The sequence below is a fragment of the Macrotis lagotis genome, chromosome 4, assembly GCF_037893015.1.
Source record: "Macrotis lagotis isolate mMagLag1 chromosome 4, bilby.v1.9.chrom.fasta, whole genome shotgun sequence".
Classification (NCBI taxonomy): Eukaryota; Metazoa; Chordata; class Mammalia; order Peramelemorphia; family Peramelidae; genus Macrotis; species Macrotis lagotis.
The window spans coordinates 244,877,991-244,950,079 of record NC_133661.1 but is presented as its reverse complement, the minus strand read 5'-3'; the positions used below and the strand labels follow the sequence as shown (position 1 = coordinate 244,950,079).

The following is a 72,089-nucleotide window of genomic DNA, read 5'->3' as shown; positions in this document are numbered from 1 at the left end:
TTGTATAAAATAGGAATAAATAAATAGATAAATTTTAAAAAATAGATCCAACGATGCTGGAGAGCAATATGGAACTATGCCCAAAGAGGGAAAAAACCTGATCATACCTTTTGCCTAGGCCTGTATCCAAAAGAAATCACAAAAAATGGGAAAAGTCCCCCATGTTCAAAACTATTTGTTGTGGCTCTTTTTCTAGTGGCAAAGAATTAGAAATTGAGGGAATGTCCATCAATTAGGGACTTATTGGACAAGTTATGATATATGAATGTTATGGAGTACTATAGTTCTATAAGAAGCAATGAATGGATGGACTTTAGAGAAGGATGGAAAGAATTACATGAACTGATGCTAAGAGAGGGGAGTAGAACTAAGAGAACTCATTAATAACAACACTGTAAATTGATCAACTGATGTTTGCAGCTCCTCCCAGCAGTTCAGAGATCTAGGACAGCCCTGGGACATTTGTTATGGACAAAGTCATCCATATCCAATGGGGAAAAAACCAACACCAACCAAAAAACCCCAGAGAATCTGATGGATACTATGTTTACTTTTTAAAAACTTTTCTTATGTTTTTCCTTCCTAACCTACGGTCTTTTTTCTTTTTGCTTGCTCCTAATTCCTCATATATAAAAAATTACTATTATGTAGGCATATTGAACATGGGTGAATATGTACAACTTTTGCCACTGGAGGTGGAAAGAGAAGGTGGTCAAAACCTATTTACTTTTGAATATGCAGGTGGATGAATGTTGAAATGCTTTTTATGACATGTAGTTGGAAAAATAAAAATAAAATATCAAGGAAAAAAAAAATCTATGACCAGCTCTTTTCTACTCAGTCTCCTCCTCTGTAAAATGAGGAAATTGAATAAAAATGATTTCTGAAGTCCCTTTTGTCTATGTTATTCTTTGTATGAATCCATAATTCTTTGTAAAATATTATAGAAGACTCCCTTTCTTTATTGATATAATTAACGAGGTCTTTTAATTCTTCAGATTATTGTCCCAGAAACTTTTCTCTCATCCATCCCTCTATTGCCTATTTTCTTCCTTTACAGTAAATCATCCCAGGAGCCTTATCTTCTCAGAACAGGCACCTTCAGTTAGATAGAAAAGACTTTACTGCAGACATGACACTTTTAGTCACTTGCTAAATGTGTGAATTTGGGCTAATAACTTTATTCCTTTTATCTTTACTTTCCTCAACTACTGAGAGGCAGCTATGTGGTATAGTGGATAGAGCACTGTACCTAGAATCAGCAAGCTTTGAGTTCAAATGTAACCTTAGATAATTTTAGCTATGTGATTCTGGGTAAGTTGATTAATCTCTGCCTCAATTTGCTCATTTACAAATTGTTAATCATAGTAACTCCTACCACCTAACATTGTTATGAGGATCAAAATAGATAGTTTTTATAAAAAATACCTGGCTGGTACTAGGCTCTATTTAAATGCTTATTCTCTCTTTTCCCTTCTTTTTCTTTCCCTTCCCTTCATCTCTAAAATGGGAATATAGTACTTATACTTTTGTTTTACTGGTTGTTTGTGAGGCAAGTACATTTTGACCTTGAAAGTGCAATAAATATGAATTATTGGGAGATTACAAAATATATTTCCCTGGGCCATCATGAGGACATAGAGCCATGTAGAACATGATAAATGTCAGTGTTGTTTAGTCTTGAAGACAATTCATATTGAATTCACTTGGTCTGTTCACTATGATGTTTGTCATCTTTTTTGTTTTCCTATTAACTTTAGAGTTTCATAACTGATGATGCTGTTTTTGTAAGAATTGGGAAGGACTTTTTTTAAAGATTTTATTTGAGTTTTACAATTTTTCTCCCAATCTTACCTCCCCTCGCAACCCCCCCCCCCCCCAAAAGCAATCTCTGTCTTTATTTTGTTTCCATGTTGCACCTTGATCCAAATTGAGTGTGTTGAAATAGAAATCATTGTAGGGCTCTGTTTTTTTTTTTTTTAGGTTTTTGCAAGGCAAATGGGGTTAAGTGGCTTGCCCAAGGCCACACAGCTAGATAATTATTAAGTGTCTGAGAACAGATTTGAAACCAGGTACTCCTGACTCCAGGGCTGGTGCTTTATCCACTGCACCACCTAGCTGCCCCAGGGTTCTGGTTTTTAATCCACTCTGCTATTCCCTTAAGGGAGAGTTCATCCTATTCACATTCAAATTTATGATTACTAATTCTTTATTGCCCTCCATGCTATCTTCCCTCTGTTTGCATTTCCCCCCTTTCCTCCCCTTTATCTGTATTCCCCAGTATCTTGTTTCCGAATATCACCCCCTTCAGCATGTTTGCCCTCCTATATCACTCCCTCCCCTTTCTTTCCCCTTTCCCTTTTCCCTTCCCTTCCTTTTGTTAGTTCCCCTCCCCCCTCTCCCTCCCTTTCTCCATCCCCACTTCCCTTTTCCCCTTTTAATACTTGAAAGGTTAGATTTTTTTAATTTAACTAAGTGTGTGTAAGTTGACTTTAAGCCAAGTCTGATGAGAAGATTCAGGTGTTACTCATCCCCTCCCTTCTTCCCCTCTATGACTATTGGTATTTTGTACCTCTTAATGTAATGAGATTTACCCTATTCAATCCCCTCCTTCTTGCCATCCCCTTCCTGTCCCCCTTTTTAGGGAGCTAATGTTTTTTAAAAACCATTCTGTATGAGTCATAGAAAAGTCTGAGTATCCGTTATTTCTAGCTAAGTACATTCTATTTAATAGAGTTAAAATTCTTGAGAGTTTAATTAGAGTCTTCCTCCCAAGTGGGGTTGAAGCCAGTTATATCCCATTGGATAGCAGTCTCATGGATAGGTCATGAATGTCCTTCACTTCTGGCTAGGTATATTCTCTCTGTTAGAGTTACAATTCTCAAGATTTACGAGAATCTTTTCCCCTTACTGGGATATAGCCAATTTCAACTTGTTGGATAGCAGTTTTTTCTTTTATCGCCCCCCGCCCCCCCCTTTAACCTTTTCATGTGTCTCTTGAAGCTTCTGTTTGATGTCCAAATTTTCCATTTAGCTCTGGCCTTTTCATCAGGAATTTTTGGAATTCTTCCATTTCGTTAAATGTCCATCTTCTTTCCTGGAAGAGAAGACTCAGCTTTGCAGGATAGTGGATTTTTGGCTGTATTCCAAGCTCCCTGGATCTTCTAAATATCTCCCTCCAGGCCCTTGGAGCCCTTAATATTGATGCAGCCAAGTCCTGTGTAATCCTTACTATGGTTCCTTGATATTTAAATTGTTTCTTTCTAGCTGCTTTCAGGATTTTCTCTTTTATCTGATAGTTCTGGAATTTAGGGGTTTTTTTGCAAGACAAATGGGGTTAAGTGGCTTGCCCAAGGCCACACAGCTAGGTAATTATTAATTGTCTGAGACCAGATTTGAACCCGGGTACTCCTGACTCCAAGGCCAGTGCTTTATCCACTGTGCCACCTAGCTGCCCCTAATTCTGGAATTTTACCACAACATTCCTTGGTGTTTGCATTTTAGGATCTTTTTCTGGAGGGGATTGATGTATTCTTTCAATAACTACTTTGCCCTCTGATTCCATGATATCAGGGCAATTTTCCATCACTAGATCCTTGTAATATTAAGTCCAGGCTTTTTTCCTCTTGAATGTTTTCAGTAAGTCCAATAATTTTCAAGTTTCCCCTTCTTGACATATTCTTGAGGTCAGTGGTTTGGTTGATGAGATATTTTACATTTTCTTCTATTTTTTCTATTTTTTGATTTTGTTTGACAGGCTCTTGCTGTCTCATGAAGTCATTAGTTTCTGCAGACTCCATTCTTTTTTTTATAGGAAGGAGTTTTCTTCATTAACCTTTTGCAACTTCTTTTCCAATTGGCCAATTCTGCTTTTGAAAGGGCTTTCCATTTGACCAATTGAGGTTTTGAGAGATTTATTCTCATTTTGTATTTGTCCAATTGTATTTTCTAAGGATTTGTTTTCTTGTTGCAAGGTATTAATCTTCTCTTGGGTTTCTTTTTTCAAATTTTACAATTGATTTTTAAACTCCTTCCTTATTTCTTCAAGGTACTGTAGACCAGTTCATAGTCTCCTCAAAGGTTCTAGGTCTCTTTGAGTTAGGGTCTTTTCCTTCCAAGAATTTTTGTGTGGATCCACCTTTCTGCTGACCCTTCTTCATTTTGCTAAGACCTTGAGTTGGAGAGGGGCTGGTTCACAGGGGTTTGGTGTTGGGATCACTAGAAGCTTTACTCACTGAATGCAATTTCTCTGGCTGGCCAGTAGGAGGTGCTGATTGCTTTCTCTGGAGTGTCTGTGACCTTGATTGAGGCCTTCTCCCTTAGCTTGAAGGGAGGGGTTGGATCTATTGAATCCTTTTGCCTTCAATCAATGGTAGGCTTTACTTTGGGGTGAGGTCATTCCTCTCCCTTTTGTCAGCTGGGCTGGTTCTTCTGCTCACACACCTGTACCTGAGGCAGAAGTAGTCTGAAATTGTTTGTTTTGTGAAGGGGCCTCAGCTGCATTGGAAGTGTGGACTCAGAGTTTCTTAGACCAGAAGAGCCCAGGGATGATGTCTGCAGCTCTTCTGCACCGGAACTGTCCCCCCAGCCCTGTTGGCAAACTCCAGAGGGTCAGCACCAACACCAGTGCCTCTGCTCCCTAGTTGACTCAAGCCCCTGAGGTCTAGCCCCACTGCTGATCCAGCAGTTCTGTCTCTTGGGCCCTCAGACTCCCAGGCTCCAATTCAGGTGCTAATCTGGCTGATCCCTCTGTGCCCGGACTCACCACCAGAACTCACCCAAAGCTGCAGAAGACAAATCCTGAGGTACCTGTTCTTTCTTCTGGCTTTTCTTTATGGGTTTTTTGGGTTGGAATTCTGTTAAGAAGTTTGTTCCATATGATAGATGGGGAAAGATCAGGAGACTTTAGAACTGTGCCTGACTTCTCTCCACCATCTTGGCCAGAAGTCTGGGAAGGACTCTTAAGAGAGCATCTAGTCCATACATGAGAGAACCTCATATTGGGAAGTGATTGAAAGCATCATTTGTTCTGACACATCCTTGAACAAGAATTCCTTCTTTTAAATATCAGACAAAGTTTCCCACCATTTATTTGAAGAGTTCTAATAAGATGGAAAACACTGGCTATTGAATTAGACCATTTAGCTTTGGGACAGTGGTATTTGTTGTTAGCTTTTTCTTTACATTAAACCCAAATCTGTCTCTTTTTAACTTATTGCTTCCAGAATTTCTCCCTGAGACAAAGCAATATAAGACTGATTTTTCTTCCATAGGCCTTTTCAACTAGCTTGCTCCCAGTCCTCTTTTCTCCAAGCAAAGCATTCCTTGAACTGAACAACTGATTGTTAAATATGATGATCTCAGATTCCTTTACTACCATCATTTCCTTCCATTGCTTCCCCCCCCCCCCCCCCAGTTTACTACAGTCTTTCCTATAATATATGGGTTCAGAATGGAACATTGTGTTCTTGATCTGAACTGATTCATTGAGAGCAGAATGGGTCTATGTTCTTCCTCATTCTGGATAGCATGCAGCTTTAGATCAAATTTATATTTTAAATTATCAGTAAATTTCCAAGACCTTTCCCAGGAAGCCATACATTACTGTTGGCTGGATTTGAACTCATCTTTCTGACTCCAGGAAGCCTTCACTGTGCTCTACCCACTGTATCCACTAGCTGCCTCACAGCAGTTGAGGAACATGGAGAAACTTGGGACGCAGTGATTTGCCCATATTCACATAGCTACTGATTGTCAAGTTATACTAAAAGCTTCATGTCTCCAGTGACAGAGTCAGATCTGAGAAGAGAAGGCTCCTAGTGGGGTGCACTATGAGGCAAGGAAGCAAGTTTTGGAGGCACGCATTAAGTCTCTCAGTGCGGAGCCAAGATGGCAACAGAAGAAGAGCCTCTTCTAGGTGTTCTCTCCACAATATTTCAAAAATCTTAAAATTATGACTCTAACTAATTTTTCAGGAGCTAGAACCCAAAGAAAGATCCAGTGAGGTAATTCTCCAGACCAAATGGTGGAAAGGCTCTGCTCTACAGGGTTAGAGGGGTTACCTACCAGAGTGAAGAAACTTCAGGCTCCCGGAGGGAACTTCAGGGTATCTGGGAGCCATGCATCATGGCAGTGGGGGCAGTTTCCTGACCCAGACCCCAGTGAGTACTGGGTACAAATTGGAAGATCAGCGGAGGGGACCTCTGCCAGAGGAAGTGCAGGAAGCCCCAGTCCTCAGGGAAGTTGCGGCAGTCAATGTGGTTAGGTTATCATTGGTGGCCACAAGGCTGCCCAGATCCAGGAAACTGAAGCTGGTGTGGAGCCAGTAATCAGGAGCTCCAGGCAACTGAGCCTGGAGTCCCCAGCCCACCAAAGGTCGAGGAGTGGAGAGAGACTTCAGAGGTCTGTTCTATGTACCTGGCATAGGACTCTGGGGCTCTATAACCTCATTTAGATCCTGATCGCAGTCCAGGCCCCCCATAGAACAGCCCCCCCCAACCCTTTGGCAAAGGGGTGCACTTGTAGTCATTAATAGACCAGGAGGGAAGTCAGAGCTTCACACACTGGGATCCTGGTGGGGCGGTGTCCCGATAATACTCTAAAGCTCAGGAAGCACCCCAAAACCAGGCACAGATTGAAGAAATGAGTAATCAGAGAAAAAAGAGGAACACCATTGAGAAATACATTGTCTATGATCCCAAGAAGGATCAAAATATTCAATCTGAAGATGAGGAAGTCCAAACTCTTGCATGTAAAGACTCTAAGAAAAACAGAAATTGGGCTCAGGCTAAGACAGCTCAAAAAAAGATTTTGAAAAAAGGGAGATAGATGAAAAATTGGAGAAAAAAATTAAGAGAGATGCAGGAAAAACATGAAAAAGAAGTCAGCAACTTAGTCAAAGAGATTCAAAAAAATGATGAAGAAAATAATGTGTTAAAAAAACCAGTATAGATCAAATGGATAAAACAGTTCAAAAGTTATTGAGGAGAAGAAGAATGCTTTAAGAAGCAGAATTGGCCAGATGGAAAAAGAGATAAGAAGCTCTCTGAGGAAAACAAATCCTTCACATGTAGAATGGAGCTAAAGGAAGCTAATGACTTTACAAGAGGTTAAGACTCAATATTTCAACACCAAAAGAATGAAAAATTAGAAGAATATGTGAAACATCTCATTGAAAAAACAACTGATCTGTAAAACAGATTCAGGAAAGATACTTTAAAAATTATTGGGATACCTCAAATCATGATCAGGAAAAGAGCCATGACTTCATTTTTAAAGAATTTGTACAGGAAAATTGCCCAGATATCCTAGAAGCAGAGGGGAAAATAGAAATTGAGAGAATCCACTGATCTCCCCTGGAGAGATATCCAAAAAAAAAAAACAACCCCCAAGAATATTATAGCCAAGTTCTAGAACTCCCAAGTCAAAGAGAAAATATTACAAGTTTTGGAGGTATGGTGAGGAGGTAGTTTCTTTATCTTGCAATTCATTAAACTCTCCATATCTTTGTCAATGGAATTAATATGTAACTATTCATATGAATTTTATTCTTGTGAAATTGATTTTTTTGGAACCATTGTTATTATTTATATTTAGTTTTATTAAATTTTACCTTATTAGATTTGACTCATTGTTCCAGACTATTGAAATGTTATTTGGATACTGACTCTATTATGCATTTTGTTAGTTTCTCCATATAATCCCAAAAGGTCTATATATATGACAAGTGTGACATGTAACCTTTTATCTATGTCACTGATAAAAATACTAATTACCATAGATCCTTCTTGAACTCCAAACTTCCCAGATTAATATCACATCCTTGATGATGCATTTGGTTTCATCCAACCAGTTCTGAATCTACTCAATTATTTTGCCCAAATTTTTCATTCTTGTTCTCAATCACTGTTAGAATGGGTCAAATGCTGTGTTGAAATGCAGGTCAATGATATTCAAAGCATTACATTTCTTGTATAAGCTCTTTAATTCATACAAATTAGATTACTATTTGTTCCTGAAATTTGACATTATATTTCCCACCTTTTTTGAATTCACTTTTTTTTTAGGTTTTTTTTTTTGCAAGGCAAATGGGGTTAAGTGGCTTGCCCAAGGTCACACAGCTCAGTAATTATTAAGTGTCTGAGACTGGATTTGAACCCAGGTACTCCTGACTCCAAGGCCTGTGCTTTATCCACTATGTCACCTAGCCACCCCTTGAATTCACTTTTAAAAACTTTTTTTTTACTAAGGCATTGAGGTTAAATGACTTTTACAAGATCACACAACTAGGTAATTATTATATATATCTAAGACTGCATTTAACTCAGGTCCTCTTGACTCCAGGGTTGGTTCTCTAGCCACTGTGCCACCTAGTTGCCTCCTTATTTCCTACGTTCAAACTCCACAGGCTAGCTGTCTTCCTCACCAAGTATTCACTCTCTACTCATGTTTACCTCTTTGTTTTCCTATAGGCATCATCTCTGTTGCTTATCTCCCTTTTATAAATTTTCCCCCAACTTTTACTCCTTTTTTCATTCAATTTTTCTCTAATTTTTCTTGTATCACATTTATTTAGTATTGTGTTATATTTTACTAGTTGCATGTAAATTTCTTGAGAGAGCTGATTTTCTTCCTTCCTTCCTTCCTTCCTTCCTTCCTTCCTTCCTTCCTTCCTTCCTTCCTTCCTTCCTTCCTTCCTTCCTTCCTTCCTTCCTTCCTCCCTTCCTTCCCTTTGTATTCTCTGCCTTTTATAAAGTAGGCACTCAATAAATGTTTAATGACTTAATTGATTTAAATATTTTAGGATCAGTGATACTTATAAATAGTGATCATTGCCATTTAAATATTAAAGTTTGTAAAATATTTACTGAGAGCTTTCCTATTTGATTCTTTCACTTCACAGTTACCCCATGAAGCAAGATATTGTGATGTAGAAACTGAGATTTGATGCTGAGTTATTGACCCAGTGCTATGAAGTAATTGCTATCTGGGAAGCTTGGTTTCATGAACTTACTCTGTTACAGTGTCTATTCAGCTATTTTATTTAAATGGCCAAGCACCTTTTACACAGACAATTTCGAATAAAAAAAAAAAAACCTCACCTTTTGGACATTTTATATCTATATAAAACTTCATGACATTATGCCTGTCCCATAGTATGCACTTAAAGTACTGTTGATGTTTTTCTAGTTGAGTCCAACCTACTGTCTCAGAAACTTGCTTTATAATTAAAATATATGACACTTGATGTCAAGAGATGACTTGACCACTGTTTGTCTGGCTCCTTGAGAACTCTTTAATCTTTTTTCTTTCTTTTCTTCTGATCCAATCTTTTATATTTTTCCTAGGCTACTTGCCAGTCTGATCTCTCTTTGTTATTTGATTCCATTGAATCTTTTTTGGCAACTGGGTGGCCTGCTGGATAGGACGCCAGGTCTAGGGTCAGGGATTCCTTATTTCAAATACAGTGTCAGATTAGTAAGTAGCTGGGTCACTTGGGTAAGTAACTTAACCGCCCTTTGCCTACCTACATTCACCTGTAAAATGGAAATAATAACAGTACCTCAGGGTTTTGTGATGATCAAGTGAGACAGTAATTGTAAATGTCTGGCTGCCTGCAATCACTATGTAAATATTAGTTTTTGCTGTTGTTCATTCATTTCTGACTCTTCATGACATCATTTTTTCTTGCAAAAATATTTAAATGGTTTGCTATTTCCTACTCATGCTAATTCTATAGATGAGAAAAATAATAGATGACTTGCCCAGGGTTACATAATTAGTAAGTACCTGAGGTTAGATTTGAACTCAGATCTGTTGACTTCTAGTGCTATATCCACTTGGCTACTTTGCTGCCCATATATTAGATACTATTATTATTGTCTTTTTCTAGCTATGTGCTTTCTTCCTGGTCAGATTCCTGAGTTTCTCATTTTTTCTTTGTTTTTTTTTCCCACATGAAGCCAGAGAGACAAACTTTTTTTCAAACTAACAAACAACCACATTACTATTTTCCCAGAGAAATTAAGATAATTATATCAAATATATTCATCATAATTTAGATATTTATATATTTGTTTAAGGAAGTATAGCGATAGTATAGTACAGGTAAGAGAACTAAATTTGGCATCATCAGATCTGATTCATAGGACTGATGTTAACTGGAAGTTTGTGTAAGTCATCTATCTGAGTTGGAAGTGGGATGGATGGGTAGGTAGGATTCATTACAGCAGACATGAAAGAAGGGACAGTATAGGATAGAACTGAAGACCCAAACTCAAACAGAAGTGAGTTGTATTTTCAGTTTCGGAACTGACTGACTTTCTGAAAGAAAGCAAGAGTTTTAGTACGTGAACGTTAGTTCAAGCAGTTGCTTAGGTTAAAACAGGGCCATGGTCGGTAGTGTAAAAGGATGCTAGGTAATGATTCTGAACAATTCAAACTGTCATTGTTAGGCACTCTAGGCTCCTTGTACTTGAATTGGCTTTCTGCATTTTTAGCTTTAGAGTGGCATTCCTGCTTCACATTTCTCCCTGACTTTTAGCTCTTCTCCCCATTTTTGTGACTAGATTTTCTCTTGACCCGATCATGCTTTCCCTGTGTTGTGACATTTTGATTTTCTTTTCCTCAATTTATCCCATCTGGGCATTTTTTCCCCTTATGATCTGATAATTATTTACTGTAGACTTTTCATAGGTCATGACATGATTTCTCTGCTTCAGTCTTTCATATATATATATATATATATATATATATATTCTTTATGATGATAGAAAAAGACTTCTAATCATAATTAGGTTTCTCAAACATAAAGCACACCAAGTTGTCTTTTATAAATACTAAAATTTTATGGGACGTAACTTCATCAATACTAGACTATTAGAGTTTCCTCAATGAAATCAATTGCTATTTAAGAGACTTGCCTAGATATATATGATAATCGAAGTGGATGACAAAAAAAAAACATAATTTGGATTATCCTTATAGTTTTATATGTGCATTATAACCATTGTTTTTAAGGTAGAACAAATTATTTAGTACATTTTCCAGTTTAAGTGAAAGTATTTTTTAAAATTATTTATTTGGGAAAAGTTGTGAACTAAACTATTACTAAGCAAACAGGTCCCATAGACATGTGTTTCTTTGATGTAGAGTATCACTGGTTAAGCTTTACATTTAGACTGGTTAAGCTTTATGTCTAGAGGAGACAGAATAAAACTGAAGATGGTACAGAATAGAGAGATAAAGGGTTTTATATCTATTGGTTTAATGCTAAGAGACAGAAGAACAAAATGTAGAATTTTTGTTAAGATCACAGGGATTTAATGACCAAATTGAATTTATCCAAGGACACATTCTGCCAATTGATCAGGTGCTTTTTAATCATCTGTCTTAAGAACAATTTAATTTTTCATTGGAACTTATTTTCCTTTTTTATTCATGTTAGTATTATCTAGTATTTCCACAGACCTTTTTGTTTATGTCAATATCTAGAAGCAAAGTGTGCCTACCTGAGGCTTCTGTTTCCACAATTATTATTATTATTATTATTATTATATTACAAACTGCAAGCATATTCTTGTCTTTGTATCAAGTTACTGAATTCATTTGAATAGATCACCCATTGAATTAGTGCATCAGTACATATGTTTGTACTGGTACTATAGATTGGTAATGTAGAATTACCAGGATTCAAAAATAAATAGCAAGAAGAGATTAGACTGGATTTCATTTTGGAAACTGTGTGGAAATTTCAGTGTTGCCCAAAACAGATTAAAAAAAAATCACTTCACCACTGTTATTCTCTTAGTGAAGTTAGCAATGTGGTGCCACTGCTATCTGAACAATTAGCATAAATTTTTTGGCCCTCCCTTTCTACTCAAGACATCTTCTGGCTTTTCAGATTTCCTTCTCTTTTTTCTTGATATTTTACAATACTACACACATATTTAAAACTTTGTAGAGTTTCTAAACTTCTTCTGTCTCATCTCCTGACCTTGTAGGTCATCTGTAACTCCTGCAAAATTCCCCCAAAATTTCCATTTAGTTTCTTATGCTGACTTTCAATATATCAAAACTGTGCTGGGTAATGTTGCAATGTGCAAGTAATAACTGCTTTGAAAAAGCCTGAAATCCCATATTCTTTAAAAAATGCAACTTATATGTGACTCAAGGGGCAATGAGAGATGCTTGTTTTTATAAACAGTATCATTTGACTAAGAATAACTGGCATACATGAAAATCTTGTCATACAATAATTCAACAGAGACTCATATGATTGAAAAGGTAGGTGTGCTAGCCATGTACTACAAGTAAGGGATAACACTTGATAACTTTGATACTATACCAGTCTTCGTGAAATATTAAAAGATCTATGGAAGATTTCCAACATGCTAGGGAGACTCTCATCGAAGAATTTATAGAATGATATGGACAAGAGTCCCAAAAGAGGAGCAATTAAAAATGGGTTTGACATTTGTACTAGTGGAGACAGTGCTTACAAAGTTGAGACTATCAATGCATTTTATAAATACAATATAAATACAATAAATACTAAAACTTCATGAGTTCAGTTATCATTTATTGGCCATTCAATCAGTCTTTCAGTCTGCATTTCAGGGGCAATGTTGAAAATGCTTAAGAGAACTAACTTTTACAGCATTCTCCACTAGTTCAGAACATGCATTTAAATGCAAACGATTGATATGCTAATTATACAATTTCTTATTTATTCATTAAACAAGTCCCCTCAGGACAGACTTAGATATTACTTTGGCCTATTTCTAAGTTGAAAGTAATGAAAATGTTTCTTCTCATAATATCTAATAATTATGACTTTTCAGTAGTTTAGACTGACCTCACATTTCCTTTGAATTATTGAGGTAAATTATAGTTTTATGTGACACAATCAGCCCAAATATTATTATCTTCACTATTATGACAATATGTCTTCCCTGTGCCTTGTAATACATTAAATAGTAGTACAATCTAACATTTGTGTTTTTCATTCATTAAAGTCATATCAAACTCTTTGTGATTACATTTGGAATTTTCTTGGCAAAAAATCTAGTCTTTTTTCATTCCCTTCTCCAAGTCATTTTCTAGTAAGAAAACTAAGGCAAAAATAGTTAAGTGATTTCCCAGGTCTACATAGATGCAGTATATGTCTGAGGTCAGATTTGAATTTGTATCTTTCTGACTTCAGGTCTATGGATCTTTCTGACTTCAGGTCTGTGGCTCTTTCCATTGTACCCTCTAATTGCCTCTAACATTTATACAGTCTTTTTTTTTTATTTTGGGTGGGATTAAGTTTTCAATTACAGGACAGTGTAAGACAGGAATTTCCACATTGAAATAAGAACCCTATTGAGGATAGAAGTTTCATTCAATATGTACAAAGTTCAAATTGTTTAAGTTTGCATTAGTGCTACATTAAAAATCACATTCAAATAAAGATCTAATTGGAGATAAGGAAAGACAAAATTATAGCAAGAACAAGGCATACGATACTTGGGAGTTTGCCTGCAAAATCTAAGAGTCAAAGATCCCAGGTGTACTGTCTTAAAGCTGGAAGACATAGCCATCAGAGGTAATTTTTGGCAAAATATTTTGATCTTATTCTGTAGAGAATTACTTTTCAATTAAGCTTGAAAGAAGCCTTATATACAATTTCATTTTCTTGGAACTGAAGTGCTTCTAGTCCTCCACATGCTTCAATTCAGATACACAGTTTTAAAGTTTCATTTAGTTTTTCAACAGCCAGAAAAATATTTGAAATGGCATTCAAAATAACAAGGACAATTTTGCTGTCTTTTGCAGATAAGAGGTTGATTAAGGGTTCCAGAATACCATTTTGGACAAGATATACAATCTGTTCAATTGTTCCACCACTTGTATAGTTTGTGACAGCCCACACAGCTTCTTTCTCGACTTAAAGACTCCCTTTGACAGAATTCCAAGTATGGAACTAGTACACAATTCACAACTTTCTGTATTTGGTCCTGATGGCCAGCTGTGATGTTTGACATGGTCCATGTAGCCTCCTTCTGCATATGGCTTTTGGGGTGAGTAAGCAGGATAGGAAAAACAGCAAGGGTTCCTGGATCTATTACAATCTACATTTGTTCATTTGTCCCAATGATAATGTTTCCTGCAGCCTAAAAGAAAGGAGTAACTTTTGGCAATTCACCAGATCCTAGACATTTCACTACCCTTGGAACAGCCTGCTTTCACAATTACTTCCATCTTATTATTTGCACCATCTGTGAGGTAGGAAATGGCCCAACAGGTGTCTGCCAGAAATTCTGGATCATCATGATGTAAAAGGCAAGCCTGAGGTAAGAAGAATTTGCTCAATGGCATCCATTGGGGGAGCAGAAAAGATTTGAAAATTGTCTAGATAAGATTTCTTAAATAATCACAAGCTAACGATGATATATCAGAAATTGCAGGTAGAGCTAAAAGAGAGTCTATTGATCTTACTTGATAACCAAGTCTATCTCGGTCTGTAATGTTTCCCAGAACCCAGATTACCTGTTCACTGATGTGAACCTTGGGTGAGGCCAACTGGGCAATGACAGTAGGTATAACCCTCCATCTATCATGACTTTGATTTGGTCTGGTATTTTAAATGCAGTGTTAGTAAGTGCCTAAAGAGGTTCTAACTAAATAGGATTATATTCTGTCCTACCCAATAAGCCTATGATTTTTGGAATCTTATCAACTTCAATTATTTGGTCTGTGGGATGTTGTTTTTCCTTGGAAACGAATTTCCTAGAAACTTCTGTAGCCTGAAGTTGAACTTACAGGTTATTACTGTTTATGCCTTTGACAGTTTCTTTAAATGATCAGTCCATAGCCTTGGTTATTTTGGTTTTCTTGCAGAGAAGTAGCATTATCAGGAAAAGTGTTGACATTTCTTCTTTAAGTATCTGATCATCTTTTCTCTGTTCTACTTTCATTTTAATATGCCTGTGCCCCATTTCTCTGCTTTCTTTACCTTTATTCTTAAACCTCTTAAGCTAGGCAACTGCTGAATTAGCATTTTCATTGGTGGACAGGGAAGAACATTGCTGCAGGGGAGTGGGCCTGTAGGGAAAGGGAGTGTGTCAGAATTATACAGTTCAAAAAATTCAAAAGTGCTTTACAGCAATGTTATAAGATCTTTTAACAATATTGTGAACTAGGTACTGATTATTATTGTCCCAGTTTAACAGATTAGAAAGGTTGAAAGAGGTTAAGCCTGTGTTTGCACAATGTCAGAGGTGAAATTCAAAGTCAAATCTTCTTGATTTCAAGTCTAGTACTTTATAATCCACCACACAATCTTTTCTATTTAATATTAAAAACGCAATGAATTAAAAACATAATTTTTTTGGTTATTGTTATTCATCTATACCATTTCTTTCAGTGGTTATATTTTTCTCTTAGACCATAATTTGTTCAGAATTAGGCACAATATAAATATAAATATAAAATATACGCACAATCCAAATGCTTCTACTTTAAGGCTAGGATAATCAAGAAACCTGAGAGTTAAGATGTCAGACCAAAACCATAGTCATTTATTTTCAAATTGCTTAAAATTATATTAAAGTTAAAAAAAAATTAGACTTTTGCTGAACTCTGAGAAAGAGATGAGGAGCACAGTGTTCTATCTATTATGTTTCTAACACCAGGTGGCTCAGTTGTCTTGAGAAAACATGGCATGCTATCCACAAAGAGGTTCTGAGGAAACTCTTCATTTTGAATCAGCTTGTCTCCCCTGTATCTTCAACCCTGGATATTGGGAGAAGTTGTTTCCTTATGATAAAAAAATCACTCATTCCATGAAAGAAGAGATTCTTTCTTTTTTTTGTTTTTTTGTTTTTATGTTTTTGCAAGGCAAATGGGGTTAAGTGGCTTGCCCAAGGCCACACAGCTAGGTAATTATTAAGTGTCTGAGGCCGGATTTGAACTCAGGTACTCCTGACTCCAGGGCCGGTGCTCTATCCACTGTGTCACCTAGCTGCCCCGAGAAGAGATTATTTCTATTTCATTCATGATGAATCTATTAGGACAGAAGGAGTTGAGTCTACATATTTTAGAATACTTAATAATTTGATAATATTGTTGATTTCTTATTGGTTTCACACTTGTGTTTTCATTTTCTTACTTGACAGCTGACTAAAGTGATAGCTCTCTGAATGTGATTACAGTTTACTATTTATATAGCACTTTTATATATTAAAACATTCTTTCAAAATAATTTACATCAGGGTGGCCACGTGAAGCACTATATAGAGCTCCTATCCTGAAGTCAGGAGGACCTGAGTTCACAATAATTTATATTAACCTTAAATGACATAGTATAACTTGTAATGTCTATAGTTTCATTTGATGTAGAATGGACAGCCTGAAAGTTGAGAAACACTTCTAAATTATAATGTAGAATGGGTGAAAATGTTGATGACAGTAGGAGAAGCATTATATTTCTTTTGTCAGTCAAATCAGTTAGATTAAAAGAACGTAGTTTTGGGAAAAGCAGTGACTGAGGAGTCAGGAGATATCAATTCTTTGTCAATAAGTAGTTCATCAAAATACAAATCTTCATGTTGTCTAGGTCCTTTTCTAGCTTTATATGTATGTTGTCCTACTTTTTCCTTCTCCATTATTCTAATGTGATTATAGCCACCATCATCTTCCTTTTCTTCGCCTTCATTATCCTTAATCGATTCTTCAAAGCAAACTCACAACTCAACAGTAATGACTAGAATATGGATACAAAGGTCTTTAATATGTAGACCTCTTTATCTTCTATCAATGCTGTATATATTACAAATTCTTTAAAACTTCATAACTTTTTGATCCACTTGAAAATACATGTGTACAAATAGAATGGTGTAGTGGCTAAACACTTTACCTTATAGTTAAGATGACTTGATTGCAAGTCCTGCTTCTGACCTAGACTGACTGTATTTCCAAGCATGTCATTTAACCACTTGGTACCTCAGGTCAATATAAGATAAAAAGTTCTAAAATAGTTGCTCTTCTTCCTTGGTAGAGACAGTTTCTTCTCTGAAATTTTTTATAACTAACATTCCCTGAGTTTGGATATACTGAAAATAAATGTATAAATTATGTATTTTAGAAGATAGTATAATCTATGATGTCTGTAGTTTCATTTCATGTAGAATGGATTCTCTGAAAGTTGAGGAACATTTCCAAATTGTAATGTAGAATGGATGAAAATGTTGATGAGAGTAGGAGAAGTGTTACATTTAAGGCAGTCAAATCTGTAAGATTAAAAGAGCACTAAAATACATCAGGAGAAGCTAATGGGCTAGACTGATCCTAGCTATGAACTTTTGGAATTTTGTCCCAGGAATGGGACATAACATCTCCTAGAAGCCTTTATGAGCAGATATTTTCTTTATAAACTTTCCAGTTTTATGCTTCACAGACATTTAACTAGGGATCCACAAAAATGTTTGTGCTGGAATATTGAAAGTTTAATTCAGTTGTGAATTATTAATTTTTGTCTCACTACTAAATCTCCATTTCTCACTTGTAAGAATTCAAGAGTCACTTGGCTGGCTACAAGACCCCATTTTGATGAACAAGTTTCATTTGAATAAGATGAATGTTCAATGCCTAGTTTTCTATATAGAAATGCAGAAGTCATTCTGCAGTAGCATTTTCAACCCCTCTCTGATGCAATCTAAGTAGCATATAATATGGAATAAATGTTATTTAGTTACCAAAAGAACACTGATAAATGCCTGGTTTTTAAGGTCAGACCCTGGAGAATGGAAACACACACAACTCTGGAAGAAATGAGCCTAGATTCAGTACTATGGAGAGAGATCCTTATGTTCCAGTAGAGTGCACTTTGGACAAAGCTTTAATTTACTGAGTAGCAAACTGAAATGAAATATTACAGTTTATTTTAAGCTTTCCATTTTTATTCTTTTTCAAATGATTGCTACCCACCTGTTTGAAAGGAGCCAGAAAAGAGTCTCTCTCTCTCTCTCTCTCTCTCTCTCTATTAACCAAAGTACCCAGGAATATTCCACATTTTGTTGATGATAGTATTTTATGTTTCCATGGAAGTTTCTCTCTTTGTGAACATTAATTAAATCACATAATTCCCAAAAGATCTTGGAATTATCATATCCCTCTACCAGCTGGAGGAAGAAAGGGAAAGATTAAAATTATTGAAAAGGCCAGATGTAGTCAGAGAACCTAGTTATCAGGTTCTCTCATTTTCTGTTTCCTGAAATATATCAGCATACTGATGTGAAGTTTAAATTTCACTTTCTTTATTCAGGTCCCTTCTCTTCAACCCCCTTTCAGTATCATCTACCCCTTCTGAGGAAGGGTATCTGATCAAAGGTGAGCCCCTACTTTGGCCAAGAATTTTGGAGCTGGAAGCATCCTAACCTTTGTATGGAATCATTTTAAAATTTTCATATATTGGATATATAGTGAGGGAACCATACAATCATCAGTCAAAGAAAGTAAATTTTTTCTTTAACAGCATGACAGAGAATTTTGTATTTTCTTTTTTCAGTGATTCCCTTTCATCTAATGTTATATTAGTGCATATGAATTGGGTAAATATGCATGGATGTGCTTTGACTCAAACCATTCTTCCTGCTTCATCATTCCCAAAGATGCTTTTTCTTCATTTGAATTATATAAACTCAACGCTGCATGTGAACTTGGTGAGCATCCATTTCAAGTCATTTGTGAAGCAGGAAAACCCATTATGACACATTCAGTATATACCTATAGATAGCCTCTGCTTAAATTAAATTTCCTTTTTCATTCTAAACTTGGTAATCATAAACAAATGCAAATATTTCAACATATAAAAGATAAAGCATGTTTGTATATGAATTTAAGAATTGTTTGATATTATTTTTTTAATTTTGGAAAGGTTTTATTTATTTTGTGTTTTACAATTTTTTCCCCAATCTCGCTTCCCTCCCCCCACCCCCCACAGGAGTCAGTTTGCTAGTCTTTACATCATTCCCATAGTATGCATTGATCTAAGTTGAATGTGATGATAGAGAAATCATAAACTTAAGGAAGAAACATATGGTATGAGATATAGCAGAATTACATAATAAGAGAACATTTTCTTTTTAAATTATAGGTAATTAGTCCTTGATCTCTGTTCAAACTCCACAGTCCTTTCTCAGGATACAGATGTCATTCTCTGTCACAGATACCCCCAGATTGTGCCTGATTGTTGCCCTATTGTTATGAGCAGGTCCATTGAAGTCGATCATCATCCTCATGTTGCTGTTAGGGTATACAGTGTTCTTCTGGTTTTGCTCATCTCGATCAATATCAGTTCATGCAAATCCTTCTAGGCTTCCCTGAATTCCCATCCTTCCTGATTTCTAATAGAACAATTGTGTTCCATCATATATATATATATATATATGTATATATATATATATATATATATATATATATATATATATATATATATATACACATACACACACACATACCACAATTTGTTTAGACATTCCTCTACTGATGGACATTCCCCCAGTTTTCATTTCTTTGCCACCACAAACAGAGCTGCTATGAACATTTTTGTACAGGTGATATTTTTACTCTTTTTCATAATCTCTTCAGGGTATAGACCCAATAGTGTTATTGCTGGATTAAAGGGTATGCGCATTTTTATTACCCTTTGGACATAGTTCCAGACTGCTCTCCAGAAAGGTTGGATGAGTTCTCAGCTCCACCAACAATATATTATTGTTCCAGATTTCCCATATCCCTTCCAACATTGATCATTTTTCTTTCTGGTCATATTGGCTAGTCTGAGAGGTGTGAGGTGGTACCTCAGAGATGTTTTAATTTGCATTTCTCTAATAATTACTGATTTAGAGCCATTTTTCATATGATTATAGATTGCTTTGATTTCCTCATATGTACATTGCCTTTACATATCCTTTGCCCACTTGTCTATTGGGGAATGGCTTGACTTCTTTTTTTAAAATTTGACCCAGTTCTCTGTATATTTTAGAAATGAGTTCTTTGTCAGAAACACTTGTCATAAAAATTGTTTTCCAATTTACTACATTTCTTTTGATCTTGGTTACAGTGGTTTTGTCTTTGCAAAAGCTTTTTACTTTTATGTAATCAAAATTATCTAGTTTATTTTTAATGGTGTTCTCCATCTCTTCCTTGGTCAAAAATTGCTTCCCTTTCCATAGATCTGACAGGTAAACTGTTCCTTGTTCTCCTAGTTTGCTTACAATATTGTTTTTTATGTCAAAATCCTGTATCCACTTTGATCTTATCTTGGTAAAGGGTTTGAGGTGTTGGTCTAATCCAAGTTTCTTTCATACTAACTTCTAATTTTCTCAACAATTTCTATCAAAGTGAGAGTTTTTATTCCAATAGCTGGACTCTTTGGGTTTATCAAACAGCAGATAACTATTATCATGTCCTGCTATTGCACCTAGTCTAGTGCACTGATCCACCACTCTATTTCTTACCCAATACCAGACAGTTTTGATGACTGATGCATTACAATATAGTATTAGATCTGGTAGGGCTAAGCCACCTTGGAGATTATAGACTTTTTATTTCTCCATATGAATTTACTTACAATTTTTCTAACTTGTTAATGTAATTTTATGGAATTTTGATTGGTAGGGCACTTAAACAAGTAGTTTAATTTTGGTAGAATTGTCATTTTTATTATATTTGCTAGGCCTGTCCATGAGCAGTTGATATTTGCCCCATTATTTAAGTCTGATTTTATTTGTGTGAGAAGTGTTTTGTAATTGTCTTCAAAAAGTTTCTGTGTCTGCCTTGACAGGTTGACTCCCAGGTATTTTATATATTGTCTGAGGTTACTTTGAATGGGATTTCTCTTTCTAGCTCTTTCTGCTGCATTTTGTTAGTCATATATAGAAATGTAGGGGATTTATGAGAGTTTCTTTTATATCCTGTGACTTTGCTAAAGTTATAAATTATTTCTAGTAGTTTTCTAGATGATCTCTAGATATACCATCATGCCATCTGCAAAGAGTGAGTTTTGTCTCTTCCTTCCCTATTCTAATTCCTTCAATTTCTTTTTCTTCTCTTATTACTGAAGCTAACATTTCTAATACGATATTGAATAGTAGTGATGATAGTGAGCATCCTTGTCTCACCCCTGATCTTATTGGAATGCCTCTAGTCTATCCCCATTGCAATATAATGCTTGTTGATGATTTCAGATAGATACTGTTTATTATTTTAAGGAACAGTCCATTCATTCCTATGCTCTCTAGTGTTTTTATTTTAGTAGAAATAGGTGCTGTATTTTGTCAAAAGCTTTTTCAGCATCTATTGATATAATCATATGATTTTGGATAGGTTTGTTATTGATATAATTAATTATAGTGACAATTTTCCTAATATTGAACCAACCCTGCATTCCTGGGATAAATCCTACTTGGTCATAATATATTATCCTAATGATAACTTGTTGTAGTCATTTTGCTAAGATTCCATTTAAATTTTTTGCATCTATATTTATCAAGGAAATAGGTCTATAATTTTCTTTTTCTGTTTTAAATCTTCTGGTTTAGGTATCAGCACCATATTGGTGTCATAGAAAGAGTTATGCAGGGTTCTATCTTCACCTATTTTTCCAAAGAGTTTATATGGAATTGGAACCAGTTGTTCTTTGAATGTTTGATAGAATTCACTTGTGAATCCATCTGGCCCCGGAGATTTTTTCTTAGGCAGTTCAATAATGGCATGTTGAATTTCTTTTTCTGAGATAGGGTTATTTTAGGTATTTAATTTCCTCTTCATTTAACCTGGGCAACTTATATTTTTGTAAATATTCATCCATTCCATTTAGATGATCAAATTTATTGGCATAGAGATGGGCAAAATAATTCTGAATTATTACTTTAATTTCCTCCTCATTGGTGGTGAGTTCACCTTTTTCATTTATGATACTAACAATTTTGTTTTTTTCTTTTTTTAATCATCTTGACCAGAGGTTTATGAATTTTATTGGCTTTTTCATAAGACCAGCTCTTGGTTTTATTTATTAGTTCAATAGTTTTCTTGCTTTTGATTTTATTAATTTCTCCTTAATTTTTAGAATTTCTAATTTGGGGGGGTTTAATTTGTTCTTTCTCTAATTTTTTTAGTTGCATATTTAGTTCATTGATTTCATTTTTTTCTCTAATTTATTCATATAAGTATTTAAAATTATAATATATCCCCTGAGAGCCGCTTTGAGTGTATCCTATAGGTTTTGGTATTTTGTTTCATTATTGTCATTATCTAGAATAAAATAATCAATTCTTTATATAATTTGTTGCTTGATCCACTCATTCTTTAAATGAGGTTATTCAATTTCCAATTAGTTTTGGTTCTGTATCTCCCTTGCCCAATATTGCATGTGATTTTTATTACATTATGATTTTAGAAATATGTATTCACTATTTCTGCCTTTCTGCAATTGATTATTAGGTTTTTATGCCCTAGTACATAGTCAATTTTTTGTAAGTGCCATGTACTGCAGAAAAGAAAGTATATTCCTTTCTATCCCCATTCAGTTTCCTCCATACGTCTATCATGTCTAGGTTTTCTAAACAATCTATTTACTTCCTTAACTTCCTTCTTATTTATTTTATAGTTGGATTTATCTAAATCTTAAGAGTGGGAGGTTGAGGCCTCCTACTATTAGAGTTCTGCTTTCTATGTCTTCCTGCAACTCCTTCAGCTTCTCCTCTTAGAATTCAGATGTTATATCATTCAGTGCATACATATTGTTTGTTTTTTAAAGGAAGCATTCATCTGTATTTACAATTCAACAAAGTAGCAACAATACCGTTCTGTTTTTTTGTTTCCTTCTATACTTTTTTTGCTTCTGTCCATTTAAAAATGTTTTATTAATACTATCTTTTTGAATTTAACATTATTGCCTAATCTCTCACCCCCATTATGCCACTTCAAAATAGAAGCCCTCTTTTGTAAGAAATATTTACAGTTGGCTAGTCTATGAATGTATATAGTTTTATCTGTCATGAGTGCATTATGTTTCTGTCAAGAGATGGGAAATGTGTTTCATCATCAGATGTTCAAAGTCACTATCTTTACTGCTTTCATCAATTCTGAGATCTTACAAAAGTGTTTTTATTCATATTATCATTGTTTTCATTACTCAGTTTGTTCTTTTTCTTGCTCATTTCAATTTGTATCATTTCATATATATATATGTCTCCCCAAGTTATTTATTCATCACAATTTTATTACTTTATTATTTCTATGCCCTAATTTATCCAGTCATTCTTCAAATGATGGACATTTATTTTGCTCCCATTTATTTGCTTTCATAAAACTATTGTAAATATTTTTGTTCATATGGATAATATTTCTCTGTTTTGAACTCCCTGGGATATAAATCTAATAATAGTATCACTAGGTAGTTTAGTGATTTTTTTTTTTTTGGATGTAATTGCAAGTTGTTTTCCAGAGTTGTTGAACAAATTCACAGCTCTACCAATGGTGCATTAGTGTTTCCTACAATCCATTCAGCAGTTGTTTTTTCTCTTTTATTCTTTGCCAGTCTAACAAATAAGAAGTTGAATTTCAGAGTTGTCTTAATTAGCATTTCCTCTAATTATTTGTGAATCCTAGAATTTTTTTCTATATGGTTTTTAAGAATTTGCATTTGTGCTTTGAGTACTGCCCATTCATATCTTTTTGACTATCTTTTGGGAAATGAATTATTAATTTTCATATATTTGTATCCATTTTTTCATATATATCTATATCTATTTAGATATATTTCTTTAATTAATTGTTTCCCTTCTAATTTAGGTAAGAATTCTTTCTCTATGAATAATTATTACAGATTTTTTCTTTTCTTTTTTATCAGGAATTCTTCTGTGAAATACTTTCTCATATTGAATTGAAATCTGTCTCTCTCTATCTCTTTTTTTTTACCCCTAGCCATTGTTAGCTATTTCTGATATATGGGGTCAAGAAAATAAATTCTTACTTTTCTTAAAAGTGACAGTCTTTCAAATGCTTATAGAAAACTATCATGTCTCCTCATTACTGTTTCTAAAATCTTCTCTTTTCCCAGATAGACTGATAGGTAGAAAGATAATTAAGTAGGTATATAGAGAAAACAATTATGAAACAGATCACTGGGGATCCCAACACAAGTAAGCATGTCTGTTTTTATATGCATGAAACTTATTTTTGAGTAGGAGTTCATAAAGTGAAGCTAGAATAGGGAGTTGGGTAGTAGTGGAGAAGAATGATGTGAAGATGGAGAAATCTGATTCTTGGAAATATGGAGAGAAATCACATAGGAGGTCTAGGAGAAACATTCCAGTTTCTTTCAAAGTATTTTTGAGTAACTTGCCATTTTGATCTTTTGTCTAGCTTATCAGCGCCCTCCCTGAAATGTAGTGCCCTAATTTATACATTAAGTGCTGATTATAATCTGACTTGACTAGAGTACACTAGTATGATAGGTCATTTTTATTTCAGACAATCTACTTTTAACTCCATAGATCAAATCTTTTTTTTTTTTTTTTTTTTTTTTTTTTAGATTTTTGCAAGGCAAACGGGGTTAAGTGGCTTGCCCAAGGCCACACAGCTAAGGTAATTATTAAGTGTCTTAGACTGGATTTGAACCCAGGTACTCCTGACTCCAGGGCCGGTGCTTTATCCACTACGCCACCTAACTGCCCCCATAGATCAAATTTTTACTCTTCCATGAAATCTTTCAAGATGACTTCAACCTATAGAGATCTTTTTCCTTTTAATTCAGAGTACCTCTCATTTGAGAAATTTTCTTGTACTATTGACGATATTATTATTATTTAGTTCTTATATTGCTATTTAACTTTTCTTGTGATATCTGGTTTCATCAACTAGATGGTAAGATCTTTGAGGATTGGGGTGTATTGAATTACACCTTTTTTTGTCCTTGACTTGACAGAGGATGGTACTCTATACATGGTACATCTTTAAGAAATATTCATTGACTGATTGAAGATAGCACTTTATGTCATCTTTCAACCTATTGCAAGATGTGTCCCAAGATGCTTTGCTGTTTCTTGAAGAGGATAAGAAAGACTAGTGAAGTGTGGATGAAGCCTGTCTGAAAGGTTGGGTGTTGATTGACTGATTAGCTTCTCAGCATAGAAAATGTTCCTTTCTTAAATCATTACAGATGTTCAGTTTGCCTTTTCAGAGCATGTTTTTGAGAGAAGCCGAGACTTTTTTTAGTTTTTCACAGTAGGAAGGCCCTTATTAATACAAAAGGTATTTTAGACAAGTAACATCCCATCACCTCATTCTTATACATGACAGGCAACATGGCAGTGTGATTAGGTTTCTGCAGGTGGAATCAGGAAGACCCATGTTCAAATCCTGCTTTAGATACTTTATTGACATATAACCCTAGGCAAATCATTTGCTTTTTTTTGGCCTATTTTTCTTATCTATAAAATGAGGAAAATGTTTTTGTAACCTTAAAGAGAGTTGCTGTGGATATTTTAGAACCTATAAGGTTTTTTCCTTTTTCCTTAATCATCTTTGGAAATAGAATTAGTAGTGATATGATTAGGCTAAAAAGAATAGACAGTTTAGGTTTGATGGATTCTGAGGTCACTTCTAGCTCTAAATCTATGACCTGAGCTCTTTAGAAACCTAATGTACAGCTCAGTGATATCATTTGCTTAGATTCAGAAGATTTAAATATTGTATCCAATATTTACTATATATGTGTGACCATAGGTACATCAAAAACCTTCTCAGCTTGAGATTCCACTTCTATAAAATGAGAATGATAATACTTCAGTTAATGACTTCAAGGGTTTCTTTTAAGAACATTGCTTGGTAAACTGCATAATTACCTCCTAAATCCGAGTGATTATTATCACTAATGTAATGATTATTATCTGTAGATAACCTTGAAAAAACCAGGGTCATATTCTTTCTCTTACTTATGGATTGAAAAGTTAATCATTCAACAACAAGTCTTTATTAAGTGATTACTTTGATAAGCACTGTAGATGCAAAGAAAGACAAAAAAAAGCCCCTATATTTAAGGAGTTCAGTCTGTCAATAATTATATTAAATACATGCTATGTGCTGAATATTGGGAATACAAAGAAAGAAAATGGCTGTTGAGGAAATCACAGTCCAATAGAAATAGCTAGGTAAGTACAAAATCTATCAAGAATTGTTCAAACACAATCACAGAGGGTGGGGAATAAACATTTATCAAGTACCAGCTTTAGGGGCAGCTTGGTGGCAATGTGGATATCAGTACTCAGACAGAGTCAGGAAGACTCATTTTCCTGAGTTCATATATAGAATCAGAAACATTTGCTAGGTGTGTGACTCTGAGCACACTTAACCTTGTTTGCCTCAGTTTCCTCTTCTATAAAATGAACTGGAGAAGGAAATGTCAAACTACTCTAGTATCTTTGCTTGAATGTCTTGGAGGGTCAGACCTAATCGAAAGATCTTGAAGAGTCAGATCTGAATGAAAAACAACTGAATAGCAAAATTCTTCTATGTTATTAGGCAAGTGCTTAATGCTGCACAACTTTTATCTTATTTGATCCTAACAATCCTGTGGTGGGGTAGGTGATACTATTACCCCCATTTTATAAATGAGAAATTGAGACAGTTAAAGAGCCTGTCCAGTGTCACACAAACTGTGAATATCTGAGGGATGGTTTGAACTCAGATCTTCCTGACTCCCACCCTCTATTCACAGCATAATCTGACTTCCTAGCAGCTGGGAAGACTGAGAAAGGACTCCTGCAGAAAGTGGGAGCTCAGCTCATATATTCCAGGAGGGTTTCACCATATTGTTGGTTTGATAGCATCCCATCATTTCTCCCTAAATCCAGTTTTTGAAATTTGCATTTGTGTTGTTCTTTCTCTGATCATGAAAAGGAAAAGCCCTTGCCAGTGTGTTTGAATTCTTGCCCTAGGAATGCGAAAGTTCACATTATATAAAGATGGGAAAATTTGGGCTGTGAGGGGAATAGGTCTTTCATGTGTTCCAAAATTATAGTTTCCATGGTATTCCTTCCTTGTGCAGATAATTTCTCTTTATAATTTTTTTTTTTAGGTTTCTGCAAGGCAAATGGCGTTAAGTGGCTTGCCCAAGGCCACACAGCTAGGTAATTATTAAGTGTCTGAGACTGGATTTGAACCCAGGTACTCCTGCCTCCAGGGCGGGTGCTTTGTCCACTGCGCCACCTAGCCTCCCCCTTTATAATTTTCTCTGGAAAACAAAATTCACATCTTCACAACACTTTCAAATTTGTATATCATTTAACATGTGAGCCATGGTTCCCTTTTATCCTGAATATGGAGGTGATTATTATACTGTAATATTGTGATCTGTGTCAATTTACCTGGCAAATCATACTACATTCTGAAATACATTTTAGGGACATTATAATTACATTTAGTCTAACCAATAATGGTTAGTATTTATGTAGTGGTTTAAGGGTTGCAAAGCACATTTCAAATTTTATCTTATTTTATTCTCATAATAACCCTGGGAGGTGAGGACCATTATTTTTAATTGTCCCCCTTTTTATATATGAGGAAACTGAGGCAGACAACTTTTATGTGAGTTGCCTGAAACTAGATTTGAAGTCAGTTCTTTCCAATTCTAGGTCACATTGTATTTCTAAATTTGTTATTCAGTCATTTTTCAGTCTTGTCTTTGTGAACCCATTTAGGGTTTTTTTGACAAAGATACCAGAATGATTTGCCATTTCTTTCTCCAGCTCATTTTATAAATGAAACATTGAGACTAACTGGATTAAATGATATGTTAATAGTCACATAGCTGGTATGTGTCTGAGGTCACATTTAAACTTATGATTATAAGTATTCCTGCTTCCAGGCCTGGTCCCTCTATCCACTGGACCTCCTGGTTGCTCTTCTATCCATTTTACCATCTAGTTGCCTAAACCAAAATAGATTGTTTTGAAAGAGAAGTAGCCAGAATGTAGAAAGAGTCTGTCATCTGTTGAAGCAACTGGGCATGTTTAACCTGAAGACAAAAAGCTTTAGGCAGAGGTAGGAATGTTGTCTTTAAGTATTTGACTAGTTGTCATGTCAAGAAGGATCAGGCTTGGTCCCAATGTGTAGGACTAAGAACAATAGCTTGAAGTTTCGACAGGCAGCTATAGGCTTGATGTAAGGATTAATTTCATCTCAATTAGACCTTTACAGACATGAAATGAGCTTCCTCAAGAAGTAATAGGCTGGGGGCAGCTAGGTGGCGCAGTGGATAAAGCACCGGCCCTGGAGTCAGGAGGATCTGGGTTCAAATCCGGTCTCAGACACTTAATAATTACCTAGCTGTGTGGCCTTGGGCAAGCCACTTAACCCCATTTGCCTTGCAAAAACCAAAAAAAGAAAAAGAAAAAAAAGAAGTAATAGGCTTTCTCTCCTGGAATTTTTCAATGGAAAGGTGAATGACTACTTGTCAGGAGTTTGGAATGATAATTCAGCTGAATTCAAGTACCATGTGGAATTATTTAGCAGAATACACTGTCAACCATGACAGATTACAAGACCAAAACCCAAAAGAAAAAGCCTTCAATGAATCCTATCTTAATGGGTGAAGTATGATTGAAGGAAGTGCTATGATTGAAGGAAGGAATAGTGCTTGGTTGAATTGGGTAAATATATTGGAGGAGGAAATGGAATGTCAATTTTAAAGTATAATTTTTTTTGTAAGAATAGTGAAAAATTGATAAGGACCTGGACTGTGTGCAGAGCAATTAGACTTGTGGGGTTTTTTGTGCCTTCTCTCCAACTTCTAGCCTTAGACATTAGAGTCCCAAGTAGATTTCATTCAACTGATATTTCCAATTGTTATTTGTTGTTCATATGTGACATTATTAAGTGTATTGGATTGGAGGCAATGACTTATTAAGAAAGGAGCATGTCTTTATTAGAACACTTGGAACATTTAGGAATCCTTTGATGGCACAGTCATTGTTGCTGGCTTTTTTGTCGTACACCAAAATTCTTGGATATTTTATTACTGAGAATTTGAGAAATTTCAGTTTGATTGGGATCATACTTTTAATTTTTTTCTCTTAAAATTGTTTTCCATGTGATGATGTTGATTTCAAGAAGAAACTGGGGCCTTGCTATATGACCTTTTTATAAACTGGATCTTGGCATAATACAATTCCATCTTGAATTCTTTACAACGGAGATTGGTTACTGGTTAAGAGTGTTATATAGTAGTGCTTTCCCTGGCCTGAATCTCAAGGGAATCATGAAGTTTGTGAATAATGTAACAAAAGTGATGCTTGAATAAACATATTGGAATGTATATATTCAATTGAATATTTTCCTTTCTAAAAGTAGTCACCTTGGCAGACTATACACTTATTCTAGTTATATGGAAGTACAGGAAACATTTTTGAGAGCTTCATTTTCCCCAAGAGTTGGGTATTTCCTTAAAAGTGTTCAGTGTCTAACGCCAGGTGGACTCTGCTGTTGCCATGGAGAACAATGAGGGTGAGGGCGATAGTTATCAGGCGTATTCTCTCTCTTTCCAGCTAAAGGACCTTCAGAAGAAACTGGAGGGTGGAAGCTGGCTAAAAATGTCTGGGAGTAACCAGGCAAAGGCACCCACAGACCAAATGGCTGCTGCAAAATTGAGTTAACTCTTTGTGTAGTTGGATCCTCTGTTTTTTTCTCCCCAGTAGCAGGTTATTATCATCTGTTCTCTGGTCTCCACCTCTTCACAGCTCCTTCTGAGACTTCGTTCTTATACCTAGCTTTGACTTGGCTTCTCTTATAGCCTTTTAGTTTATTCAATTTATCCAGCTCTTGATTCTGGTTTGTTCACAAAGAGATGTTGATCATGATCTCTGCAATCTGACTCTGTTTTGGTACTCCCTTCCTTCCAATTACCTAGCACTTATTTTCTCTCCTTCCTGCTTTTCCCTTCTATTGATAATAGAAAGAAAAGACAGGAAAAATCCTTAAGAAACATGCCCAGAAAAACCAATTTCCACATTATCTCTGTTTAAAAATGCATATCTTATTCTTCATCTTGTTTACTTCACCTCTCTGCTTTGAAGGAGATACATAACTAGACTTATCATTTGACCTCTGCTTTCAAAGGTCTTAGGTAGAACCAATTTTCTTTGCTGCTGCTCCTTTTTTCCAAGGGTAGTTGTCTCAGTATACAGTAAATCTCCACCTTCACTTAATGACCTTAAGAATGGAACTCTGCCCCTGCTCAGGGGGTAGGTGAGGAAGAGTACATAGTATATATTGTTTTGAATATCTTTAGTAGTAATGGACCTGTTTCCTATGAGAGTGAATTTACAAAATGCATTGGTAGGATCCCTTTTATCTCTAAAATCTATGATCCTGTAGTTATTGATGACATTTTTGCATAGGGATATTTTTTTTGAATGGGTCTCATGTGGCTAGAGTATTGGCAAATGTTAATTGATTCTCCTTAGAGGTATTATGGAGAGTTGTATAGAGGTGTTGAAGCACTGGAACATACATGCATTTGACACTTTATTATTGCTTTGTAGTCATTTATTTATCTCATCATTAATTTGTTTAGTTGTTTTTTATTCATGTCTCATTTTGTGACCCATTTTGGGATTTTCTTGGCAATGATGCTGGAGTAGTTTGCCATTTCCTTCTGCAGCTCACTTTCTTAGTTCTTTTTTTTTTTTTTGCAAGGCAAATGGGGTTAAGTGGCTTGCCCAAGGCCACACAGCTAGGTAATTATTAAGTGTCTGAGACCAGATTTGAACCCAAGTACTCTTTACTCCAGGGCCGGTGCTTTATCCACTGAGCCACCCTGCAGCTCACTTTCTAATGCGAAAACTGAGCCAAATAGGACCACACCCAGATTTACACAGCTAGTAAGTGAGATCAAATCTGAACTCATGTCATCCTTATTCCAGGGCTAGCACTTTTTCCACCAAATTATTTAGCTACCCTCACCATTATTTAAGCATTCATTAACCAAATGATCATATATTGGGCATCACCTTTGCATCTGAGCTTACCTGACTTCTTTCAATACTCTGCTGAAACCAAGACTCTTCTTTCTGAGATTACATTTCATCCATATATATCAAAATGCACATATTTATTCTATGTTGCCTCCCCTATACGAATGAAATGATAGATCTGAACTGAGTGCCTGAGATATTAGAAAATGAATTCTTTGATTGTAAAGACAATTTTTTCACTTTCTTTGTATACCCTAGAAATTTGTTTAATATCCGGTCCATGGTACTTTAGAAATGCTTGTTGACTAAGTATAAAAGAAGGCAATTTGATTAGCCAAACTCCAAGGCCCTTCCTAGCTCTCAGACTAAACTTTATTAAAGGAAATGACTCGAGGTCTACCTGGGCCTCAAGGTATGAGAGAGAGAGAGAGAGAGAGACAGAGAGAGACAGAGAGACAGAGAGACAGAGAGAGACAGAAATAGAGTGTGTCTGTGTGTATTTGTCTATATGTCTTTGTGTGTGGTAGTCTGTAAAGACTTAGCTACTTCTTTGAGACACCATAATTTTTGGGAGGGTTTTGCAAATACAGTAGATAATGAATCCTTGGCTTTAGGTCTATCAACATTATTTTCCCTTTTACTATTTCTTTTGTTTTTGGAAGGCAAATGGGGTTAAGTGGCTTGCCCAAGGCCACACAGCTAGGTAATTATTAAATGTCTGAGACCGGATTTGAACCCAGGTACTCCTGACTCCAGGGCCGGTGCTTTATCCACTGTACCACCTAGCCACCCCCCTTTTACTATTTCGATAGCTGTGTTGCAATATAATTGCTTTCCTTGGTGCCCTATGTAGCTTACTAAGATTTCAGGTTAGAAAATATCTGCTCGGGGCAGCTAGGTGGCACAGTGGATGGAGCACTAGCCTTGGAGTCAGGACCTGAGTTCAAATCCGACCTCAGACACTTAATAATTACCTAGCTGTGTGGCCTTGGGCAAGCCACTTAACCCCATTGCCTTGAAAAATCCCCATCCCCCAAAAAGAAAGAAAATATCTGCTCATGTGCATTGATGGAGGGGATTTTCTCACTGGGAGTTCTCTCTTCAAGGGGTGCCAGAAACATTGGATACATGCAGCCCACATTTCCTAGTGCTACCTGAAGCAGATTAAAATGTAATTGGAAAATATTTAACAAAACAAATGGAAATAGAAAAAAGCCTAGATAATATTACATTTTCTACGTATGTCAATATATTGCCCACAGGGATCCTTCTGTATGGATTAGTGGCTCCATTTCTATTTGAGTTCAACACCACTTCTCTATACCAATGAAATGACAGGTCTGAACTGAGTGCCTGAGAGGACTCCCCAGTGTTAACAGTTCATATGTGGGAAAGATTGCTTTCAGTTGGAGCAATTAGGGAATGTTTCATGTACAAAATGGGATTTTGAGCTGCATTTTCAAGGATAAGGGGATTCCATGTTTCGGGTCAATGTGTGTAAAAGCATGGAGAACAGAAAGGTCTGGATATTTTGGGGGAGCAGTATAGTTGGAGTGTAGAATGTACAAAAGGAACAGTCTAAGTTCAGACAGGAAGTTACAAAGTCTTCCTGACTCCAAACTATTCACTGAGTCCCTTAGCTGTTGATATTTTTAAAAGAATCTCTGCTTATCTCTGCTACTTCTTAGATTTGTTATGTTGGCAATGTCATTTTATCTTTCTGAATTTCAGTTTCATCATTTATGAAATAAAGGGCTTGAAATAGGTGATTCTTGAGATCCCTTGCTATTCTAAATCTATTATTTGATTTTTTTGGAAATGGCTGAAAGTCATTTGGTACCGGAGTTGCTCAATAGTTTGGGGAACTACTTCTTTCATTCAAAGGAAAGCCATGGCATAATGAAGTAATAAGACTCTCTGTACTCATTGGAGGAGGACATGCCACTTCATGTGAATGATTCCTCAGACTCAACCATTTGGAGCTTTTTGTATATTTCTATGACTTGTCAGACTACTGTATCCCCAGGCTGGGTCCTTGTATAAAGAAATAATTGAATGATAATCACTCAAATTAGGATTCTTGCTTTCTATTGGTCTGTTTCTATAGCACTGTTTGTGTTGGATCAGGTTTCTGTGGTACAGAAAATCCTCACACACTCATATTTAATCTCATGTTGACTGCTCTGTGCAGTATATATTTGTTTCCTGGTTGATGAGCAGTCTAGTCAGTGCTGTTTCACCATATGGCTCAGTGGTCCAGTGTTTGAGACTTTTCTAAAACTTTTGGGGTTGAACTGGCCTATTTTTTCATGCATCCTAATCAACGGCCAGTATAATTTGTGCATATGTAATATTCCTTTGTTCAACTTTGATATCTAGTGACTTGATTCATACAGTTGAGCTGCTAGACTCTTCCATTGGTTTTTCCCAGGTCATTCATCAACTTATTCTAAAGGCAATTTCCAAAGCAGAATGCTTTGGATAAAAACATATTTGGAATAAGTACAAAGCCACTTTATGGGATATTTTCAAATAAGTAATATTTATTTGCATGTATAGAATATGAGAAATATATATTTTTTTTACTTTTGCCAGGTAATAAGGTTAAGAGACTTGTTCAAGGCCACACAGCTAGGTAATTGTTTTTTGTTTTGTTTTGTTTTTTTTTGAAAGGCAAATGAGGTTAAGTGGCTTGCCCAAGGCCACACAACTAGGTAATTATTAAGTGTCTGAGATCTGATTTGAACCCAGGTACTCCTGACTCCAGGGCCGGTGCTTTAACCACTGTACCACCTAGCCACCCCATATGTTATTTTTTTGTTTTTTGCTTTGTTTACACAGCTAGGTAATTGTTAAATGACTGAGGCTAGATTTGAACTGGGGCCTTTCTGACTGGGCAGATGCTCTATCCACTTCATTTAGCTGCCTCTGATGTGTTTTTGTTTGTTTTTTGTTTTGTGATATGTTTTTTAAACTTAACTTTAGGCAAAACTAACCAGCACATCAGTTGAAACCAAAATAATATGCAGTGTTACAAGCCCAGCATCCCCTACCTCTATAATAAAGGTGTGAGATAAACTTCTTTTTCTTTCTTCCTTGGGTCCAAGGTTTGTTGTTTGGTCATTTTTCTAATTTACATTGTAGTTATAGTTTATTTATTGTTTTCCTCATTCTATTTATTTCACTTCTGTATCATTTTATTTAAATCTTACTATGCTTCTCTTGAGTTCATACTTGTTTCTTATCACACAACAATATTCTATTATATTTAGGTACCACAATTGGTCTTGGCATTTCCTGATGGATGTTTCTAGGTCTTTGCCACCACAAAAATTATTTCTATGAAAATTTCATGTAATTATGAGGTTAGTTTCATTTTACAAAATCTTCTACATCTTCAAAAGGAAGATGATTTCATTCTGAAAAGACTGAGAAATATATTCTTCCTTTATTAAGGAAGACTTAGATTGTATTAGAAAGAGTTGCATATAGCACAGGCCCTCATTTCTTAGGAAACATTTTGGCTTCTATTGCATGGGGCTGGCACTCTTGTTGTCAGTGTATTTACTTTGGGAGTGTTAACTATTTGTCTGGAGTTGCTTGATGTTCTTGTATCCTGGGGTTGTCAAAGGAATAGGGCAAGGGGGGTGAGATTTGAAATAGTACCAATTAAACACATTAGCATTTATCCATTTGAAAATGACCAATTACCACACATTAATTAATATGCATTAATAATTAAATGCAATCAGAATAGTTTTTTTTTTGTTTTTTACAGAGGACAGAATCTATCAATTAGGGACCCCATCATTCAGTTTGGCGGTCCCTGCTTGCCATCTAGATCTACTTTACTGCTGATTGTTCTTTTAGTGGCTTCCTAGGGTCATTTGTTGAGACCCTGACAAGTCAGACAGGGACTTATTAATTAAAGAAGCATTGGCAGTTCTCTCCTTAGCTCCACATCATGATTTAACTCTAGGAAATAATAGCCCTGTTTCTGCTCTTTTCTATAAAACCTCTTTTTATTTCTAGTCAATGCAGATGATGATTTGAGGAGACTAAAAAATGGAAGCAAAATTAGTCTAAAATTCTGTGTTTTTGGATTAAGAACATGTACTATTCTATGGTGACTTGGTCTCTGGACTCAGAAGGTTCTGGATATCTTGGGATCAGAACTCTGAAGGGGAGAACTCTGGTTGTTGAGCAACTAACTGTGGGAAAAGATGGAAGGGGAAGGGAAGTGGGGAGAATGGAGTCTGATAAGAACAAGGTTTTCCATGCCTTCTCCTTCTCCCCTTAAACAGGGGTTAGGCCCACATCTCCTTGCTTCCACCTATGTTAGTTAGGACCATGCCTTCCCCTTCAGTGTGGATTACTTTTCCTTACTATGCAATAATACTTTTCTTGGGAATTGGGTGCTCCATGAGTCGAGAGAACTTATAAGTTATCTAACTGTATAAAAATATCCCTCTCACCTAGATTCCAAGTCCCTCATACTTGTTGGCTGCCTGAAGATGACTGGAATCATTTCACCTTGCCATCCTGGACAAATATTTTGCCATGTAGAAATGAGTGAGGGGTCATGGTACTTTATTCTTGTTGTATATCCTTGATAGGGATTTATGTGGCTTAGTAAACTTCTTTTTAAAAACTATTAATTGATTTATGAGTTTAGAACTAATGGGATACTGGGAACACTCCTCTTCCTCCCCCAGCAATGGGGAACCTTACTTTAGGGGATGAGAAAGGGATATAATTGCAGCTCTCTCCTTTCTGAGGTACCATGCCCATTTAGCATGTTTTGGCTTGTTAGATTCTATGTGAGGTTGTGCCTGTTTTATCTCTGAAAGATGTGGATGGGATTGCTACAGAAATGTCCATGTCAGTATAACATAGGACAAGGACCTAGACACTGCATCTTTCTGTCACCTTTCCTTGGGTGACACTAATGCTTTGAATTTGTCTGTTTTATAAGCCCCAGAGTGCACTCAGGATCATTAGAATTGTCCTGATATAGCATATAAAGTAAGGGGTATAGTGACACATTTACTGTATTTTCTATAACAGTAACCTCCCTCCCCCACACCTACACCATCATCTAGGGGAAGAAGAGGGGAGTGGAAGAATAAGGGAATGTTAACCTGGATGATGTACAGCAGTGACTCTATCTTCAGATTCTATGATAGCCATGAAGGACTAACTGGAGTCAACCATTTGGCCTTTGGTCTAACTCTGGCCAATGCAATATAATTGCTTCTATGAATGTAAGAAAAACATGAGATGACATAGGCTTACATGTGATTCCCTAACTGGCACTTCTGATGATTAGAAATACATGGAGTATAGTGTGGTGATCTTTCCTGTTCTTACATCTCAGCAGGATATGTCAAAATTGATCAGAAATAGTAATATCATATTTCCTGGAAATATTTTCCTGCATGTGACATTTAATGAGGACAAATCATAATTAGTGTACAAACTATTTTATTGTATGCTAATACTGTACCATAACAAAACTGAAAATAGATCATACCAAGGACACAAGATTTAGGCAAGACTTTCATACTGCTTCTTGTCAAAGGTATCTTCAGCTCCTAGTTCAGCCATAATGAATTATAAATAATTGTAGGGCAGTTATTAGAAATAACATCCTGAATCTGTTCTGGATTGCAAAATAGTTGAAATGAAGTGCTGATTTCAATGTGGAAGGGAAAAGATGAAGAACTTGATGGGTCTGCAAACCTATATTGAACAGAAACTTAAGAATTGGATTGCAACAATTATGGATTAGTATTAGTGCATTGCAAATCAATATAGAGCAATGACTAAAAATCCATCACTTCCAATTCTACACAGGAAAGTATCAGTAGAAGATGAAGAATTATTTACATCTGAAAGGAAAAATTGAAGAATGTGAAAGTCTGCACTCAACAGAAACTCCAGAAATTATCTCTAATAGTTATAGTCTTATATGAAGAAAAGCATTTATTAAAAGAAATACTGATATTTCAAACAATTTTAAAAAAGAGATAGATATACATAGAATACAAATTAGAAAAGCAATTTTTTTAGTTCATTGATAGGAAGACAATTGAACAATTCTTAACAAAACAGTAAAGTATAGTATATTCACCAATGCTGGAATTTTTTGTAATCACTTCCTATGTATAACAGTAGTACTTAAAAATACTTTGATTTTCTCTCAGAAAACTATAGCCAGATCTAGCTAGCAAGGAGAGGGTGGAACTGATGCATGTTAAGAGATCAAATGGCATCTGGATATCAAATCTTTTCAATAAAGTCCATCTCAATAGATTAACCCTTCTATAATGACTTCTCCACAATATTTATTTGTAAGTGTAAAAGTATTTTAAGACCATCACCCAATAATACATATTGTAGTCATTGCTAAAGTAAAGTATATAATAAGTAATGTAGAACTAATTAAGATTATACATCAAATAATGCCATGGCAAAGCAACTTAAATCTATTTAAGATCTTAGAAAAAAACAAGAGAGGATATTATAAATATTTAGCTGGCATATTCAGTAGAAAACTTAAATGAGAAGCAAAGGTTTTACAAAAAGGCTGAATTTGAACTCCCATCCTTCTAACTCTATTCTATCTGTTCTACCTACTGTACCACCTAGCTGTCCCTTTGTCAAGAAAATAATAAGAACAATTGGTATAAACCTTAGCAACTTCTTGGAAGAGAGTGTAAATCTATTATGGTTCTGTTAGATTTCTTTTCTTTTTTTTTTATGAGGCAGTGGGGTTAAGTGACTTGTTCAAGGTCACACAGCTAGGTAATTATTATTTGTCTGAGACCAAATTTGAACTCAGGTCCTCCTGCCTCATGGTATGGTGCTCTATCCACTGGGCCACCTAGCTGCCCTTCTGCCTAGATTTCAATCCATTTTCTTTCTTCCTGAATAAAACTACATATTACCAACAAATTAAGAAGATAATTGTCCTAAAACATTATATTAATCAATTGATTTACATGAAAGATATCAAGATTTATGACTTCATTTACAAACACATTAAACAAAATCAAAACTTTCTCTGACAATATAAAAGTGTTATTTGGATTTGATAGGTATACATTTCTTAATTTGTGATATGCAAGAATGAAGTCTGAATTGAATTTGAACCTAGATAACAGTAGTACTTAAAATCACTTTAGTTTATTCTAGGTAAACTACAACAAGATCTAGCTACCAAGGAGATGGTGGATTGATGCATGTTAAGAGATCAAATGGCAGCCTGAAATCAAAGCTTTACAGCAAAAGGTCTATCTCAGTCAATTAACCCTTCTATAATGCCATCCTTATTGTATACTTTTTAATATAGTAAAATGGAATACAGTAGTCTAGAAATTGACAAAAATCTATACAATAATAAAAAATAAATTCATTATTCTAAGGTGAATATGGAAGGCTGAACAATTCCTCTTCAAAAGAAGACAGAAGATTAGTAGAGGTTGTTAAGAGTACATGATAATGGTTTAAAATTTAGGAATATTTCTGGTTTCATAATAACTCACTTTATGAATAGGAAAACCTAATTATACACACACACACACACACACACACAGACACACATATGTATCACTGAACTTTTTGACTTTTAAATGAAAATGATTTATTTCTAGTCAGATATCATGAAATGAATTAAGATTGAAGAATTAAATCAAACAGAAGTCCCTGTGCAACTTCCATATCAACTTAATCTCAAAACTATATCCAGAAAAAATATTGAAGAAGTGACCAAGTCATATAGGTTTATTTATTTAAATTGACAAAATTGAAACTAGTATTTCTACATCAAGTAATTGCCACAGAAAGGCTATTTTTTTTTTTTAGGTTTTTGTAAGGCAAACAGGGTTAAGTGGCTTGCCCAAGGCCACACAGCTAGGTAATTATTAAGTGTCTTGAGACTGGATTTGAAACCAGGTACTCCTGACTCTAGGGCCGGTGCTTTATCCACTATGCCACCTAGCCACCCTAGAAAGGCTATTCTTAAGATTAACTCCAACCAACTGATTCAGTAAGATTTTGTTGAGAAGTAGTAGAAAACTTACTATATCACCATAGTGTGTAGAAATTTAGCTATGGATATCTAGAAAGACATGATCAAATGACTTGAACTACATACCAGATAGTCAATATCTTTTGTAAATACTAATAATTCATAAATCCTTATTACACAAATAAAACTTAGCAAATATTGAGAATGCAGCCAATAAACTATGCTTGTATTGAACTACAATCACCAACAGAACTCTTGTCCACAGGTACCGAGGCTTCCATAAGAAGCTGAAAGAACATTTCATATTTTATTACTAAATGCTCACATTCTTTGCTTTTGAAACAAAGTATATAAATTATATATATATATGCATATATATATAAATTTTGTAGAGGGAACCATAATTGTGTGACAGTAAGGAGGTACTTATTATTTTTATTATCTTGTCCACTACTTGAATCTTCTCAAACATGCTTCAAGTGTCCCTTAATAAGATGAACTTGCTTTTCCATACTTTTTATTCAATTACAATATCATTTGCTTTATCTCCCTGTGTCATATTCTGAATAATATGAATGGTAATTTAATAATATTATGATAGCAACTTGTACTGGGACTGTTTTCTGTTTGAGTTCCATTATAGAAGATAAAACAAGTAAATGAATTACAATAGTGATTCTGTATCCCCAAATTTTAATTTAGTTTTAAAATTCATAGTTCTTTAAACCACCTAAATAACAGTCTGAGGGGTTGCTAGATGGCACAGTGGATAGACCATCATATGTGGCATTAGGAAAATCTGGGTTTAAATCTGAACTCAGACACTTGTTAATTTTACAATCTTGAGCGAGTCACTAAAACCCTATTGCCTTAGTTTCCTCAGGAATTCGCAAACTACTTCATTATCTCTGCCAAGAAAACCCCATATGGGGTCATGAAGAGTCAGACACTGCTGAAATGCCTGAATAATAACAATAGCCTGAAGAGCACTGAAAGAATAAAAGTGGTACTGTGTCCTTACCATTTCTTTCTGAATGCTTATTAAAAAACCATAGCTTACATTTATGTAATAGTTTTAAGATTTAAAAAGTCCTTTCCTCTCAAGCAGGTAGCATAAGAATTAACATTCCCATTTTTCAAATGAAATAGTTATAGAGTAGAAGTGACTTGCCTATTGTCACACAGCTAGTTAGTTGCAAATTCATGACTTGAATAAGAGTGTTTTTTTAGTTCCTCTAATTACCTTCTGGTTTTGAGCTCTCTGCTTTGCCACCACTACCATTGAAGTCTTTCTGGAAGCAGTGGTATTTGAATTTGACTTTTACAGATGACTTTGTATTCAAGAGGGGAAAGGGGGAAGGAGGACATTTCAGACTTTAGGAACTTGGTGAGCAAAGCTGTGAAGGAAAGTGTGGGGTTTATTATCTATGCTATGATGGAACCAATATCCTTGGTGTCATACTTGCACAATTTGAGGTAACCCACCTGGTTACTCCTTTTACTCTGGGTGTTCTCATGGAACCACTAAGGGCATGCAATATTGACCTTTTTGGCATTGAAATGAAGCCAAATGAATTAAGACAAAACCCTCTACATGCAGACTGGCTCCTTGCCTTGTTTACGGCATATTTTTATCTCACTTTCCATTTTGCTTCTCTCTTTTCCCCCTATTTCTTAAATTTAAATATTTGATGTCAGTTCAGTTATTTTTATGACAATCCTTTTTTTTTCTTCCAGAAAAAGAAAGTAAAATGGAATGTGAATCCCACTGGGGCATCTGTCTCCTACTTTTAATTAGTCCCTTTCCCCACTTGCAAGGCACTGGCACCAGGAATTTCTTGGCATTTCATTTTACCCACATAAAGCCAGCCTATTTTGGTAGTTCTGGGTTCTTTCTTGCCCCATTACACTGTGATCTCCAGTGTCCTTAGTTATCCACTGTGATAACTCTCTCTCTTTTTTTAATTATTATTATTTTTTGTAGGTTTTTTTTTTTTTTTGCAAGGCAAACGGGGTTAAGTGGCTTGCCCAAGGCCACACAGCTAGGTAATTATTAAGTGTCTGAGACTGGATTTGAACCCAGGTACTCCTGACTCCAGGGCCGGTGCTTTATCCACTATGCCACCTAGCTGCCCCGCTGTGATAACTCTCAACATGGCTTTCAGTGAGGTTTGAGTATGATGTGTTGTTTTTGAGAGTTTTTGTTTGCCAAAATTTGAAGGGTAGAAGAAAGATTCCATGTAGCATAATGTTATTATCATCTCAATTTGACCAGTATAGTCATTCAGTGAGGTTCCCTCCAATGCACAGAGAGGATCTCTTGATTCGAGGTAGGCTGGTTTGAGTGCCTGAGCTTCTGAGATTTTTAGTCTATTTTCATCCACTGACTTAAGCAAGTGATTTAAACTTTTTGTTCCTTCTCTTTAATCTTTCCTTCTCCTATTGTTATCTAAAGGGCTGTATTAATCTATGAAATGTTCTCAGTATTTGAAAGAAATTTTATGAATGTGTGGTTGTTCTTCAGTGGTGTCTAACTTTTTATGACCCCATTTGGAATTTCTTGCCGAAAATACTAGAGTGACTTGCCATTTCCTCTGGCTCACTTTACAGATGAGGAACTGAGGTGACCAGGGTTTAATGGCTTTCCCAGAGTCACAGAATCTGAGCCAGATTCGAACTCAGATTAGTCTTCCTGACTCCAACCCTGTCCTCTATCCACTATACCACCTAGCTGCCTTGTACATTCATGAATGTCTATGGGATTATTTTCTTTTATTTTTGCCTACCCTCAGTATTGTATATATTCTTATCCTCTTTGTATAGCTTGATAGAGGGTTACTTGGTCTCCTGTTTCTAGCTAGTTCTATTTTATAGCTCTTATTTCCTGGGTCCATGAGAAAGAAGGCTAGAAAATTTCAGTTTTGAAAAAAGGTCCTTGCTTGGTGCTTCCTTTTCTTCCTTGCTGCTCAGCATCCCCTTGATAACATAGAATATTCCAATAGATGAAAGGACCTGTCAGGATATGAGACTGGGTGATATTCTAGGGTTCCTGGGAGCTTATAAGCTATCCATCACGAAAACTATCACTACTTGAATCTGATACCCATTTTCCAACATAGAGTATTGTTAAGTGGTAAGACTGGGACTTCAGGACCAAATAGATTCAAGGAACAGAGTCAGAAAAGGATGATCCTTCTTTTTTCTTTCTGACCTTTTCTTTTTCTTCAGACTGCTCCTTCTTTTTTAGGTTTTTGCAAGTCATTGGGGTTAAGTGGCTTACCCAAGGCCACACAGCTAGCTAATTATTAAGTGTCTAAGGCACCCCTGACTCCAGGACCGGTGCTCTAGCCAGTCCCAGGGAGGAGCATTCTATTTAGCCAGTCCAGCTATTTTTCATGCAGATGAGAGTATACTTAGAGCAGAAATAGTTCTTGGAGATTTTTGAATCTATCCTTTCATTTTATAAATGAAGAAACTGAGTTTCAAAGAAATTACTTTCCAAGTTTCACATAGGTAGCAGTATTTGTATTTGAGCCCAGACCCCTTGAAAAAAATTCCATTGCTAAACAGAAAACTTTTCCAACTAGGTCATGCCTGCCAAGGGGAAAATCCTACTTCTACCTCTTAGAAAAATTGTAATGAAATTCCAACAGCAATCTCTCTCTGAATCTTTTCCTTATTTATAGATTTCCCTAAATTGGTTGGACATTCTCTTTTCTTTTCTTGTACTTTGACCTGTTCCTTAAGCTCTTTGCTGTGCTTTCCTTCAAAAATGATATTAGGTCCTTTAGCCAACAGATCATTGGGAGGGCCAAAGGAGTCTTGTCAGAGCCTGAGTCCTAGCCCTCACAGTTTGGCTGGCTCTTTAATTTGCTGCCTTGTTCCATTTGATCGTGGGGTTTCTGGATGCCAAGGGGAGAGGGGAGAAGGGTATGGGCTATGATGGAAGAGGTGGTGTGCAGGACTCAAGTACACATGTTCCATATTAATCTTCATTTCAGTGAAGTTGTTTGAGTTCATGCTTTATTGCAGTGCTTTAGAATAATGTGTTTGCAACGGTGCCCCCGGGGGTAGTGCTTGCACTTTTGCAATCCTATTGCCCAAACAGCTCACGAGACCAACTACAATAATAGGAAATGAGGCACCCCCTGGTGCACCATCTGAATTTATAATAGCAATTTCTATGATGCCCTGAGGCCAGCTCTGTTTGTATTGGAGAACATGCGGGAGCTTGGTTGTGAAGAGGGTGCCTCCTCCCTTCTTGCCCTCTTTCCATCTCCTTTGAACCAAACCCCATTTTAACTTAGGGGAAAAGTAGTGCATTTAGTTTTCTCCTATTTCTCTCGTTTGGTCTCTAGGAGGAATATTCCCAGTGACGCTGCTTCTTCTTGGGGGCTCAAGTTCTGGAGGAAGAGGTTTGTTTTTTTTTTTTGTTAACATAGATGGGAGTAGTCTGTTCCTTTCTCTCCCTTGCAGCACCCTACCTATAAAGCAGAAATTTCCTTTAGGGTCTCCTGTGCCTTCACTGTCAACGTGGTGAAATATGAAATGACAACATGATGAAAGGAACTTGTTCTCATTAAGATTCCAAGTGGTTGCCTGGCTTCCATTTAGCCTGGAACCCACACAGTGCAAGTGGCAGAAATGGGTCAGTGCTGTTGGGGGCTGGGGTGAGGGATTCAATGGGAGACTCCCAGGACAAACTTAGGCACAAAGATGGTTTGGATGGGACCTGAAGATTCTTTGCCGATTCAGGAGACTCAAGTGGAGCAGCTCGGACTAAATGTTCATCAAGAGCTGTCCCTTGGAGCATAGTATGAAGAGAAGGAACCCTCCCTCCCTTCTAATTAGTGACCCCTGTTCAGAACAGTTACCTCAAATCTATGAATCAAAACTAAGGAGCAAACATATAAAGTCTGCCTTGCAAAGAAACCGATGTTTTTGTAGTATGTATTGCTACTGTGAGTTTGGGCAAAACACTTTATTTTTCTGACTTCAGTTTCCTCAACTCTTAAGTGGATAGATAAATTGACTGTGTATACTTTAGAAGAAGGGTAGAAAAGTGAAAAGTATTCTACTTGGAATCTGAAGACCTGAGTTTTAGTCTTGTCCCAGCCATATTTGTCTTTGGCCAAGATACTCAATAGTCTTCATTTTCTCTTAAAATGGCAACAACAACAACAACAACAACAACAATAATAGTAATAATAATAACAAAAGCTAGCATTTATATTGTGACTTTAGTCTTATAAAGTGCTTTCTAGGTATTATTTCAGTCAATCTTCACAGCACTGTGGAATTGATGCTGTTACTGTTCTCATTTGTGGATGAGGAAATTGAGGTTAAGTGATTTTTTTTCCCCCCGGATCACACAACTTAAAAAGTAGAATTTGAATTCAAGTGGGTCTGGTTATGATCTTGGAAAGTAAAAATTACCTTTATGTTCACAATGATTGACTGAAGCTAGACTATCCCACTTAACAGAACTAGAAAAGTTTTCCATCTATGAGATGTACATGTGATCCTTTTTTTTTTTTTTAGATTTTTCAAGGCAGTGGGGTTAAGTGGCTTGCCCAAGGCCACACAGCTAGGTAATTATTAAGTGTCTGAGGCCGGATTTGAACTTAGGTACTCCTGACTCCAGGGCCGATGCTCTATCCATTGTGCCACCTAGCTGCCCCCTACATGTGATCCTTTCAAATTAGACTCTTCTGAAAGAGTAGTCATCATGCTGATTTTCAGGTGGAAGTTGGTCATGTAACTAAATAAAAAGCTTGGGACAAGGGAAGGAGAACATTCCTTAATTCTGAGGGTCAGGACCATGAATACATAGGATTAATGATGAAACATGCCAGCCTTTATGAGGTATAGCAATTTTGGATATGGCCAGTGTGGGGATTTACTTTATTTGATTAAATTTATAACACAGGTTTTGTTTTTGTTTTGCTTTTATTTTTACAATTGTGCATGATAGTAGAGGGGCTATCAATAGGATTGCTAAAAAGGAAAAGAAAGGGAGTGGCTAGGTGGCGCAGTAGATAGAGCACTGGCCCTGGAGTCAGGAGTACCTGGGTTCAAATCCGACCTCACCACTTAATAATTACCTAGCTGTGTGGCCTTGGGCAAGCCACTTAACCTCATTGCCTTGAAAATTCTAAAAAAAAAAAAAAAAAAAAAAAGAAAAAAGAAAAGAAAGAGAAAAGAAATAAAAATTACTGAAACATTTTAAAAAATTTGTCTCAGAGAATAGAAGGAAATTGAGAAGGTAAAAAAAAAGCAGGATAGCTTTGAAAGTTACTTGTCAAAAAAGGCAGAGCAAACTGTACATACAAGAGATTCTCAGCTACATACCAAGTTCCTTTTTCTTATTCTACTTTGAGTATGGAAAAAGTCATTTGATATTTGTTAAGTTCAGAATAAGAAAACAGCAAGGGTCAGTGATGCAGTGAGTCAGCAGTCAGCTAAGGAGACAGAAATGAGCGGAATATAGATTCCAGAGAGATCAAGCAAGGGCATCCAAAGCCTGTGTAAGATAACAGCAGCTACCTGATAGAATGGAGGAGATGAACAAGAGAAGTCATATAAGTTCTAAACTGTGCTCAGCAGTCAGAAAATCCATAGACACTGAAAAAGAAGGGGATGAGCATGATTGAACCACAGGAAAATAGTGCTAGCAGGAAGGACCAGTCTCAGCATAGAAGCTGCTTTCTGTCATTGTTTTAGCTACCCTTATTTTTTTCTCAGTCTGGTGAGAGTCCATCCTAAGTTAGCCTGGTCTGATAGTCAGCAAGTCATGACTGAAAAAAAAAAAGACTGGTAATTGCTAGGAAAGTCATTCAGACAATTTTTAATTGAGACTGATAAAGGAAATTATTGTGATCTCTAAGAGTCAAAAAATCATAATGTTCTTTCCATGCAATTAGGTAGCACAGTGGAATGAACTTGACCTGTAGTCAAGAAGAACTGATTTCAATTTTAGCCTTAGAAACATTCTAGCTAGCAAGTCACTTTAGCTGTTTCCCTCAGTTTCCTCCTCTGCAAAAGGGGATGTAATGATGCCACTGATCTCCTAGGGTAATTGTGAAAATCAAATGAGACAATAATTGTAAACATTCTGCACATTGTCTGGTACATAGTAAGTGCATGTATTTAGCTGTCAGTCAATTACTTTTTTAATCATGTATGATCCCTTTAGCTCTATGAATTTTAGTTTTTTTCATATATAAAAGGAGATAAACATATTTGTGCTATTGATCTAGCATAAAGTTGGGGTTCTCAAATGAGGTAATGTAAATAAATCACTTCATAAATTTAAAAGTGCAATCTGAATGTCAAGAGGAAGATTTGCGTAGTGGATGGATAGATGTATAGAAGGAAGGAATGAAGAAATGAAATGTGTCCCAGGCAGTGGTGCTGGATACATACATACATACATATATATATATATATATATATATATATATATATATATATATGTATATATATATTAAATTGGAAAGATATATGTATAGTTTTTTTGTAGATAAACATATATGTTTATGCATATGTATATACATGCAAAAATCTCAAGAAAGATGATCTGTGTGTTTAAGTGTGACTGGAGTAGAGGATGGGCATATGTACAATGGTGGTATCCAGTATAGATGCATGATTTTGATGTCCAGAAAGTCAGAAATAACTGTAGGAAGGAATGAAATATGACCAACTTGGACTCTAAATAAGATGGAAGTTTTTGGAGGAACTTATCAATGGGAGAAGGTGACGGCATGCCTTGTGGAGGGATATTCCAGAATAAGGAGACTGCAGGGATATTAGAATATTCTAGGAAGAGGAGGCCCAGCTATTGAAGGAAGTTCTAGCATCACATCGCTGGAAAGACAAGATTTTGAAATCTATCACATCTGAAACAGGGCTTAGTGGGAAAAGAGCTTTCCTTCAAATTAGGAAGAATTGTGTTGAAGTACTATTTCTTATCCATACTTGATGTGTCTCCCTAGACAAATTAATTTTAGCCCAGACAACTTTGTAAGAATTTTACAGAGAAGGGGTTGGCCTGCATTGGTAGAAAGAATTTGCTTATCTTGAAATTATTTATGTGTCAATGAAATCACATCATGCCCCTATCCTTATTGAAATACCAGTTATTGTTACTATGAAAAAGTTGTTTTTGACTGAACTTATGATTTCATTTGTAAGGGAACCCCTAGTGAGGGACTTCCTCTATGACTGAAGCTCTGTTCTTATTGTGCTACTTATAATCATAGAAAGTTGTTTGGGGTTTGCACACTGTCATATAGCCTCTATTTGTACAGCAGTGGACTTTGAACTCAAATCTTCCTGTTGACCAGATCTCTATCTATTACTCTAAGCTGTTTTCATCATTTAGCATATTACTAAAATGTGAAATACTGGTGTCTAAGTCTGGGTTCTAAAAAAGATATGAGGGAGTGGATCAATGTCATAGGTCAGATGGACATCTTAAGGTTGATTTTTAAATAGGATCAGAAAAATTAGGAAAATACCATAGCCATATTTAGGTCAGAGGTCATACTGTCAAAAGTCAAATAAAACAGGAAGGATAGGCAATTATGATAGAGTGAGGAACACTGAATTTGGAATCTATTATATCATATGATCAATTCAAATTGCTTTATTAAGTTCTATTACTTGTTAGTCATTAAACATTACTTTGTGATGACCCTGTGGATACAGAGACAAAAATGAAGGGGTCAGTTCTGGCCTTTAAAGAACTTAAATTTTATACAGAAGAAGCTCAATTTTTTTTTAAGGTTTTTGCAAGGCAAATGGGGTTAAGTGGCTTGCCCAAGGCCACACAGCAAGGTAATTATAAAGTGTCGGAGACCGGATTTGAACTCAGGCACTCCTGATTCCAAGGCTGGTGCTTTATCCACTACATCACCTAGCCACCCTAGAAGCTCAATTTCTACCTATCTTCTGCATGCATGGAAGAAAGTCAATGAGCATGGATCCTACATTAAAGAATGCTGACTATATAAGTAACTGCATGCATATACATACATATATATATATATATATATATATATAATTTCATAGGGATCCTTGGAGAGAGTTTGAAAACTGTAAGTTAATTCTGTCTCTACTTCATCAGTGAACATGACCAAGGTAATCATTTAAAATAATACATGACCAAGATTGTCTATTATATGCCTTAGCTTAGAATAATTGACAGTCATAGGATCATAGATCTAGGGTTGGAATGGACCTTAAAAATTATCTAATACAATCTCCTAATTCTATAGAAGAGGAAACTGAGATCTATGGACATTTAATGACTTGCCCAAGATCACAATTAACCCTTCCTCTACAAATCTAATTTTCACTGGACACAATGCAATGTGTTTACTTCTATTAGAAGTAAGAAAATATGCTTATTCTGCTTTTGCTATGATTACTCATTTCATCAGAAGGTAGATATGTGGGGAAATAGTTTGTTAAAGTTAGTAAGTCTTGAGTTAAAAGTTGGCTTAATACACTAAACTAGCATTGTGAACCTTGGCAAAGCACAACCTCCCTATGTCTTAGTTTTTCATATCTGCAAAATGGGAATAATAACTTAGCTCCTGGAATTGTGAATTATGATAACGTTTGTAAAGTGCCTAGGACTATATATTTGCTAGTTATTATTATTTTCTATCTTTTTATGGATTATTATGTGTTGGACCACAGGAAAGGACAGATCAGTTCTAGAAAGGACATGTTTTCTTCAATATGTAGTTTAGGATTGATTACCTGATTATCAGTTTCCTTGATTGCACCTATTTCATTATTTTCATTATATTCCAATGCCTAGCATAATGTCTTTTCTATAGTTATCGTTCAGTACTTCAATTGTGTCTGACCCTTGATAACCCTGTGGACCATAGTATGCTAATATGGTCCATGGGGTTTTCTTGTCAAATAAGTGGTAGGATGTCTGGAGTGCTCAGGAAGACTAGAATCTTTGTTGTGAGGGCTTGCCAAGCCCTTTCAGGGTTGCTCATTCATCTTTGGTGTCCACCTGGAACCCAACTTCTACCTGTGGTTCCATATATTGGCCCCTGCCAGGTAAGATGTCTTGGCAGATGGGCTAAATAAATTCAAACTAACCAACAAGCCTCAGAACTGTTTTTGAGTTAGGGGGATGGACTTTCCCCTGTGGAAAGTGTAGATGAAAACAATTTATTACAACAGTCACAGAGGTGACTGCAGTAGGTATTATGGAGCACTTAGAGCTTGGTCAAACATCGAAGACAACAGTGTTATCCACTACATTGTTGGACGTTGTTAGTTGATCTGACTTTTGTCTTGGACTTCAGTGACTCAGGAAGAGAGAATGAGACTGATGACTTTCTGTAAATCTGCCTCTCTTAAATTTAATTTATGAGCTAGTCAATATATCACCCACAATATCCTTGGTCCTCTTCTAAAACTAGGGACAAACAACACTGGAATGGTCTGCTATTTCCTTCTCCAGTGGATCAAAGTAAACACAGGTGAAATTACTTATCCAGGGTCACAAAACTGGTATCTGAAGATGGACTTGAATTCAGGGCTCTATTTACTGAACCACATGGTTGTCTTTTACCTAAAGTTACTACTTAACCAGTGCTTGTTGATCAATTCTTTCTTCTTACATGCACATATGTTCAATTCTTAATTCTTTGCAGGTTTAAGCATGGGTTGGACACTCATACTCACCCTGCATGGATTTAGTTTAAACAAAGTGTGTCTTCTAAAGCTTCATGATGGACGGCTTGCCAAAGGAGTCATCTCTGGGACCATTAGACAAATGGAGTTGATTTTGGTAGAGGGAGGCAGAATAGATTGCAAATTAAGCAGCAAAGACATATATTCTGCAAGTTGGCCAGAACAATTTCCGATTCTGGACCTTTCACTGAGTGAAAAATGAAGTTTATCGGCTAGAAGCTTAGAATTAATCCTCTGAAATGATAGTGAAGTGAATTCTTTCTTGCTGCCACTGTGATTGTTCTTCCTTCCATTTCTGTCTTTTCTTATTATTGTAATGAGTTCTGCTTTCCAAAGTGGATCAAGTCACCATTCAGATAAGATCAGTTTTGTCTGGTGCAGCCAAGTTGATCTGATCAGAGTTTGAACAGCAGCTTTTGAATTTACCTTGGATATTTAACTTCTTGGGTAAATGGATATAAAGGTGCTGACCTGGCACAACAGAATTTGCAGTTATTAATCAGCTGCCTCCCAGAGGTCTACTTAGGGTAGCAGACCCATGTCCCTTTTCTTGATTCTGGAGGATATCCATGTTCCAATTGTCATTATTCCTTTCTAATTTTTGAATTCTGATGAATCTAGGCTAGGGAAGAGTGGGATAGGGTATTATTTTGGCTGCTTTGAGAGGTGTCTGAAACCATTCTTCTGTTTTTAGTGGTCTTCTTTACCAGAACAAATCTCCCTATTGATAAAATGTCCTTGACTCTCTTGACTACTTGATACCTTTCATTCTTCCACCTCCTGCAATCTTATAAAAATATTTCCCTTTTCTATGTCTCTGCTCTCTATAATGAGTGTTTTTTTTAACCAGTCCTAGGGCTCTCCTTGGTGATGGAAAGTACCATATTTTTTAGAGAATCTCATACTGTAGAAATAGAAAGGACTAGAGAGATCATCTGGCCAACCTTTAATTTTTTTGAGACAATCAAAATTAAGTGACTTGCCCAAGGTCATACAGTTAGTGTCTGAGGCCACATTTGAATTCAGGTCCTCCTGAAACTAGGGTTGGTGTTCTATCCATTGTATCACCTAGTTGCCCCCAAACTTTTCATTTTTTAGATACAAAAACAGTACTCTAAAGAGGCAGCTGTGTGGCCTAATATATTGGACATAGGACTTGGAGTTAAGAAGATCTAAGTTTACACCCAACCTCAGATATTTTCTAACTGTGTAACTCTGGTCTGGTTAATGTTTTCCCTTTGTTTTCCTTAATTTCCTTAAATGTAAGGTAAGGATAATAACACCTAATTCCTAGGGTCATTGTAAGGATATTTTGGAGCTATTCTTCATAATAGTACTTAGTTCAATACCTGGTGCATGGCAATCATTTAATAACTGCTTATTTCCTCCCCCATTACAAGGAGAGGGGATGTGACATGCCTAAGGTCAGTCAATTAATATACAGGAGAACAAGAACTGACCTTTTGGTCCTCTGATGCTAAATCCATTGATAATCCTCACCACTATGGTGCCCCCCCCCCCCCCCCCCCCCCCGCCAATGTATAGAGTCCTAAAGCCCTCAGGACTTTAAAATATCTCAAAGAGTAATAAATCTTAGACCTTGAGTCTTATTCTTCAGAATTTTGGTTTTCCTAGACTTCTCTGTTTTTTAGAATCAAAACCCTACTGTAGCGTGTTTTATTTTCTCCACTTTATTCCTGATTGGAAGCAGAGGTATAGGATGTTTGTGCTCATTGATCTTCTGAAGCAATAAATGATGAAGACAGCCATATACTTCCTTGAATCTTCTGCAGACACACAGAGAATGAGGAAGTCATATCTACTAACCAGTCCCTAAACCTTGATTGAGCACTTCTTATGTAGAAAAGTACTTCTACTGTATAAGGTATTTTAGGGGAAAAAGAAATTGTGGCTATAAGCCCTATCTTCTAGAATCTTACAGTCTAGTTAGAAAGGCGAATCATGCACATAAAAATTTGAGCAACAGTTCAAGAATTGAATAACAATTGGAGACAATACTCTAAGAGATGTCACAGTGCTGCACAGTATATGATTAATTGCCCAATGAGTGAAACAGATAATAAGTGCTATGAAGTCAGAGGAAGACAAGATTCCTATATGCTAGATTGAAATGGAAAGGCTAACAGAATAACCAGTCTTCATGGAGGAAGAAAGACATGAACTGAACTGTGATGAATAAAGCAAATGGAAATATTACTTTGATAGCTTTCAGAAGCTTTCATTCATATTGTCTTAAAACTCTGAAATCACCATGATGATGGGAAATGCTTGTGTGTTCACATGCACACCATCCACTCATACACATTTTTCTTAAGTTATAGAATATTTTTCAAATTTTGGAATTAAAGACTATTACTGGAATTCACTAGTTTGATATGTACAAGGTAAAAAGGCTTGTTAGAAAGTTTGATTTATTAAAAAAATTTTTTTTTAGGTTTTTGCAAGGCAAACGGGGTTAAGTGGCTTGCCCAAGGCCACACAGCTAGGTAATTATTAAGTGTCGGAGACGGGATTTGAACCCAGGTACTCCTGACTCCAAAGCCGGTGCTTTATCCACTATGCCACCTAGCTGCCCCGATTTATTAAAATTTTTAAAAACATATGCATTTCTAAATCCTATAAGAATAGACAGAACAATTGGAAACAAAGTGTTTCCAAGTAGAAATCTTCTTAGACCTGCTTGACTGAGTAGATTAGAATCATTTGTAATTCATTGCATCTAAAATGATGCTGTCCAGCTGGTTAAAAGTATTCAAAAGTCTAATTTCCTAAGTAGGCTAAACATTCCCTTTTGGTACTTTTGTTTTCATTATTAATTTGCCTTTATATACTCCTATATTAACATATAATGGAAAGGCAAAATTTATCTTAGCCCATATGAATCTCAAGATTGAACAGAATATTAGAGATCTGGTTCAAGTAGGTTGTTATTTGGATCTCAGATCTTTTGTAGTACTATAGTATAGAACATAGATTTAGAGATGGAAGGCATTTTTGAAGTCATCTAGACTGGCATTCATTTTACAGTAGGATTGTTTAACATGAGGGGCAGCTAGGTGGCACAGTGGATAAAGATAAAGTACCAACCCTGGAATCAGGAGGACCTGAGTTCAAATTCAGCCTTAGACACTTAATAAGTACCTAGCTGTGTGACCTTGGGCAAGTCACTTAACTCCATTGCCCTGCAAAACCCAAAAAAATCCAATGAAAAGGAAAACCCATTAACCAAGCAGAGTAAAGTAAAGCAAAGTCTTGTATTAACTACAACCAAATGTGCTTCATTCTGCCTTCTGATTCTCTGGACAATTTTTTTTTAATTTTTAAAGATTTTATTTGAGTTTTGAGTTTTACAATTTTTCTCCCAATCTTACTTCCCTCTCCCCCACCCTCCCACCCCCTACAGAAAGCAATCTGTCAGTCTTTATTTTGTTTCCATGTTGTACTTTGATCCAAACTGAGTCTGATGAGAGAGAAATCACATTCTTAAGGAAGAAACAAAAAACATAAGAAATAACAAGATCAGACAATAAGATATCTTGGTTCTTTTTTCTAAATTAAAGGGAATAGTCCTTGAAATTTGTTCGAACTCCATGGCTCTTTATCTGGATACAGATGGTATTCTCCATTGCAGACAGCTCAAAATTGTCCCTGGCTGTTGCACTGATGGAACGAGCAAGTCTACCAAGGTTGAACATCACCCCCATGTTGCTGTTAGGGTATACAGTGTTTTTCTGGTTCTGCTCATCTCACTCAGCATCAGTTCATACAAATCCCTCTAAGGCTTCCCTGAATTCCCGTTTCTCCTGGTTTTTAATAGAACAATAGTGTTCCATGACATACATGTACCACAGTTTGCTAAGCCATTCCCCAATTGAAGGACATTTACTTGATTTCCAATTCTTTGCCACCACAAACAGGACTGCTAACGAATATTTTTGTACAAGTGATGATTTTACCCTTTCTCATCATCTCTTCAGAGTATAGATCCAATAGTGGTATTGCTGGATCAAAGGGTATGCACATTTTTGTTACCCTTTGGGCATAGTTCCAAATTTCTCTCCAGAAAGGTTGGATGAGTTCACAGCTCCATCAACAATGTAATAGTGTCCCAGATTTCCCACAATCCTTCTAACAATGATCATTATCCTTTCTGGTCATATTGACCACTCTGAGAGGTGTGAGGTGGTACGTCAGAGTGATTCTCTGGACAATTAGCCCAGTGTTTGGCCCATAATAAGTGCTTAATAAATGTTTATCAATTGAATTGTTTATCTGGAGGAAGCTCCATGTCTTATTTAAAACTCTGTGCTTCTCCCAGTATTTAGCAAAAGTAGTTTGTAGGCACTTAATAAATGCATATATTATTAATATTGTGATAAATTGTGGACCTCTTTATGAAATGACACATTCATTTTGTTTTTAAAAAGCGTTATTGTTATTAATTTTTCTATAATGCCACCTTTAATGCTATACATTTAATCTACATTTCATCACAAAGGTTAGTTGCTTATTAATTATCTCAGCTCTTTCCCAGATGTATGTACATGTCCCTCTGCTCTGTGAAGTGGTTTAGTAAATCTACAAAGTCAGGATGTCAAGATTTATATCTTCACCTAAATGTCTTGTGGAGGGAAAGAACTCTTTTTAATTTTTTTGCCATATCACCTTTATTGTTACTTGAATATGGAAAGACAATTATTTCTGGAGGAGAGTATCAGCAGAAAGAATACTTCTACTGGAGTCAGAATATCTGAGTTCAATTCACAGCAAGGGCATTTAGTGGCTGTATGATCTTGGGTTAGTCATCTCTTCTCAAATCCTTGGACTTCATGGTCTCTAAGTCATTTTCCTTGTGATCTTGAGGTCTGATATTCCTTTCTCTTAGGAGTTTGCAGTTATAATCCTATTCAATGCTTGATCAAGAGTTGAGGAAGTTTTGAAGGATCCAACCACACCTAGAATTAATTATGAAGGTTTAGAAGTGAGGTAGTTTTTCAGTTTAAGGGTTGTTTTGCCTTGTGGAAGGTGGACCCAGATTATTTTGGGGCCATGGTTCATTATGATACTGTTATAATATGAAAGGACCATGATAATCAATTCAACAAATTGTATTTGTTTAGACAGGACAAGTCATTAAGGCATGATAACATATACTTAGGGAAGCAATCTTCAAAGTCTAGGAAGTTGGAAAGAATTAGGATTAATAAATTTCTAGACTTGGACAGAGGCTGTTTGCTCTTCTATCCTGGTTTATATTGCATGTTGGATTTGGGCAATTCTGGACTTATAAGGCATTGGTTTCACCATAAAGAAAAGCAGAGGTGAGCAGTATGGATTCACTCAGGTTTGGGGAGAAACAGCACTTTGGTAAATCACTTGAACTTCCTCCTGTGCTTCCTCCTTGAGGGGGAATAGAGATAGCATAGTACTAAAAACTCTCAAACATCTTGGTGGAGGGAGGGAAGGAAGAGTAGAGTAGAAGGGAAAGAATTCCCTCATCTTCCCAAAGGGTTATAGTATATGCATTCTACTTCGTTTCCACATGCATTTATTGTAGCTTCTTTCTTTCTTTCTTTCTTTCTTTCTTTCTTTCTTTCTTTCTTTCTTTCTTTCTTTCTTTCTTTCTTTCTTTCTTTCTTTCTTTCTTTCTTTCTTTCTTTCTTCCTTCCTTCCTTCCTTCCTTCCTTCCTTCCTTCCTTCCTTCCTTCCTTCCTTCCTTCCTTCCTTCCTTCCTTCCTTCCTTCTTTTTCTCTTCTTTCTTGCTTCTTTCTTCTTTCTTTTTTCCCTCTTCTTCCTTGTTTCTTCCTTTTTAAAAATTCGTTGAAACAGTACTGAAATAACTTTTGTTCTGAAAATTGTCTCCTTCATTTTGCACAGGGTTTCTATATGTTGTTTACTCTAGAGATTCTGCTGAAAAAACAAATAATGCTGATGTTTACGTGTCTTCATTTGTTGATTTGTATAAATATACTTACACAAACATTGTGCAATGGCAGTAAATGACCTGCAGTTCAGAACCTTTGGGGATGTGCTTTGTGTGTGTGAGGAGGATTTATCTGTGATAGAAACTATTATAGACTGACTTCTTGGTTTCCCATAGTTGCGCGCGCACACACACACACACACACACACACACACACACACACACACCCCTCTATGGTCTATGTCAGATGTGGAAGCCATGAGGAATGGTACTTGAGAGAGGCAACTTTGTGTATAGAATGCTGGATAGAAATTAAGACTGCATTCAAATCCTTCCTTGGTTATTTATTAGCTATATGATCATAGGAAAATCACTTTATCTCTTGGTGACTCAGCTTTTGTATTTGTAAAATGAAGGAGTTGGCTTTAATGGTCTCTGAGGTCCCTTCCTAGTCTATATCTCTGATCCTAAGAACTTTTCATCCTCTGTCTACTTCTCTTTCATCTGTCCCTTTCTGCCTGTCTCTGTGTGTGTCCGTGTTTATTTATCTGTCTCTCTCCCTCTCTGTGTTCCTTTTTGTTCTCCCCCCTCACACGTTTCTATAAAATAACTAGAAGAGGGACTTGCTTTAGTGTGATAGGAAAGAAGAAAAATGATCTTTAGTGCTAGAGGAGAACCTTAACCTGTATCAGGAAGTTGGAGAATAGAATATTACACAGAAAAAGGACAGAAGGAGCACTGAATGGTTGGAACTAAATGCTCTGAGGAGCAAGGGGAAGGGAAAGAGAATAAGCATTTTATTAGTTAGCATTTATTAAGCATTTACTGAGTTCTAGGTAATTTACATATAACATCCCTTTCTTTTCATCCTTGCCTCAACCCTGTGACATAGGTACTGTTATTCTCGTTTATTATTATTATCATTGTTGTTGTTGTTGTTGTTGTTGTTATTTCTTTCCTCATCATTAATTGTATTTTTATATATTTTACAATTTTTGTGGAGAACTCACTGGATTTGTTCATACATGTGAACCTTTTTCAGGAAAATGGGTCCATTTGCCCTCTTCTCATCTTTCTGATAGTACCGTTCCTGTTCTCTTTGGGGCTTCACAAATTACCGTCATGAGCACAGTCATCTCTTTCATCTTTCAAAAATCAATGTTGGTGGTTCTGAAATTAGGCTTTTCTTATGTAGCTGTTTGAAAGGAGAGAGATGGAGGAATATGAAACATTGTGGAGATAGAATCAACAAGACTTGTCCACTGAATAGGGATGGTGTCAAGAATAGTATCCTACCTTTGCACCTCTACATGACTGCAGCACTGGTTTTTCCCTGAGTAGAAATAGGTAGGTGGATAAGATGACTGGGTTGGGGGACTTATAATGTGTTTTGTTTGGAACATTGCAAATGATATGTTCATTAGGCAGTTGAAGACCATGTAGACAACAATGGGGAGGTCTCAGAAGATTGTGATTGCTTTATCCAGGGATGACAAGATGAAAATGTTGTTTCCAAAGCCTGAGTTGGGTCAATTGGGTTTGTGGGGAAGCTGAAGCAACGAGTTCTAAGTAGAGGAGCATTAGGAGGGATTGCTGGACAACCAGACAACTGCATGGCCCAGGTTGTGGGGGTGGCTCAGGTCCCTGAGCCCTCCATGCACTGGGGGGAAACCACTCTTTCCTTCTCAAATACAGGTCCACATTATTCTGTTGGGCAGATGCTCCTCGATAAGTCTTGGTAGGTATTACTATCCCCATTTTACAGTTGAGAAAACTGAGGCAAACAGGTTAAATAACTTTCCTGGTGCCACATAACTTTTGAGTTTCTGAGTTCAGATTTCAATTTAAGTCTTCCTAATTCTTTGCTCAGTCTTCTGTATGTTGTGCCATTCTAGTTGCCTCTAAAAAACTGCTTGTCCTCTAAGATGCAAAAATAGACCCATTGATGCTATCAGGTGAGAATTCATTCTGGAAATCAGAGGAAGAAAAGAGTTGTGGTTGCTCCTCCTCTGTTGAAAGATACTGAGGCAGATATTTGTTTATTTCATGAAAATAATAGAAAAGTCTATTGCCTTTGCCTGAGGACATATGCACCTGATATGGTAGAGAACATGGTAAGAATTGGTGAGTGCTATCTGCTTACAATGATTCATGAAGACAGTAATACTGCCAGAGTATTACTACTATTAACATAGATTAACAAGTCAGCATTGGGTAAGACAATGAAGACCTAAGGTGTACAGGTGATTTCAAGCAAAGATTAGGGATGATAGAAAAAGATTTGAGAAAGTTAACATCTGGTTAAGAAGATTATTTCTGAGTATTGGAGTTAAAGTCCTGTACCATAGTTTGAAATATAGGATTGACCAAGAATAGAAATATCTTACAAGAGCTATTAAGAATGTACTAGTCTGCTGTCTTACACATCTAATCAAAATAGTTTTAAAGTGAAAAGGAAAGAAGGGGAAGAGGGCTGCCTATATTATCTGCCAAATTAGATATCATCTTTAGTAGCTCAATACATGAAGAATAACAATTGACTTACTCAGAATTTAACAAAGGGGAGCATCAAAAAAAGGAAACAGTAGCAAGACTCATTGCTGCAGATGTCACAAATGTACTTTATAAACATATAAAGTTTAAGCAACAAATACAATGACTTTAGAAGCTTAACTGACACTTAAGAATGATCACCTTGCGGGGGGGAGCTAGGTGGCGCGGTGGTTAGAGCATTGACCCTGAAGTCAGGAGGACCTGAGTACAAATTTGACCTCAGATACCTAATAATTACCCAGTTGTGTGACCTTGGGAAAGACACTTAACTCCATTGTTTTGCAAAATCACCCCCCCCAATTTAAAAAAAATGCTATCCTTGACTGAAATTTGACTCTAGATAGGTTTATCTTACTCAAAAGAAAAATGAGGGGTGTAAGGCTGGTCATAGCATGGTATAATCAGAATATATTCTTTTGTGAGGAAATGCAGAAACCAGAGAGGAGAAGAATAGTGGTTAGTATTTGAATATAGATCAAAGGAAGCATAAACAGAAGAAAATTTATAATTAGAATATTTGGAATACTTAAATAGAAAGGAATAAAGTGTTTGCAAATTTGTAATAATGTGGAAGAATTGAATTATAGACAGGCTAGAGTTCTTTCTCTTATAGGTAGATGATAATTTTATCCTTATCAAAAATGAAAATTTCAAAACAAAAAGAGAATCAATTCTATTAAAGTGGAAAAGATTTTATCTGAGACCAATGTGGCTACACAGGGAATTCACTTTGCAACTTAGATTTCTATAAGACATTTACAGAAAATAGAAGGTCAGATAACACAGGAAGAATTTAAAAATTTTAAATAAAATGAAAATGGTAAGGAAAGATAAGAACAACATATAGGTTTTTTTTGAATTGAAGTATTAAAATAGTTATAGTTCCATTACTCACAATGGATAGTATAATGATACTGACAACAAAACGAACAAAATTATTCTACTTTTATTTTGTTTGCTTTGGAGCAACAGCATTAGATTAGCTGTTCCTCCAGCTTGTGACCTCTGTAAATCGATGAGCATGCTATCTATGTTTTTGTTCAAGTCACCAAATCTTGGTGAATATTTTAGATCCTAAATTAAGAGAGGCCAAACTTCTAGTACCAAGGCTCTAGCAGTCCTTTTGTATTATATCCTAGCCAGAATGCATATAGTGGATTGTTTGATTTGAACCAACTTCTTTTAGGAAAGACATTGAGAAGTCAGAGGTTGTCCAGAAGAAAGCAAAGAAATTAGTGAATGACTAAATGTCATAGGAAAATCAATTGAAAGAATAAGAGATATTCAGACTTAAAAAGTTAAGAATGGGGTATAGTATTATGATAGCTATCTTTAAAGCATTTTAAAGTCTGATATGAAGAAGTGGAATTGAGAATATTCTATTTGTTCCTAGAGGGTAGAACTAGAGGTAGGAGAGAGAAATTGCATTTAGGCAAATTTAGGAAAAGCCAATGTTTCGACAATTAAGTTTATCTAAAATTGGAATGGGCTGCTTTGGAGACAGTGGATTTGTCCTCATTGAAAGTCATAAAGCAGAATTAGGTGATCATTTGTTAAGTATGTTGTGGGAGAGTCTTCTTTTTAAGATAAGGGTTGTGTTAGATTCCCTTCAACTTCCCTTTCACCTCTAAAGTTGAGTGGTTCTAAGTTTATAACACCCCCCCCCCCACCCAGGTATCTCTATCTTTTCCTATGAAGAAGCTAGTTATACCTAGATAGGAAATTGTCTAGTCTCTTTAATGGTTCTCTTTTTTCTTCTTTCATTTGTTTTTTGTCAGAACCTGGACAGAGGAGAGAACAAAGCCTGATCATTAACTGTATAAAGCAGATGTAGCAGAATATTGATGGGGTAGGACTAGGGAGTGGAAAGAAGGGGAAAGGTTGCAGCTCTTGGTTAAAATGAGTGTTTTTATTTGTCCCCTGGTACCCATGGTTACATACCAGATTTTTGCATTTTGAGGGGTTTTTCATAGTTAACGATTGACTAAAAGCTATTTCCACAATTTGCTCTCATAGGGTGTCAATTGTAGAAATCTGTTCATAATTACCCTTCACAGAGAATTCTGGTTTGCCACTAAAGTGCCCTTTGGTGGAAAATGTCCTACTTGACACAGATCAGTTGGGAAGTATTGTTTAGGAAGGGACTTACTCATTTACTCAAGAAGTAATATGGTTTTGTAGAATTGAATTTTCCCAGGTGTGGGAGAATTGGGAAGCAGGATATCAGAGGAAGAGAAACAGTGATAGGGACACAGATACAAGTGGAAGACGGAAACGAGACCTGGAAATTACTATCAATTGATAAATGTGTAGAGAGTTTCATTACATTAATGGTTAATCAGTCTTCTGCTCAGTGGGTGGCCTGTTGAGTCAACTGTACTTTTTTTTTCTTTTCCAGGAGTTGAGGTGGGAGTAGCAATGATCAGCTACCCACAGAAAAATCACTTACTGAACCGGTACCGTACATCTATCAGTTTCTAACTACTGATAACAAAATTCACATTTAAAATGTCTGTTAATATTTACAAAATGTTTCTTTTCCTTTATCACTACAAAGCAGGTTGATTAATTATTATTCTCTCCATTTTACAGATAAAAATACTGAGATGAAGAAAAGTTATTTATATGACTTGTTACATCTGGGACACATAACTATTAAGTATCACATAAGAAGCCAGCTCTCCTGACTCTAAGTCTGACTCTCATTATACTATATTACTTGGCCATTTATTGCTAGCATGTTATTTTTCCAAGTTGCTACCTTACCTTAGTGGTAGAAAAATAAACTGGTAAAAAGTAGAAAAATCATAAATAATAAAAATAAAAGGTAATAAAAATTTAAAAAGTATTATGGTAATAAAAAAAAGAAATAAAGATGGACTCAGGGGATAGTGTTTCATGACACATGAAGCAAAATTTTGTAAGAGGGGGATATAATGTAGAAAGATCCCTAAATATGACAACATGGTAGCATAGTCATGTGTGAGACCTGTATTGAAAAGAGATCTCTGTATGGCAGAAGGAGGAAAAAGGAAATTAGAATTATGGATGGGAGACTGAAAGAAGGGTAGGCAGATGAATGGAGCTGGGGGCGGTGACATGGCGTCAACACCGAGCAGATGGTGATCCTTGAGAAGAAACTGCAGATGGAAACAGTGTAGAGGAGGTAAGTACATACCCACATGGCCATGCCCAGAGATAAAAAGCTAGAACATAGGAATCCCTAAGGAGCAATATCTTGGGTTAGTGCTACCTCCTTGAGAATTCTTACTACCTTTCTGAACCTCATCTCTTTATCTCTTAAGGTCTAAGCTCCCTCATGAGAGGATAGGACTATAGGAGCCCTTAGTTACTTTCCAGTTGTAAATCTATAATTCTTTGATCACATTTACCTCTTATTTTGTTACCAAATGATGGTCATTTTTGTTTGTTTTTTTTGGTAAGGCAACAGGCTTAAGTGACTTGCCCAAGGTCACACAGTTCATTACCAAGGTCACACAGTTAGTTAATTATGTACTGTCTGAGGCAGGATTTTAACTCAGTGCCTCCTGACTCCAGGGCTAGTGCTCTCTATCCACTGTACCACTTAGGTGCCCCATAATGGTCATTTTTTTGTGTCCCATTATTACAACTTCCAATGGTATTGATGCATCCCAAATACTAAGGACAGGAACTTGGATTTTGAACAAGTGGATCAAATCCTTGCTTTGATATTTGCTAAATCTGTGACTGGATAAATTTCAAAACTTCTCTAACCCTCATTTTTCTCCTTTGAAAAATTAGGAGTTTGGACTATATGACTTTTTTTTTTTTGCAAGGCAATGGGGTTAAGTGGCTTGCCCAAGGCCACACAGCTAGGTAATTATTAAGTGTCTGAGACCGGATTTGAACCCAGGTACTCCTGACTCCAGGGCTGGTGCTTTATCCACTACGCCACCTAGCCACCCCGGACTATATGACTTTTGAGAGTTGTTCCTTCTAAATTTTATGAAAATGATGTTTCCAAACCTTTTATTTCCCTATGGCAACAAGTTAGTTAGAGGTTTTCCAATTTTTTTTTTATTGCCTCCAATCCTATGACTTCTTCAGTATTCCAGATATACTCTTATGCTACTCTATAGTTTGTTGGGGAAAGTGTCTTGAATCAATTGTCTTGAATCCCGAGGCCATATATCCCATGCTTCTTGAGTTCTAGGGATTCATGGGAAATCAATTTTATTTCGAGGCTAGAGGCTATTAAGTTGTATGGATTGTTTCACCTCACTTTCAGTGGATGATCTTATGGAAAGATTACTTCTCTGGAGGAGTTAGTAGGTGATAGGTTTAGAACTGGAAGGGATCATAAATGTAATTACCCCATTTGTTTATTTATTTTTTTGGTTTTTGCACAGCAGTGAGGTTAAGTGACTTGCTCATGGTCACACAACTGGGTAATTATCAAATCTGAGACTGGATTTGAACTCAGGTCCTTCTGACTCCAAGGCCACTGCTCCCACTGTGCCACTTAGCTGCCCCCATAAATGTAATTAGTTCAGCCTTATTGTTTTATAAAGGAAGGACTTGAGGTTAAGTCACTTAAAAACTTTTAAATGATTTCTCTAAAATCACATAGCTATGTTAAATAGTAGAACTATGATGTAATCCAGGCTCCCATGACTAACTTTGGTGCTCTTTCTATGGCACCATGCTTCCTTCACCTCTCTTGAGCTCATTTTCTTCATATGTCAAATGGACTGGGGCAAATTCCTATTATTATTATTTCACTCCTTACCCCTCAACTCTCCTGTGTCCTTATTCCTTGTCTCATCATCATGTGGGGCCAAACAGTAATTCTTGCCAGTACTATAATTTCCTCATCTGAAGAGATGGTAAATAATATCTTGATCTCCCCACAGACCCAATCTGTGTAGCTGTAAAGCATCATTTATGTGTGATAACAACACAGACATATTTTAGGTGTCCATACTGCAAGGTTTTCTATATTTGATTTCTCCTAAGAGGCTTCCTTTTCTTCTTTTCCATCCCCCTGCAGCCTTTGTCTCCCCAGTCAGTACAGCTATTTTATGAATTCAAGTTAAAAACCATTTCAGACATATTTTTATCCATATCTTGTTGAAAAAAGATGTTAACTTTTGACAGTCGTTCTTTCCTCAGCTTAGATTCTAGTGAGGCTATTTGTTGTTATTGTTTTTTTTTAATTAGGCAAAAGTATTCAGTTTAAGAATAGTCTATTGCGTGGGTCAGAGAGAGAGAGAGAGAGTGGTTGCTGGGGATTTAGATGAAGACAGTTGGAACCAGGCTATGCTTACTGATACTGTTGTCTCTGCTTGAGAGTGAATCTGGGTTGGACCGATGCTTCACAGCATGAATGCATCTTAATATCATACACTTTCCACTAGGGGGCAGAGCAGTTCTGGGGTAGAGGGGTTGGGATGGGTCCAATGACAGAAACATAGAATTATAGATTTCAAACTTAAAGGGATATTGGAGGTCATATAATCCAGTCTGCTCATTTAATTACAATTTTTTTTGTTTCTAAAAAAAGCTTCAATGCTGACATTTCAATAGTACACCCTTCCCTACCAACAATAAACTCACTTTTTGGGACAAAGTATAGTTAAAAAAAAAGTGATCATTGAAAATTTCTGAAAACAGATGTCTCATTCTGTTCCTGTAGCCCACCAGTTCTTTATGGGGAAAAGGGTGGTTTGTTTCTTTGTCAGTCCTCTGATCTAAATCAAGATCTAGCTTTCATTTTGCAGTTGAGAATAATAAGGGGAAGGAAGAGAAAGGGAAGAGGGAGAGAATACATATATACATCATCCACACCTTGCTAAGTGATTTTGTCAATATTATCTAATATGATAGTTATAACCATTTGAGGTGGAGGTGCTTTTATTATTCCCATTTTTTTAGCTGAAGAAACTGATGCAGAGAGAAGTTAAGTGACTTGGCCAGAGTCCCACAACTAGTTTCTGAAGCCAAATATGAACTCAGATCTTCCCAGAACTCTCTACTGTGCTACCCTAGCTGCCTCTAATAATAGCAATGTGAGTATCTTTATAGTTCTTTAAGATTTGAAAACTGCTTTACCAATCTTAACTCACATTATCTTCATAGCTGTGGCAGGTGAGTGTTGTTTTTATAGATGAAAAAACTGAGGCTGTATGTGTTTTAGTCTGGATTTGTATTTATTTCTTCCTGAATCTGGATGCAATGCTCTTTGTACTGTACCATCTAGTTTCCCAGAGAGCTTAATGATTTGTCCAAGATTATACAGATATCTTCTGACTGTCTTAAGAGAGGGCAGCCAGACATAATGGGAGAGGTGAGATGTTTCTAATATGAGAGAAATAAATCACCATTAAGATGCAGTTATTAGTTACCTGACAATGAATTCATACAATTATGTCTTGACAACAGTAAAGAGACAGTCCCTGCCCTTTAGGGACTTTTGTTCTAAAACAGGTTAATAGTTATGTAGACAGCCTTAGAAAAAAGAAGTATTATAAAGTTTAAAGGAGATAATACAGTCCTTGAAAATATTATTTTTAATTATTATTTTTAAATAATCTAAGAAAACTAATATAGCAAAAATAAACTAACAATGAAAAAACCATTCCATGAAAATATTAACATTTTACCTGCACCTTATCAAGATTTGCTCACAAATAGAGGTCAGGAATTCTTGAGGATGACAACTTTGCATACTCAAATCAAAGATACTTCCATTTCTCATCAAGTCTCATTTTGCATCCTTTACACAGAAAGCCCTAGGTTGACTGATATATCCTCTAGAACAAGTGTCTGAATTTTGAAATGTTCCGTCTTCTAGAACACCCTCCTTCAATTTATTTCCTTTCCCCTCCACTTCTTTTTTCCCATAATATACTTCTCTGGCAGTGGAAACTTTGTCTCAAACTTTTTTAGTTTGACACTGCCTATCTCTTTGCCCCTGTGGCCAAAAGGGATTACTCCAAACTGCTTTTAAGGTCTTGTCCAATGTAGGATAGAAGCAACTGTCATGGGGACCTGGAGAAAATCATTTTTGTTGCTTCATCATATTGCCAAATAATTCTTCTGATTAAAGAGCTCCTGGCTCTGCTGCAATGCTGCTTGCACTGCATAGGGAAAATTTGATAATACTAATTAATAAACGGTCACTTATTAATAACAGTGGAAACATCATCAGGCAGATGACAGAAAGCCAAATAAAACTCCAACCGACCAGAGACAGTAGTAGTAGCAGTGCTTACACAGGGTGGAGGTGTTTGCTTGCCTATGCCATTGGAACAGAGAAGGGAAGAGAATGACTCTGAGCTATCTCTTTCTAGCACACTTTTCTTGGGGCATCAAGCAAAGTACTTAAGTCCAATATTATTTTTAGGCTCAATTGCCAAGAGACATCTATCCTCACCCCTAACTGTGAATAAAAGAAAACAAAATTCTGGGGGTAGTTTATCATTTACATGTAAGGGGGAGGGGAATTCTTATTTTCACTTGAAGCTGGATGAAACCATTTCTCATTCCAAACCCAAAGCATCAATCTGGAAGAATAAAAATGGGAAGCAGAACCCTGGCTACTTTTCCAGCTGACTCAAATGAAATGATGCAGACATACAGCAATAGGGAACAGAGTTAGGTTAATATGTGTGAATTTTAAACAAGCATGAGTACATCCTGCCTTCCACAGGAGTATCTCAGAGGACTTACAAGCATTAATGGGTTGCAAGTGTGATGGTCCCTGGTTTGCTAATGAAGAAAATGAAGACTCACAGAAGGCCCAATGATTTACCTAAGGTCATATGACAGAGTTAGTGACAAAATGAAGAACTGAAAAGGTCCAGGGCCCTTGGGTCTCTTACCCCACCCCCCCCAGAGCATTTACTTTCATAACCAGATGTTAGTGATCACATGGTTGTGATTAGTTGCGTAAAGTCTGATGGCTATTGTAATAATCTTTTTATTATAATTATATATATATATATACATATATATATATATATATTATTTTTAAGGTTTTTGCAAGGGAAATGGGGTTAAGTGGCTTTCCCAAGGCCACACAGCTAGGTAATTATTAAGCGTCTGAGGCTCAGGTACTACTGACTCCAGGGCCAGTGCTCTATCCACTGCGCCACCTAGCCGCCCCAATTATATATTTTTTTCAGAGATCCTTTAGTCTTTTCTGATTCTTTTATCCATTTAATTCAGGGATCCCTTTCTTTCCTCCCTTCTCCTTCCCTCTTTTATTTCCATTCTCCTTCCCTCCCTGTCTTCCTTCCTTCCTTCCTTCCTTCCTTCCTTCCTTCCTTCCTTCCTTCCTTCTCTTTTCTCTCCCTGCTTTCCTCCTTTACTTCCTCATTCTTGAGCTTGCTTTTTTCTCTTTTCTTTCCTTTTTTGAGCTTTTTTTAAAAAAATTGCTAACATTGACTTTTTTCCCCTACTCAGGTGCACGTAGTTTAATATTTTTACTAACCTTTGGACTGCATAGTCTGTAACCAGATAACATGAACAGACTCTGGATTATGATGGGAAAGGATATAAAGGTAGGCCTAGGACTCCTAAGGAAGTATGGCATATCTTTATGCTGCTAAGACTATTGAAGTCTAATTTTACAGAAGGGATACATGTTGAGAATAGAACCTCTTTCATTCACCCATATCCTGGTACATGTAGGTTTTTTGCTTATTGATTGATTACTTGATAAGTGATTTAATGGCTGTGGAGAGTCAAGTTTCACCTGGTGGGCTATATGTATTGTATTTTGTCTAGTGAGTGATACAAAGATATATAAACATAGTCCTTGCCTTTTCTATGTATACAAAAAATTAATAATGCAGTGTTATATACAAAGATTACCGTATTTTCATAAAATGATCACTACCTCAATTTAGAGTTAAAAGACTTGATCTTTACTTGATCTCTGCTACCCAATAGCTCTGTGATTTTTAGGGAAATAACTTTACCTCTGAATCTGTTTGCCTGATCTTAAAATGGAGGTAAGAATTAACACTACTTTTCCAACTGTTTTGTGGTAGAATAAATTTTAAAATGAATTAAAGTACTAAGAATTATCAGCTATTGTTATTATTACTGCTTTTCCTACAAATTACATTGAGAGAAGGCATATGGATAGAAGACAACCAAGAGGTAGGGAACTGCTGTGGTATAGTGGATAAAGTACAGGACTGTGAGTCAAAGGACTTGAGGTTGAATCACATTTTTACCATTTATTACCTGTATAAAGTAGGGCAAAGTATTTAGTCTCTTGAAGTGTTCTTCTTTTATAAAATAGTGCTAGTGGTGAAGAGGAAAATAGAATAAAACTAGACTTTTGGACTTTTGTTGATGTCATCGGCCCTTTTGGCAATCTGATAAAGTCTATTAATCTCATTTTAGGATAATGTTTTCAATAAATCAAATAAAATCTATAAAATTACAAAGGAAATATATTAAAAATAATTATCAGCATATTTTCCCCTAAAATAGGATAAGTACATCCCCCCCCCCAGGTTAGGAATGCTACCAGATGAGATCACCTCCCCCATACACAAACACCTACCTAAATTCCATATTCCTCATTATAACTTATATGACACTTATCCCCTTTTGTTATAATTTCATGTTTTTACCAGTCCCTTTATTTTTATTTTTATTTTTTACCACTCCCTTTATTATGTCCAAATCTCATTCTAGAGAGTCATGAAAAGAGAAGAATGCATGGCTGAGTGGCACTAGTTGTCTTATGCTGGTTAAACAACAGGCAACATTTTAGCCTTACATGGATAGCTTCCACTCTTCACATCTTTTTTTTAGTTTTGAGTTAGGGAAAAGTTTTCACTGGAGTTCACGAATTTTGTTTGGTCAAGCAGGCTGTTTGGCTGTGGAGAGTTTTATTAGAATTCAGAGACTGGGCTCCATTTGGAAGCTGCCTGACTTGAGCTGCTGTCCAGGGTCCTGGATTGAGGCACACCCTATATAGATGACTGTCACTGAAAGGGAGGGAGGCAGAGAGGAGAGGAAGTCAGGCTGGAATGTTAAGCAAGTAAAAAATCCCCACCCCTTCGTATGAAATAAAAGCACATGGATCAGAAACAAATCTTTGGTGGCATTTGCCTCAGTATAAATGAGGGTTTTTTCCCTCTTCCAGTTTTAGTAAGTAGCCTTCCTTTCAGGATAGAGGGAGAATGGGGCTCCAAAGCACCTGCTTCTTAGTCATATGTGGCTGGAGGATGTCCCCGATTACATCTTTTCAGCTGTTTGCAAAACAGTCAGGGGAGGAGGTGAAATCCTGAGCCACGTAGCCTGTCTGTCTCTTTAAATGCTGGAGTCTATGTGGAAGAGGGAGGGACTGGCTCTGGAGTGCGTGAAATTCCTGGGCTCCTCCGACAGTCTCAGGCAGAGAGCTCAGCCCTTCACATCTCCTCTTGCATGCAACTCACTGAGAGGGAGAGGCAAGCAAGACCTCCCCTCTGCCGGCATCTCAAGCCACCAAGGACCTGCTTTTGCACTTCCAACACTCCCCCTCCCTCCTTCCCCACCACTCCCTCCCAGAGAGAGCAAAGGAGAGAGAGAGAGAGAGAGAGAGAGAGAGAGAGAGAGAGAGAGAGAGAGAGAGAGAGAGAGAGAGAGAGAAAGGGAAAAAAAAACACTGATTGGAATCTTAACCTTCTCCAAGAAGAAACATACCCAGCAAACTCAGTTGATTAAGCATCAAACAGACAGACAGACCCCAAAGGCTCTGCTCAGCTGAAAAGGTAAGACTTTTATGGGAAAGGGTAAAGCTTCAGAAGGACAAGAAACAACCTGAGGTTTCAAGTGTATCTTGGGAAGAGGTTGTGCCTGAAATGGTAGAAGTTTTCAGTTGGGAACTGCCAACCTAGATTTTAAAAATATTTTTGGATCCTGGATCACTGAGCTTGGGCAGATCATGGTGATGCTTTCACATTGCCACTCTTTTCCTCAGTTCCTGCTGGAAGTTGAATCTTCTCCCACTAACAGCTGAGAAAATCAGAAATTTTTTTCCAGTTTTTTTTTTTTCTGCTCCTAAACCTTCTCTCCTCAATTTTTTTCTCACGCTACTTGGATTTTAAGACTTGGGAGAAAGACAACCATCACTTCATTTGGGAATGAGACTTTTTTGGCTCTCTCTGTCTACTTTAAAAATTTTTTTCTTCCTTCTGGGAAAGGATCTGATTAGAATGAAGAGAGAAGGGGCAGGGACAGGCACGGAGTTTAGCCTGCTTGGGAATCAAGATCTGTGTTTGTATCTCGGGTGTGTTACTTGAGTATTTGGTTTTAGACTGAACTCCTTGCAGTCTTGCTCTGAAGGTGGGTAGACTTTGGGTAAGGTGAAAAGGGAGGGGTGTGGAGTCTGTGTGTGAGGGAGTGTGCATGAGCAAGCCTCTTTGGATCCGTTACAGGGGAAATCTTCTTTCTCTGCCTTCCATTTGTTTATATTAATGATTTAGTAGCAGGCTTGCCTGAAAACTTCCACTGTACAAGCACTGTGGGTTTTTAGCTCTCAGTGACCTTAAAGGCTGGTTCGATGCATTGTTTTTTCAAGACTCATTGTGTTATTCCCTAGTTTGGACTTCTTCTTTCTCTCTTTTCAAACCACAAAACTTGAACTGCTTTAGAATCATCATTTAGATAATGATGATTAAAAAACTCCCCCCCCCCCCCTCCTCAGGACAGTGATGTAATACTTACCTACGGGTACTGACTGTGGTGCTTTGCAGGTGACTTCTCCTGTGATTACTTAAGAAACATTTTTTTAAAAATTCTTTTTACCTCCAATACTCTTTTTTTGATTTTGTTAAAATACTTTAAAAAAATAAATGGAGATATGGAATTTCCGCTATCCTTTATAGAAAAGTTAAGATAGGGTATGATCGTTTCCCTTTCTTTTTTGTCATTACCTTTTTATTTTTATTTACTATTTTTAAATGCAAAGATCAGAGATCAGTTGGCTTTAGAGAGCCTTAGAAAGAGGAAAGCATCACTTGTACAAGGAAAAGAAGTGATTGGGACCAAGCTCCTTTCTTCTCTATATCTTCCCTATTTTATTCCCAGCTTTGGGAAAAAATAGTTTTTCTATTGCAATCATAAGCACTCTGACCTTCTTAATTCTTTCCTTCCCCAGAATCAATCCCCCTGTTCAGTGGGTAACCCTGCTCAGGAGAGATAGTCGCGGCTGTGTCACTGAACCTTGATGACAGCGTAGTTTAGGGACTAGGGGTATTGTTCACCTTTGTGATAGTTGTTTGGTGTAAATTTGAACTCCCTGGTGATATTGGTGACATAATTATCAAGATGGTAGATTTTGGTAGACCTATTAGGGTAGGGGAAAGAATTCAGAAGAATTAGCCCTTTATAAATTGGTTTGTTGGCTAGAGCCTGCCATCACTGATCAAGGGCTTCTGCATCGCCACTCAAGTTAAGATGGTCTGTGTGGTAATGATAGGCAAGTTTACCTAAGGGCTATTGGGTTTGCAAGGTTGGAATAGAGACAAGTGAAGACTGCTTTTAAAAAAATATCTTAATTTGACTTGTTACAGTCGGGCAAATGGTATTTCCATCAGTAGCCACTTAAGCTGTGATATCCCTATTGTTTGAATATTTGGGCAGGGGTGGGGTGGGGAGTAATACTCTTTGCCCATTTCTTATATACTGGGGTTCATTCTGGAAGACAGCTCCCTTTCTGAAGAGGGAAAGCCTAGGCAATGGAAGTTCACTGTTAAAGTAAGCAACAGGACTGGATTAAAATTTTTTTTAAATCAACTGGACTATGTGAATGCCCCCCCCTTTTTCTGGAGCTTTCAGACATCTTCCAGTGAATTTTTAAAGATGCCTCTTCCAGAGGAAACCAGAAATAAAATGGATACTTGGTTGCAAAAGACAGCTATTCCTTTTGGATTCCCAGTTTTTCCCCCAATATCGGTGGGTGTTATAGCTAGGGCCTGATCTTCTTATAAAAATAAATGCTGCGTTTCTATTGAATATGTTGATTATTTTCTGTCTATAATAAGGGGAAAAGATATATGGAGGTAGATTAATTGTTACGATTTTGAGATCGGCTACCCAGATTTTGGAGGGGGGGAGTCAGAGTGTTTGTAATGCTATGTGCTTTGTACAATTTTTATTTCTCTTTGATGGTGGGGGAAGATGGGGAAAGTGGGGACAAGGTGGATGTAGACACTTTAGAGAGTTGGGGTGGAGAGGACACAGAGGTGATGTGAGGAAGTCGCTGATTCGCACAATGCGTGCTCTACCTTCTCCTTTTCTGTTGCTCTTAAAAAAATAATCCATTATCTCTAAAACCACATTATTCTTCATATTGGCCTTTTAACAAAAAAAAGAAAAGGAGAAAGGGGGAGGGATTAATTTAGTGAGGGGGGTTGGGTCTGCCTGTAATTAGCCCCACTGCTGCAAAACTGAGATACAGAAATCCATCTGCACCAGTATGGGGGGGGAGGAGAGGCAGGGGAGAGATGGAGGATGGATTGTCAATCTTGGATGAACAGTGAAGCAGTGTTGGCATTTCGACATTGTATATGTTCGTGCCTTAGTGTATACGAATTTTTTTCATCCAACCACCAATTTCCCCCCAACTCTTCCACTTCCATTTCTATACATGCTTCCCCCCAACCAATTCTGCCCCTCCCCAACCCCTCTAGGCTTCTTGTCTCTCGATGAGTGAATTTTGTTTCGTCCTGATGGCTCTGCGGTTCTTTTTTTCATTTTTTTCGCAACACAACAGTGGTACGATGGCCTTTGCTACATGCCACATGGATGCAGTCTCTTGATA

The 72,089-nt window shown here is 36.5% G+C and overlaps 1 protein-coding gene, 1 long non-coding RNA gene and 1 pseudogene across 2 annotated transcripts in view; 2 read left to right on the top strand and 1 right to left on the bottom strand.

The window, feature by feature from the left end:
- Nucleotides 1-13,530: 13,530 nt before the first annotated feature.
- Nucleotides 13,531-43,074, bottom strand: LOC141522888 (importin subunit alpha-1 pseudogene; annotated as a pseudogene).
- A 17,602-nt stretch (nt 43,075-60,676) lies between these two features.
- LOC141520353 (uncharacterized) lies at nt 60,677-61,009 on the top strand. Its single transcript, XR_012477594.1, has 2 exons — nt 60,677-60,735; nt 60,872-61,009. It is a non-coding gene; the product is annotated as an uncharacterized LOC141520353 (long non-coding RNA).
- Nucleotides 61,010-68,690: 7,681 nt separating this feature from the next.
- Nucleotides 68,691-72,089, top strand: part of NRXN3 (neurexin 3) — a 1,564,316-nt gene continuing 1,560,917 nt past the window's right edge. The window contains exon 1 of the mRNA XM_074235619.1: nt 68,691-69,036. The gene's annotated coding sequence lies outside the window, so the exon portion shown is untranslated. The remainder of the gene's footprint in view (nt 69,037-72,089) is intronic.